This window comes from Corvus kubaryi, unplaced genomic scaffold (assembly GCF_017639235.1).
Source record: "Corvus kubaryi isolate FWS band 111438036 unplaced genomic scaffold, C.kubaryi_AGA036_p1.0 64844, whole genome shotgun sequence".
In the NCBI taxonomy this organism is placed as follows: domain Eukaryota; kingdom Metazoa; phylum Chordata; class Aves; order Passeriformes; family Corvidae; genus Corvus; species Corvus kubaryi.
In genome coordinates this window covers 1-68,114 of record NW_024581552.1, presented here as the reverse complement: position 1 = coordinate 68,114, position 68,114 = coordinate 1, and the positions used below count along the sequence as shown (strand labels likewise).

Here is a 68,114-nt window from a genome sequence, read left to right as displayed (position 1 = left end):
ATCAAATGGAGATGGAGGATGACAAGAAAAGAGCCCCACATTGCAATGTAGGTACAATCATCATTTGGAATTCGAGCAGGCAAAATGGAAGGAGGCATTGCAGGAAATGTCTTTGTGTTAATCACTGATAAAGTGAGATAACATTTGGGTATACCTTCTTTGATTTATTGGGAAATTAATTTACCTGCAGGAATTTATCCCTAAAATGCTTAGTTTTATTATCTAGCTGGGACAATGTTGTGTAAGCTTGCAGAAACAGAGACAGAGGCTGGCTCAGAGATTGTCTATGCCTTGTAAAGAAATTAAATGCTTGTTACTGTTTATTGCTTTTGACTAATATAGGGAAAATTATCCTCTGAGCAGACTTGGCTTCTTAATGTTGTGATTAAATAGAGGTGAAGATACACTCTGTTATTGCCTTACTGCTGTAACTAGCTACGTGCCATGAGTGTCTCCGTCACAGCTACACATAAGATAGAAACTTCTCTTGGCACAATATTTCAGTTGGTGATAAGAATCTTGGAATTTTTTTTAGACACAAGAGGCTGCATATGCCAAACCCACATAATAATGCTGATTCTGATGAACCCTATAAAAAAATCCTGATTTGAGACCTCTTGCCTTCATACTTTCTTTTGCCTTGGGATTTGTACAATTTGAAAAGATGTAAAACCTACTCTAGGCATTATAAGCTACACGTATACTTGGATATTTGGTGCTACAGGTAACATAGATTGGCATTACTGATTTTATAATTTAGCATTATTATTTTATTTTCTATGACAGGTGTTATCCAAACACATTGCATTGCCCTCAAATTTAGTGCCTTTCTCCTCTGCAAGGAGGAAAATCTAACACTGACATTTGCAAAAGGATGCTAAGGCCTCAGAAGCATGACTTGGAAATTAGATGAGAACATCAGGAGCTGGGGGGAGAACTGTAGACACTTGAAAAAAAAAGCTGCTAGCAGTATATTAATGTCCTTCCTCCAGGTATGCTATTGTTTTATCAAGCGCACCTATTAGCTATTTACAGCCTCTTGTTGTCACCTGTGGCAGCTTTAACCTTATTCTATAAAATGATACTGTGCTAAAATCAAACTGCCTGCTAATATGGCTAAAAGCCTACACTGCATGGTTTCTAGCCCATTTTCTTCTATTTAAATATGTGTCTCTTAAAACAACATCTCAAAATGATAGCATTTTGTTCATGAAATTTAATATTGTAAGCGTGTGGAGAGACATTATTGTCTGACTTGTGGCACCCTTCATCTCTTATTCCCCTCTTTCTCTCAGTGTCTGCCTGGGAATGTTACTATTACTAGAGCAGCAGATTGCAGTTGCTGTTTCCCCCCAGTCGAGAGCAACTTCCAGACTGCTCTAACCAGACAATAATGAAGAATAAATGTCTAATGCCCCAGTCTGGTAAATCAGATTAAACAATTGAGCATATCCAAAGAAATTAAATGTAGCCCAATAATTCTTAAAGGCTTGGAAAATTGTAGATGGGGGAAAACTTTGGATCCTAGAGTAAACTATTGACATACTCATTCAGAAAGGAGTACTACATTAACCTACTGACCTTAAGGGAAAAATTTGAGAAATAAGAATGTCAGAATCAGGCTAACAGAGTATCACCTACCCCTCTGTTTTAGTGTGTTTCTGTGTTGGCATTGGTCACTTACAACTGTTCATCCCAACTCCATACTGTTACTCAAAACAATTCAGAAGAAAAAAAGGAAACCTGGGTAAAGGACACCAACAGTACCACCAATTTTTGGCTCAGCTTTGTACTCAAGCTTCATAAATCAAGTATGAATCCCAAAACACTGCTCAGGGCTCAGGTCACCCCTTGGGATCCTATGGCTTTGGTGGAAAAGAGAAGGGGTGGCCTCTGGCTGAGTGTTCATGCGTGAGTGTTAGGTGGAGGGTGACTATGCTCTATTTTAAGATCATTAAACATCTCTGTGCCTGGGCCTAGAAGATTTTTGGAGCTGAAAAGTGCTCTTCTTATCTTCCTTCTTTCCATGCTTACTGGAGGCTTTTGGATGGCACATGCATATCTATCATCCCCATAGCTCCTAAGGGGTTATTTAGTCCTAACTGCATGACATTTATTCGGCTTTAGATCTTTGAATGAGCATGAAGCCCATGCAGGGAAAAATCTTCTGGCCTTATTTTATTCTAGACATGATAACGTTATGAATTACCGTATTTATTTTCTTTTTTGTGAGTAACAAAGCAGCAAGAGTTTAGAAAAACAGTCCTGGTGAGAAAATTCTCTTTATATTAATTTTTCTAAAATTAAAACAGAACAAAACAGAAACCAAGTAAAAAACAAAAACAAAAACAAAAACAAAAACAAAAAAAACCCAAAAAAAAACCCAAAAAAACAAAAAAAAAACCCCCAAAACACAAAAAACACCATCAGAGAACCCCAACTTTTGAAGCAGAGTTAAATATGTTTTTCCTTTACCATTTTTCATGTTTCTTAGGTTAGCTGTTAAACAATTAGGTAGGAAATAGAAATAATCCCCCATTAGAAATGGAAGCAGATAGAAAAACCATGGGGTTCTCCAACTGTTTTGAGAATTTAAAAAAATATTTTAAACTCTGTAACATTATATTTTTTTTCTTTTACTTCCTCTCAGATGGCTGGGTGCATCATATTTTTCCATTTGCAGCTCATCCATAAGATTTATAAGAATTCACTACATTGATGCAATAAAGCCGTTCCTTGACCTGCTGTGTTAGAGGATGCCTGTAGTGAAGACAGTGGGGTTTGAGCTGTGTCAGTGGCAAGTTTCTGCGGACGCAACTGGATGTGCACATTACAAATATTTGAAATACTTGAGTCTGAGCTCTCCTGGGAAACATCTATTTGGCCCAACGTGCCTTAAAGTAGAAGTTCTTCAAATTAGCTCTAAGTGCATATAAAGTCTCATTCATATCCTGGACACAAAGTGCACAGGGTACTAAATATTATGTTCAGAGCAGTTCTCATTCCAGTCATAGTTTATGGATCTGTATTTTGATTTCCAACAGCTGACGCAGACACATAGTCAATTTCTGCTCAGAAATATAAAGTACTGGAAATTTCAGAACAGTCTTGTTTTCTTCAGGAAAAAAAGAAAATTTAGCCTACATTTGTGGGTATAAATATTTTCATTTACTTTTATAGTTGATGGTAATGTTCTTGATGATTTGAATGTTAAATCCTATTAGCCCAATCTCTTTTTTTTGTCCATTTGACTGTGATGGGAACAGATAGGAGATGTGAAAAGAACTTTAATAAATGCATTTTAGTGCTAAAAATGTTGCATTAGCAATTTTACCTGCAACCAGATATCCTAGACCTCTCTCATCAGTACATCTGGCTCTGTTTCTTTTATCCAAATCTAATAGCTACCACTAATGAAATGAAGAACATGGTGATTGTAATTACATTTTTGGAAACAAATAAATCAGAAATACTGATGGACTTAAGTTTGATTTACTACATATTCCTCCTTTTTAAAAAATTTTCTTGATCTCTTGGTTGATGTAACAAGGTAGAAAACTCTAGAGCCACTGTACTATGTTACCTAACACAGATATCCCCTGGTAAGATATACCAACTGCTGATATGATCAGTATTTCAAACTTCATAACAGGCTACCATGACTTTATTTTACTTCCATGAATTATTTTACACATGAAATTTTAAAATTCTATACGTTTTCCTTCTTCAGAAACATTAGTAATCTATTTCTTTGAGAATTCAGCTGGTCTTCTGAGTATCCTCTATTGGAGTAATTCTTTTCGGTTAACATCTCACAGTTTACAAGATTTGTTCACCTCTGGAAGTATGAAAGGGTGTTGTTCGGGATCACATGGCAGAAGAATAGTGTTCTCAGAATCCAGAGTGAGCTAAACCCTCCAAAAGTTCAGAGGAATTTATGGCTTATTAGATAAACAGTGACAAGGATCAAATAATTTGCACTGTGGGCTTTCACACACTCTAAGGAAATTGCTGAGATTATTTAAAAATATGGAAAATCCGAGCAAGTCATGTGTCACCTTCACAAATATTTTTCTCTTTGCATCTAATTCCATGCAGATGTGGGATAGATGTAGAAAATGTGCTTACATTTGAATCTCTGCTTAAAGGTGAGTTCAATTTTTTTTATTTTTTAATATTCTGCCACCTATTGGTAACTGTAGATGCTTGAGCTAATGCACATGGCACAGTGATATATACACAACAGTCAACATAATCCATGTCCCCATCCCTCTTAATTAATACTATCATTTACTCTTCTTCCCATGCAATTTACTCTGCAAAACTTCCTATGGATCAAATTCTGTCAGGAGAAATTACTAAAGCATTCAAACAATTCCATTGGTTTCTGGTTGGCCTGAAGACAAATAAAATTTTCATATTCTGTACTGTCTTCCAATCTAGAAATATATCTTAAATACCAGGGCCTCTCTAACCCAGTCTAATAGGAACACGTCCTATAAATCTTATGTGGTAAAAACATCTAGGACATCAACAGCACTTCTGTCTATATGTAACTAGAGACATTAATTTATTTTGTTCATGATGTACATTGAATAGAATTGGATATCCATTATGTCTGTAATATACTTTGAGAACTCCCTAATTCTTTGGAAATCATATAGATTCATATCAGTCTTGATTAGCTCTTTATTTTCAGAAGCAGAGAAATTTTTATTTCACCTTGAACGAATCCTGGATGAGCTTAGTATTTGCTTCTGGGTTTTGAAGATAAACGAGAAAACTTCAGTGATTTTGATCTTTGTGTAATATATCCCATAACTTTATTGTTTATTCAGAAATCCATTTGATCAAGCTGTGCACAAAGTTATCTTTGTCTTGTTTGTAACTCCAAATGTGATTTGTAAGGTTAGCATCATTTTAAAGATTTCATTGCTATGGAGGGGGAAGACATCAAAGGTCTGGGACTTGGTCCATTCCTCAGAGTTTGTTATTAGGTGTTAATCTGCCTTTAAAGATTTTTATCTGTGGATGTGAAACTTGACTATGTAAGACAGCAGGTGTGGAAGTGTTTGAACTCTACAGTATAGGTAGATGTCAGGTATCTTCAGAAAACAGGAGGGGAGTGATCCATGAGAGAAGAAAGAGAGTATTGGGGCAGGCAAAAATAGGTCAATATTTTTATTTTTGGGTGTGAACCAGGAATTCCAGTCTACAAATAAGCTGCAAACATCAGAAAGAAAGCCACAAAGAATGGGAAAGATGAAAAACAATCAGAGAAGATGGGAGAGTGAAGCAGAGTTATCAACACAAATGTTTAGCCACTAACTGGCCCGCAAATGTATTTGGGCACATAAAACAAAAATAAGCAAACAAAACAAAAACTTTCTCATGGTTAAATCACAAAGGTACTTTGGGCAGACTGTGGAGCCAATAAAGCGTTCAAATTCTGACTGATAAGGGCAGATGTGGAAAATAGGTGGTCAAACTGTGAAAACAAACAAGGAACTCTTTGGAGGAGAAAAATAAAGATCATATCATGACAAGTAGGTTGAAAATAAAGAAAATAAAAAACAGAAAATGAAGGTGAGAGGTAATTAAACCATATTGCTAAAGACCTCACAAATGTACTTCTGTCAATCTTCTCAGGGGAGGCTCCGGAGAGGCACCAATTTTCCTCAGGCAACAAAGATGACACATTCTGGGACTGAGGTGCTGCTTTATACATTTTGAAAAAAAGTAGATCAGCTGTGGGATAACAAAATGCCACAGCTAGTCAGTGAAATACCTGAGGACTTGGACTTTGACTCCAGAGAAGCCTAGGTTTAAAGCCTTAAAACATTACCATGTAAGGGTATCAATATGTATTGGATGCATATTGTACCTATATGGTACTACATGTATCTGCATGTAGTAGATGCATTTATAATGGAAATTAAAGTTGTGTTTTTCAATGTCCTGTAAAAGGAATGATCACCCCAATGAAGTACAAGTTGCTCTTTGTTACTTCTAGGAAAACCTGTAAAATTAATCATGTGGATGTTCAAAACACTTAGCAGGGAATATGAACCGAAAGGAAAACCAGCCTCTTTTTTGCCTGGAGGAAAGATGTGCCTCTTTAATATCTTGTTTTTTTATATTCACAAATGACTGTTAAGGAAGTAGAGAAAGCATGAAATGAGAGGTAAAGTGCTGTTTAGTTGAAAGAGGTTAGTGGCCAAAAATTAGAAGCTGCTCTAAATCTAAACCTGGCAAGCTGTGCCCAAAAGGGATGAGAAAAACAGGCAATATAAATCATGTGAGGGAAAAGTATAAATATATGATTCTATTTTAGAAATCAGTCAGTTCCTTTTTTTTTTTTTCGAAAGTGCCATTTTTATTTCTTGTCACTACACCAAACACGAAAAAAGAGACATCTGAAGTAGAAGTGATTTAGATATGAAAGAGGAAAATGATGGACTTTCAGACAAAACCAAATTAATTTAGAACTGACATAGCAACATCTTTCAGTACTTTACAGTGCATTTAGAATGGCAACTGGGCTGTCTTGGTGGTATGCAATTCTGAGGTTGGAAGAGACAGCTAACAAAAAAAAAAGGTGTAACAAAATTCTTACCAATTTTTCATTAATTAGAATCTGAAAATCTAGAGAAAAAAATGAAAGGAAATGTGACCTTCTAGAATATAGCCATTGACAGATAAATAGAGCACAGACAAATAGAACAGACTCCATCTGTACTATCTTTGAAAAAACAGTGTATGGGTTTTAAGATATTAATCCCAGTGAGCCCATACGGGTTTATATATTTATAATAAAGTGGAGAATGATGTTATCAGCTGTCACTTTTTTGATCAGCTGCCATTGTGCTCTTCAGTCATTTTTTTACATCCCTTAAGCAGCTACTAGACAAATTCCAGTTAAACATGCTATCCTGTGAGCAAGCTATGCGCGATAGAAAATCACTGAAGACCTGCCATTGGTTTGGTACATGCATGACAATTTCAGGATCTATAAAACTCTCAATCTGCTGGGTTTTGGCAACTGAAAATACAACCACAATTACGATTCCGACACTGGTATTCACACTGTTGGGACAGAAGTTTACTTAATGTGGTTGGTTTTGGTACTGTAACTGCACTAGTTTGTGAATTCACTTCAAAATGTAGATTCACATGCAGTAAATGTAAACTCATACCCTGTTTCATGCAGAACGTCCAGGGCAGAGAGTGCGTCTGCTGACCTACCTGCTGAACAGACGACGCATTTTTTGCATTTATTTTGCAAGGGAGGAAGAGAGAGATCATGAAAACTAAAGACTACAGCACATGTTTTCCTTCTTTCTGCTTTGCTTTTATCCATTTTCTCCTGTAGTCCAAAAGAGTTTGTTGTGGGAGTAAGGGACAGAGCCTCTGACACAGGTTAACCAGGTCAGTACAACTTTCTTCAGTGGTGGTGGAAGAGCTGATACTAAGCTCATATGTTACGGCTTTGGTGGAGAGACTGCAAGTAACACCATGAAAAACCTATTTTCCCTCTAGAAGTTTCATGGAAATGACTGCATTTAGTGAGGAGGGAGCAGACCTTTGGTGAGCAAGTGCAGTTGGGCCAGTCTGAGTATGTAACTCAGCAGCCAAGAGCTATGAAAAAACCCAGGTTGGCTGCTGTGCCAGTCACTATTACTCCTAGAAGGGTAGAGGTAGAGAGCTGGGAGAATAAAAGCATGTGTGGGAGCAAACATTCTGGAGGATGGCGCTCAGGAGATAGAAAACAGGTTCCAAACACCTCTGATTGCAGGAGGGGCCAAGAAAGCTGAGGAAAAGGACTCAGGATATCTTTCCCCAGACCCTTTCTAATGCTCCCACGAAAGGAAGCCCAAAGAAAGAAGAAAATACCATAGTCTCTCTATGGAATTTCAAAGCCAGCCTGTGCAGTTGCAGTGCACAGAGAGTGCCCCTGAGCAAATTGCTCCTGAGCAAAGTGGATGCACTTGTGAAAGCCTGCGACCAAGTCCCTCCCTGCACCAGTTAGCTCACCTACAATTTGTGCCACACATAGCCTTCTGCAGGCCATCATGGGCTGTGGGCCTCCACTATGCCAGCAAACCAGATGGAATAAGGCACAGCAATAAACCCTGGCACTCATAAATACACCTTCCAGCAGCCCTTATTGTACCCTCCCCAGATGTGCCAGGACATGGCTGGAGGGACAGCAAGAGTTAGACTTCTCACTGGCTTTGTACAAATTAACTGAAATTATGTTTGGCACTTCGACCTGTTTTGGTGAGCCATACAAATAGTCAGCCTACAAAGCAGTCGCCTCTTTTCAGTCAGACAGCATGGACATGGTAGCCACTTAAAAATACCTGTATCACTAAAAACTGTAAGAATTATATTTTCAACTATGCTCATTCCAGAGAAGTTAGCTCATAAGAAGCAGCATGTGTGGATTAAAAAAAAAAAAAAAGTAAAGAAAGGTATGATTATCATACATCATTCAGCCCACACATTACCTTTAGAGCCAAAGCTCTTTGCAATTTTGTCTTGTTCAAATCTCACCTCCAGACATGTCTCAGATATATTTCTCCTGCTAGTTTTCTCTCTTACACTGTTTAAACATACAAATTTTTTTGGCTCAGCTTGGAGCACCATGATGAAAGTTGCCTGACATGGCCCGATAAGGACCATCTTTATCTGTTTTTTAACTTTGGTAGAGTTTTGTTACTGGGAATAGTATTTTCTCTGCTGAAGATCATGTAAAGATGACTTGTATATTTGTGAGAAAGAAATCAGAATAACCTGTGGAGTTAAGATAGTGAGAAATATTTTGGTTTAGGACTTTATTTTTGTTCTAGGAAAACTTGTTTCATTTATTGTGTCTTCCTGCTTGAGAACAGGAATTCAAAAATTGGCTAAGTGTTATTTGGTAAGTAAGCAGGTCTGTCAGCCTCATGTTGATGATGCTCTTTTAGCCAGCCTTATGAAAATCTGCTGAAACTTGGCCAACTTGTAAATCCCAGGGAAAAAATTCTGTTTGTTTGTGCTCAGCAGCATGTGTGAGCAGTGGTGAAATTCTCCACAGCACCTCTAACTCTGGGCAGACAGGGTTGTGGTGGGCTGTCCTCCAGTTTTCCCCCATCAAGTTCTCCTATTGAATATTCAGAAGTAGTAGTAGTAGTAGTAGTAGCAGTAGTAGTAGTAGTAGTAGTAGTAGTTAGGCTTTGACAGTATGGCAGTAAAGTTATGGTCAGGAGACCATAATGCTAGCATAACCCAGGCGTGAATGTGTGGCACAAGTCCTTTTCTGAATCAGTTTGTCTTGCTAGCCAACAAGATGAATTTTGGATTTTAAGCTCTCATCCTTTAATTGTCCACAAGAAAATGTCTTAAGATTTTGTTGCTTTCTGGCTGCTTGCTATGCAGGTGATTTTTGTAAGGTAGCTGAATATGCCAATGGGTGTTTTTCACAAAGAAAAGCAGTTTAAGATTTATTGACTTGACCATAAGTTTTGAGAGGTATTAAATTTTTTAATAAACCTGAGGATTTAAAGTCAAGTCATCACCAATAAAAAAATATTGCACTGATATCTTATTAATATTAACTGGCAATGTGAAAGGACAACACTGTGGTCAGCTCAAATGCATAAGATGTCATGCATAAGAGTCACTATAAAAAAAAGGCCTGAAACCCACTGAACAGAAGATATCTCATTCTTTCGTTTTCCGTCACAAACAGCCAGTGCGATTTGCAGGAGCTTGTGGTTACAGGAACTGGCAGGTGTGTGCAGTTCGCAAGACAGCCGAATATTACAGGGCTTTAATTGATTTGAAAAGTGTCACCACAAATGTTCTCTCCTCTATATTTTAAGTATGAACAGTGTAGATCAACTCAACACTTCAGGAGAGGAAAATTTGAGAGTGAGGAGCAGAAACAGCATAATAGCAGGAATAATAACACTCGTCCAGTAATACAATGCAATAATCCAGATAGTGTTTGATACAAATATAACCATATATAAAATATAAATAAACTCTGACTAGATTTTTCACCTGCATAGTAAGAGATGGAGAGCCAAGACCAAACCCTGGATCTTAAATCCAGCCTCCCAAGTAAGCTTGAGCTCCCAGCATTTACATCAGAGTTACCAGTTCTTTTGTGAAGAAAATGAAGTGCGTTGAGGAGGCTCAGGGAGTATAATCATGAATTAAACGAGGCAGGTTGTTTTTTAAGGGGGACCTACTGATTTTTACAGTTATAGCTATGACACTGTTTAGACACAGAGGTAACAGTTTCAGCTTTCTGCCATGCCCTTGAACTACCTTTGGTAGCAACTGCTTCTGGCGCTCAGTTGGGTGTAATCTCCCCACGCCGCAATTATTGTCAGTACAATAGGGATGAGAACAATCCTTGCCTGCTGTCACCTTCATGTCCCAGTCTGTACTGGCCCTCACTGTAGGATTCCAAGCCTGGCTGAGCCTCTAAGCAATTTGGTAACAAATAAAGATAGATTCAGCCATTATGTACTGAAGATAACAGGGGCACAGCCACCTCACAGACATTTTAAATCCTCTTAATATTTGCATTTATTTGTTTTTAATCCTCAGTGCCATAGAATTCATGTAACGGATGTGGGACATAAAAGATGGGAAGTTTTGGCCTTTTCATCTGAATGGGAGCAATCCAGAAAACCAAGATTTATGCTCAGATTCCTAGCACTTCCCTATGGCTATACAATTTCAAAGAACATACATTCTCCCTTAAAGTAAGGCTATAGTTTGTTTGCTGAGAAGTGTTCAATAACATGCCAATATGGAGAAACCTAGGAGGGGGCTTTCTGCAGCTCATATGTCTTCTTTCCATCTTTTGAACTTGAGAAATTGAAATAAGGGAACTCATGGTTGAATCACAGGGATAAAATGGAATCTTGCAGTCTGGTCCTTTCCTTATTGAATGGCCATTGCTGTCATCATTGGGAGTTTTCTGCTTGTTTCAGCTGATCCTGGAAGCTTTGAGGTCCTTTCTGAGTGATTTACTTTCAGGCATCTCTGCTGAAAAGCAACAGTTTCTTATTGTCAGCTTCTCAATTCTTTACATGGAGCCTTTGTTGAAAGGAGGGCTTATCTTTTTTCTTTTTTTTTTTCTTTTCTTTTTTTTTTTTTTTAGTTAAAATAAGACTATGAAACAAAACTGATCTGGTATCTTGAATGAATGGATAACTGTGCAGTATCTGAAAGTGTGAAGATTCTCAAGCCCCAAGGAATTATTTCTGTTGTGCTATTTCTTATATAGGACTACATCCTGCCTTCCTCATTAATTGGACACAACTGCTAAAACATCCTTTACAATAGGCACTTCTTCATACCAGACATATTTCCTGGATCTATAAAACAGCTTTTAGAAAGGGAGAACTGTATTTAAGACATTAATATAGTTCCACAAAATGATGCTTGTTGACATATGGAGCACTTTTTGAATAATTCACTTTGAAATTAACACTAGAATACCATTTACCTTCAAAGTCCTATTTACTGGAGCTGGAAAGAATTGTTCTCTGGAGATGAGGATATCGGCAAGCACCAGACTTTCAGAGCTTCTTTGGTTTAATAAAAATGGTCAGATGATCTCATGCAAAAGAAAATCAGTAAGCAGTGAGAGAGGTAAAAATTAGAGCAGATGAATGCACAGCCTCTCCTCCATCATCAGGCTGTGCATGTCCAGGTTTTTGGGTTTGGCAGCAGAGACTTGCAGAGATCCTGCCCTCAGATGTATGCTCCTGTGCAAGAGATTGCTCCCCCCTTGGCTGCGACAAAAAGACTTGGCAGGGGACAGAGCTGTAAACCGCTCACTGGAGTGATCTGGGTTAAGTTTAATCCTCAGAAAAACAGGGATTATTTCAAGTGTGGATCAGTTTTGCACTGTGATTTGCAGGGCCACCCCGCAGACAGGCAGCCAAGCCCTGTTGCAGCTTGGAGATAGCCATCAGGCTCCCTGGACCTGGCATGGCTCAGCTGGCATCCATCATGCCTTCCACCAAAACTGCAGTGAGGAGACTCCCAAACTCCTCCACAAGGTCCAAGCAAACATATTTGATTAAAAGCTTGTGTTTACCTTTCTTTTTCCTCTTTCCCTTTCACCTTTCTGCCAAGCCTGGAGTTGATGATATAATTTAGGCAGAAGGAACAAAGAGACTAATGGAACTTCTGCCCTTTAAAAAGAGTTGCAAATTTTGCAGTCAAATATTCACAACAATGTGTGATCATAACATCATAGCTGAAACCTGATTTTTATGCAATTCATTAATACTTGCTCTTTAGCCAATTTTAGGTATAAATAATGAAGGAAAAAATGGGATCTGGGTGGAGTCCTTTTCCAGTGATTTCAAAATTACCTTTAATATGAGTTTCTTTGATTGACAACAAGTCCTATGAATGTTGACTTTTGAGGTAGAGTGCTAAATGTTTTATTTATTGAACACCTGTTTAGCACTACTGACAAAAATGTTTTTGGTAAAGTCATATGATCTTATTTGACTGAGCTGACTGTCAATGAGGATAGCCCAAGTTGCAGCTGACAGTTTTTTTCTGGGATAAGAGTACAGAGCACAAATGTATACACATTTCCCATTACAGTTCATGTGGACATTGTTTTTATTTCCCATTTTGATTCACTATTGCCAACCCCAAATATTCAAAAAATTATGAGTCAGTTTATAAGAATAGTGGGATTAATTTAATTTTGTATACCTGTGGATTTCGTTTTTTAGTAAGCTCTAAGATACAAAAGTATTAGGTGTAAAAGTAATTTAGAAGCATGTAGGCTGAGCTATTTGCTCAGTCAGAATATTGCAGGAACTGGGAAAGCTACCACTGCCTGCCACTGTCAGCCGAGGCTGCTGATAATCTGGGAAAACTGGCACTACTGTCACACTCAGCCTGGAATAACCTATACAGAGTGTCTTATAATTTCATTTAGCTGAAATGCAAACCCATTTATCTGTGCACCCTTTCAGGTATACCAGTCACAGCGTACCTTGGCCAGAGTAAGAAATTGTCTGTTTCAGACCATTAATGGGCTTTTCAAGAAAAAACCCGTCTGTCTTCAGTGGGAATCACAATTTCCGCATCCCAGTATGAATGGAGAAATGAATAATAACATCTAGATTTGTCTGAATTCCATATATTCCAGAGGGATCAAGTTTGATTCCCTCTCTTATTTACAATGATACAAGGAAAGCATTTCAATTCTCTGAATGCTCCCTCATGTGGCTTCTTAGTACTAACACTGAAACATTTATGTGTTCTCGGAGATTACAACTCTATGCCAGGAAATAGGCTGAGACAACATAAGAGATATTTCATGTGAACTTTGACATTAGAAAATTATGGTTCCAGATCCTACATGTAAAATGTTAGGCTTTTTTGTTGTTAAATGAGATGGAAGCAGTTATATTTGCTTCTTCCCCTGTGTTGGGGGAAGGGAAAAACCTGAGCTTTGATCAAGTTTGCCCACTGGATTATCTCATCAGATGTCATGGCAATAGGTAAGGGATACAAATCTGAAAATCACAGAATCATCTAGGTTGGAAAAGACCCTTAAGATCATCAAGTCCACCCTATGACCAAACACCACCTTGTCAACTAGATCATGGCACTAAGTGCCACATCCAGCCTTTTCTTAAACACCTCCAGGCACAGTGATTCCATCAATTCCCTGGACAGCCCATTCCAGGGCCCAATCACTCTTTCTGTGAAGAACTTCTTCCTAATGTCCAACCTAAACCTGCCCTGGTGCAGCTTAACACTGTGTCCTCTCACCCTGTTGCTAGTTGCATGGGAGAAGAGACTGACCCTGACCTTTCAGGGAGTTGCAGAGAGTGATAAAGTCTCCCCTGAGCCTCCTTTTCTCCAGGTTAAACAACCCCAGCTCCCTCAGTGGTTTTTCACAGGGCTTGTGTTCCAGACCCTTCACCAGCCTTGTTGCCCTTCTCTGGACATGCTCCAGCATCTCAACATCCTTCCTAAATTGGGGGGCTCAGAACTAGACACAGCACTCAAGGTGTGACCTAACCAGTGCCAAGTACAGGGGAAAAATCACTTCCCTAGTCCTGCTGGCCAATAATAAGGGACTACTTTGGTGTAATATCTGAAAAAGTGGAAGTCTGCATAGAACAACATCCAAGGGAAGTGAATTTGCTTAATGCACAACCTTGCTTCCAATTTGTGAGGAAATACAGAAGTTGAATAGAGTAAAGGAGATGGAGGAAGGTAAATGTGCTGTTGCTTTGAAATTGCAGCACCGTCTTTCTCCTTTACCACAATTTGGGAGATGTCTCTTTTAGCTCTGGCACTTCCAGTTTGGTTACAGCATGGGAAGCCAGTGCTGAACCTTGGTGAGCAGGTAGTGTAAGCAATACACTTATTTCCATTCATCTTAAATGGCCTAGTCATCTAATGACTTGGGTCAGCATGTTTCTTTTTTCTTCTTTAATGATAGCTCTGTGTCAGCACTTTTCCTGATTCTGCTTTTTCCTGTGCTTCTACTGGTGCTGTGTGATGAGCAGGCACACCACCTGTGGGCAGCTTAGTCTTGTGAGGTAGGAACAGATGCCACATGTGCTGAGGAAGTCTCATTTCCATGGTGAACTGTCATGCTAAAGAGCAAGGAGTGACTAAAGCCAGACAGTCTTCTATTATATAAAAATCTCTGTAATAAGAAGCTCATTTCTCCCCTTATTCTTGAATATTCAAGGAGCATGGCAATGTATCTCTTAAATTTAATCAGAACATAGACTGCTCAAGAGGACTACAGCAGCAGCTCTCCCTGTCATTTATGCTGAGGGGACCAGAGAGGTATGGGTGAGGCAGGAAGACAAATTGCATCAAAGAGAAGGACTTAAGGAAAATACTTTGTTGTCTCTCTGGAGAGACCTCACCTGACCCTAAACCATTTGCATGGTATGCAAAGGCATATATGCAGGTGTTTTGGTTTGTACTTTTGCCTGAGGTAAAGAAAAATAATGTTGCTAAGTCACTTCAACAATCTGGGAGCACTTGATTTGCTTCTCTGCCTCTCAAGTGCTTTTGGAAAGGAAAAGTTTTACCTTAAGGAGGTTGATTCTAGAGTTGCTGGCTCACTCACAAAAAAAAAAAAAAAAAAAAGAAGGGCAACAAAGTTAATAATTAATATGTTTCATACTGGACAAAATATTTCTCTCAACAAGAAAATTTTCATTTTTATTTTGAGCTTTCTAAAGCCTGTACAAATAAAATTCTCTGCCCCTGGAATAGTTTCTTTTGAACTTGGATGACAAATCTGACAGAAGTGAGAGTCATCTGCAAGCCTTGTGGGAACACAGCCCTGCAGTTTTCACCAATAGAAGTTCTAACCAGGAATGTCACCCAGCCTTTATCAGGAGGTTGAAGAAGCTGGCCATATGATCCATAGCCAGATGCTTGAAATTGTTGCAGAAACATGCAGTGTTGAACCTCCCCAGAAAAACACTTTGCAAGATGATGCTGTTTCTGTAGACACCCGGAAAAAATATGATCAAGATGCACTCACATTGTTTGGTATTGCTTCTAACTCTTCGGGAAAGTAAGCCAATGCCAAAAGGAATGCAACTGTTTGGGGGCAGAAAAAAGTTTTGCATATTGGAGATTTTAGTAATATATTTTTTCCCCCACATTATTTAAAATAGTGTTCCTCAAAATACTTTTGCTTTGATCGAAACAAGAAAACATCACAGGATTTTTTCTTTGGGAAATCTAAATGTCTTTGCTTTCATCCAGTATTCTGAATTGTTTTGTCCGTAACTGAAATTTTGTACTCATTGTTGAGGCATATATACAGCATATTTGGGGGAATCTATAAACCAGGGAAGACAATTTCTTTTCACAGGAATATGTCAGATTCCAGGAGTTATTGTTGAACATGGCGAATGGAGCTTTTCTGAAAGAAAGATATATGATGTCACATCTTTGTTGGCAGGTATGTCCTGGTCACTGTGACAAAACATTTGTAATGTCTTGAAGCCAAGAAGAAGCATTGAGCCTGCCCCATCTTATTGGGAATTGCAGGCAAAGACTTAGAAGAGCACCTGCTCCTAAAACTACAAGGCAAAGCATTTCAGTACTCACCTCACCTCTCATGACACATCTCAGTTTTGCAGGGTAAAATATAAACATGTCAATGCTTAATAACTAGGACGGATGTTTTCCAGAGATAGTAGAAGGTTTATTTACTATGGCAACTACTGGCTTTTGTTGGTGAAAACACAATAATGAGTGGTCCAGTGCAAAAGACAAGTTAGTCTGATAGACATTTCAGATATCTGCCAAGCAAAATGTGAGAGGAATGGAACTAAAATACAAAATATCAGTAAAACACTTCATTTGTGTTAGTTAACAGTGATATTTAATTTGAACTTAGTATCACGTACAGCTGGATATGCAACTGCAGTATATACAAAGTTCTTGCTCCTCCTCCTTTCTTGCCTATCCAAAATCCTACTTTTGGTAATATCATGAGATTTTAGATTTATGTCAGTTTGATATATAGAAATCATATTAAAAATGGCATCCAGCATAGTTACCACCAAGCCAGGAACATCAAGGCTCTTGCTTGGGGCATTGTTCAATCACAGGAAAAGTAGGAGCCAAGCCACAGTGCAGTCTTCCTCTTGGATTGCATGGACAGATTGGTGCATAGACAGTTTAGCAAGGTAAGATGGTGTTAGAACCATGGTGCATTATTCACCTAGTCAGTTAGTCATTTGCTAATGACCTCACCCAGCCCTCAGAGGTTGCAGGTACCACTTTGCAGTGGAGCAGATGACAGCATCAGCCCACTGCCATCTCTGCAAAAGATTGTATTTTGCCTTTTTTACATGAACGGTCTCTTCCTCCTGCTTGTCCCAGCCACAGCAACATGGAAGTGCCAAAATGCAAACGAGACAGCCTAGCTCATGAGGACACGTCTGCCTGAAACTCACTTGGAATTCCTGGTAAACAAAATGCAAATGAAATATTCAAAATTTTCTTTGCAAACCAGCTAAAGCAATCTACTCTGCCCTTTTGTTTAATTGGTCTTACAAGCCAGTGTGCATCCCCATAAATTCACTGTGCTCCATGACCTGAATTCATACTACTTGCATGTAGAATATCCAGAAATTATATGATTAACTATTTTCTGTTTATTTGGGTATTATTCACATAAGGTCCTTAAAGCAAAGTGAAAATGTAATTACATTGCAAGAATATTAAAAATAGGCAACAGGGACTCTAACAATGGGAATTAAAAGGGATCAGGGACTCCTAATAAGGATACCTAATACAATAGAAATTTTAATTACTAAAAGGCAGCTCTAAGTCGCCATTTCTGTCATCTCACATCCAGTGATGCCAGTATGCGTATACATCATTTAGACTACTTGGGCACCCATCCAAAAAAAGCAAATTCCACCAAATCTACCATTATTCAGTGACTTACTCATGTTTTGCATGCCCCTTACACAGAGAACAAAATACTGTGATTAGAAAATACCCACTTTATTTAAATTATATCTCTTGTCAAAAATCCCAAAGACTGTGGCTTTTGAAAAGCTTTCACCTGAATGTTTATTTACAATAAACCTCATTTCACCTCTTTAGCAAAGAAAAGGGGCTTTACCATAGCTACAAATCCTATTTATAGTTACCCAAAGACCTCTGGACCTGTGTAAAAGTATGTTAAATGACAACTTAGACCCAAAGGGCTGTGGCTGATAAACACAGATGACTCAATCTATGATGAATAGTGATTTCTCAGGCAGAGGTCCATGCTGCCCTTCTTCCCACACTTGCTATGGTGTTGTCTCATCTCTCCATGTGGCAGCTGCTCACAGTCTGGAGTTTGCGTTGAGGTAAAGTTGTACCAAGTCTAGATTTCTTTCACTGCAAATTGGTGACTATCTGAGGCATCTCTGCAGAGATGTTCAAAGGACAACTGGAGACAGCAGCCACAAAAAAGGATCATAAAATAAATAATTTCCTTTTGTCATTCAGACCCCTAAGCATATTTTAGGAAATATTTGTTGTGTGGACAAACAGTCCCACAAATACATTACAGTGCTATAAGTACTAGCCCAAACATGTGAAAAGGGCTTTAGTTACGTAAGGCCATTGAAATGGGTAGAAGTTATGCGGCTGACATCCTGTGCAGAGAAAAACTTTAAAAAGCAGCAACCACAGTCTGTTACCTTCTGCTTTTTCTTTTTTTGTTGTTGTTTTACTTGCTGGATGGTCATCACCAAAAAGCCAGTGTAATGTTGCAAGATTTACTCTAATATTATCAGAACACAGCAAACACATCTATGAAAAAAGCCAGATTAATGAAATTAGAGTATTCAAATATTGTAAAGGCTGTTGGGATCGATCTGTAGCCATCATGAGTCAGATAAAGAGGATTTATATAAACTCTAGCTTTTAGAAGGTGCTGGGAGTGTGAAACTAGCAGCAGTAGACTGTTGCGATGACCCAGCCCACTGCGGGGCTGGGGCAGCGTGATGCCAATCAATCCCAGCCCATCCCCTGGATTGAGTTCCCTGAAGAGGCAGACTCAGAGGGTGGGTCGAGGGGCGGCTCAGAAGCCTAAGCTGCACCCCCTGGGCTGTGCCCGGGTACAAGCCGCCTCCCCCGGTTCGGGAAAATTCTTGGTTACTCAGCTGTTCACTGGTTCTTCCTTATAACTCCCACCTCTCAGTTTCCCCCAGTGGTTCTTGTTAAATTGCATCCTCCCCCTGGCTTGTAACTCACTGGTTGTTTCCCCCTTTCCCCATGGTTTTCAAACTCCCTATAAAACTGAGGACAAGCCTCCGGGGAGGATCCCATCATATCCCATCGCATTTCATCCCTTCCGAGCTCGTTCGGGTTGTGAAACTTCTAACAATAAACCTGTTAGAAGTCAGACCTGAACAGCCTCTCTCTTCCTTTGTCTCCGAGCTAACGTGAGCCAATATCATCGGCTCCTGCCTGTTCCCTCTGTGTTATAAACATATATTATAATATTGGCTTCTCGCAAAGTATAAAGTAGATAGATATTATATAGTAGAATAGATATTATATAATGTTAGAAATGCTTTTTTGCTGTGTGGATGTAGTTTTCTCTCTTTTTAGCAAGAATGTTAGCAAGTGTGAGCAAGTAAGATAACCTCCAAGCGAACAGAGAATGAGGCCCGAGAAGCTGCTAATCAACACTTTGTCCAGAGAACAAAAGGGCCTAAAGGCTACTCCGCCCGGAGAACAGGAGGCCAGGAGAGTCCGAGAGCCCTTATCACCGCTCTGCCCGGGGGGCAAAGAGGCCAAAGCTGCAATCAGCCCTGACTGTCTGGAGAATTAAGAGATCCACCCTACCATCGACTCTTACCTAGCAGGCCCAACCCCAAGAATCAAAAGAAATAAAACCACAAGGCAGAAGACTACGCATGCTCTAAAAAGGCGGACCCAAGGAGTGGCCATGCAGAACAGCTCCAGGAAAAGTTTTAATATGAACAGAGAACAGACAGTAAAAATGGTATAAAAAGGACTCGCCTCGAGCATCAGGTGTGCTCTTGGCAGAGCGCCAAGGCACCCGGCTGTTATCCCTTTGCTTTATTTTATGTGTCTCTTATTGTCTTTATATTAAACTCTTTAAATTCTCACAGGAGAGTGAACCTCGTTTTTCACACTCTGCAAAGAAGCCAGCTAGCTAGCCCAGCAAGCAGCTCTTTTCCTGATCCCGAAGTCGCTTCTGCGACGCACAGAAGAACACAGTTGGACTCTTTCTGACCTGGGGCACGCCAGAGCTCGTGCTTCGAGCACAAGAACTGCGTTAGGTTGGCGCACCATGCGTGGGACTCACGCAAGTGGATCCCTGCGACATCGTGGCTGTCAGTGGACAGTGATAAGAAGCGACTTTGGACTGCCGACGTCTCTCGGAGCAGTTTGCTCTGTTTTAGGAGCAGTGTCCTGAGAGAAGGCTGCTAACTCCCACTGATTCTGCGCTAAACTGACTTTGGAGAAAAGCCGTGCGGAGGAGAACCCCACCTGTGCCTTTTACTTTGTGACCGGATGACTGCGTGCTGATTTGAAACTTGTGTGAGTATCCCTGGTCCCTGATACATTGTTTCTTTTTTTGTTTCGTGGGTGGCGGGTGGAAGAAGTGCTGAGAGAGAGATGGGATCAAAACTCTCTCAGCCCCAAAGAGAGGTTTTTCTCCAAGTTGTGAAATCTCTTCAAGTTAGTGGTTTTAAATTTTCAAAGGGTCTGTTAAAAGAGTTTAGTCGCTGGCTTTTCTTTTACCTTCCTCAAGTGTCTCCTGCAAATTTAAAATCTCCTGCCTTCTGGCAGGCTGTAGGGGATAAGATTACTGATTTAAAGCGAAAAGGGGACTCCTCTGGAGAAAAATTCTTTCCTCTAGTTCTAGTTCTTTGGGACTTGCATAAAATGGATCAGAAAGTAAAAGAAAAGCACAAATCCCCTCGCAGTTCTTCCCATATCACTCCTTCCTTCCCTCCTGCTCCTCATCCCACTTCCCCTTCGTGGGAAAAACCAAATGGGGTGATACACCCACAGGCGCAGAGTTGCTACCTTCTCGCTGACCCCTCTTGGTCTCTTCAGCCACCCTGTCGGGGTAGGCCTGGCCAGGCTGCCTCGACCCTTCCCCACTTGTAAGCCCAGAAAACTGTTCTAAATGCTGTTTGCCATTGTTCCCCCCCACTCCACGTGTCTGAACAATGGCGCTGACCGCATGGCACAGTTCACCCCTCCCCGCTCTTCTTCCCACAATCCCTTTTGCCCTCCTACCCCCAACCCTTTCCTCTCCCCGCCCCTGGGTGTGATGTCATCGGGTTCCTCCCATGCAATGGGTACCGCCCCCTGCATCAGGAATCCCCGCCCATCCTGTGACCACACCTCCTGGTCCTCCAACCCCACCCCCTGTGGAGGACTTCCTGGTTCCCATGCCTCCTATGCTGGTTGCCATGGGGCAGAAACCGGAAGCAACGCCATCTTGAAATCGAGTCCGGGAGTCCCCTCAGCCCCTTCTTATCCCTTTGCTGCTCCTGTAACATATGATCGAACTGGCAATAATCCCACATGGAAACCTTTTGATTCTGCAGGGCTGAAAGAGCTTTTCAAAGCCCAGAAAGAATTTGGGAGGGACAGTCAGTATTTTAAGAACCTTCTTAAGATAACTCTCTCCAGTACAGTTCTTGTGCCACATGACCTCAAAAGCATTTTCTTCTGCTTGCTTTCCCCATCCGAGTTTCAAATGTGGGAAGAAGGTTGGAGAAAGCAACTGGGAGAGGTCCTCCCGATTTTACTGCCGGATCCAAACAACATGGGGGTTTCTATGGATCACCTTACCGGTGAGGGGTTATTAGCCAAGCCCCAGAACCAGGCTCAAAATACACCAGAGCCAGTCCTGAATGCTGTAAAGCAAGCAGCTGAGCAAGCATTCTTAATGATGCCTCCTAAATTAGCACCTCAGTTGAGTTATACCGAGATTCAGCAATTACAAAATGAGCCATTTATTGATTTTGTGGATAAACTGAGGCTCGTAGTGGAAAGACAAGTGGAAGATCCGAAAACAAGAGAGCATATTATAACGCAAATTGCAAAAACTAATGCCAGTGATGCTTGTAAAAGAGTAATTTTGGGTCTTCCATTCGAACCTCCACCGACCCTAAGTCAAATGATTTCATGCTTGCACGACATTGGTGCCAATTAACCAGCCAAATTTAAAAACAGGGAAAAATTTAATAGAAGCTGCAGCCGCTGCTGATGCAACAGCATCTCAGGGCAATAGAAATGCTAATTGGGTCTGTCACAGGTGTGGCAAACCAGGGCATTTGGCCCGAAACTGCAGAGCTCTGGCCCCAATTAATCAGGGTTCCCAAGGTGTCTCCCCAGGGCAAATGTCATTGCCTACCGCCGATGGGATGCAGCCAAAAAACTGACAGGACCACGTGGAGTGGCAGGGCCACGCGGGAGAATGAATCAAGAAACTGCCACCAGGAAAATGGTCACCACGACCTCTGCAACTCAAATGGACTCGGTGACGCCCCAGAGAATCATTGTGAGTTGTGAGAATCTGAGAGACTGTATATTGCTTGTGTTAAAAGATGTTGTACATTCACCAGCTGACATTTGTGTTACACCAGAAATTGTTCAAGTGGGTCCACAAGGGTTCTTTACTGTCAATATCCAGTGTGTTAACCCTCCCTATTTGCTTGCTGATAACCAGGTTGCGGCCCAAGCTATTCTCACGCCCAGTAGTCCACCACAGGACTACAACCCCTCTGTCTTCTGGGCTGAGGTAGTTGGGAACGACAAACCAATGCTTAATTGCAAACTGTCTTGCCAAGGCTCAGACATCAGCCTGGCAGGAATGATGGACACAGGAGCAGACGTGACAGTCATTTCTTCCCACAATTGGCCATCACACTGGGAGCTGCAGCTGGCAGAACGTATCGTGACAGGTGTGGTGGGATCTATATCTGCCCAGAGAAGCAAGGCAGTTGTCCAAATTGAGGGTCCAGATAGCATCTGGAGGGGGATGGGACAGATAGCATCAGTCCGTCCTTTTGTAATTGACTCTGGATTTACATCGTGGGGCAGGGATCTCATGTCCCAGTGGGGGGCTGGAGTCGAAATTCCATCTCAACCCCAAAATTTTTAGTAAAGGCCACTGCGGAGCACCCCTTCCAGAAATTAAATTGGATCTCTGACAAGCACATCTGGACGGATCAGTGGCCTTTGAAAAATGACAAATTAAAGGCTCTCACCGCACTCGTGGAGGAGCAATTGAGAAAGGGTAACACTGAGCCCTCCAATAGCGCTTGGAATTCCCCGGTATTTGTAATCAAAAAGCCGGGGAAAGACCAGTGATGCCTCCTACAGGACTTGCGGAAAATAAACACAGTCATTGAGGACATGGGACCCCTGCAGCCCGGAATGCCTTCACCCTCCATGCTCCCCAGGCAGTGGAAGGTACCAGTCATTGATATTAAAGACTGTTTCTTCCAGATCCCTCTCCACCCAGACGATGCTCCCAGGTTTGCCTTCTCGGTCCCTTCCATCAACTGAAAGGCTCCCATGCAGCGCTACCAGTGACAAGTTCTGCCGCAAGGCATGGAGAACTCACCCACCATCTGCCAGTGGTATGTTGCTCGCATTCTGTCCCCTATCAGAAAGTTAGCAGCAAAGGCAATGGTACTCCACTATATGGACGATGTTTTGGTGTGTGCTCCTAACCAGCAGTATTTAGACTGGACATTGGGGAAGGTAATCAAGGCCTTAGAGGCAAATGGATTTGAGATCCAGGCTGAAAAGGTCCAGAAACCCCCTCCATTTAAATACCTTGGACTGAAAATCCATGAACAGACTGTGGTTTCCCAACAAGTGAAAATTAATGATAACTCTAAGACCTTGCAAGAACTCCATCAGCTCTGCGGGTCCATAAATTGGGTGAGGCCGCTCCTAGAGCTGACGTCAGAAGATCTCACTCCTCTGTTCAACCTCCTGCGAGGGAAAGATGACCTCACATGACCCAGGCATCTAACAGAGGAGGCGAGACAGTCCATCTGTAAGGTACAGGAAGCGCTGTCATCCTGGCAAGGCACACCGCTGCACCCCAGGTCTACCTTTTCAATTTATTGTATTAGGGGAAATGCCATACCTTCACGGGCTGATATTTCAATGGGACGAGGTGCAGAGTGATCCCCTCTTAATCATCGAGTGGGTTTTCCTCTTGCACCAGCTGTCCAAAAGTATCACAGTGCCACAGGAGCTCATGGCTCAGTTGGTGATGAAAGCTAGATCCTGCCTCCGTACCCTTGCAGGGTATGACTTTACATGCATCTACCTACCACTGGCAACCGATTCACTTGATAACCTCCTTCAAAACAATGAGCACCTCCAATACTCCCTAGACAGCTACACAGGCCAAATTTCTATACACCATCCACAACACAAACTGTTTATTCCGGTCTTCAAACTGATTCCAAAACAAATTCAAAGCAGAAAACCATTAAATGCCTTGACTATCTTTTCAGATGCCTCCGGTTGTTCTCGCGAGTCTGTCATCACATGGAAGGATTCTCGCACTCAGAAGTGGGAGTCTGATGTGCAGGTAGTTGAAGGATCCCCACAGGTAACAGAACTTGCAGCCGTGGTCAGAGCATTTGAGCGGTTCAGTGAACCATTTAATTTGATAACTGATTCGGCCTATGTAGCAGGTGTAGTTTCCAGTGCAGAGAGAGCCTTACTAAAGGAGGTTGCAAACCCAAAAATTTGTAACTTGCTTTCAAAATTGATTCAACTGATCTCCCACTGAAAGCAACCATTCTATGTCATGCATGTGAGATCACACACTGACCTGCCAGGATTTATTGCCAAAGGGAACAGGAGAGCAGATGCCCTAGCTATGCCCATCGAGTTAGCAAATCTGCCTAACAGATTCCAGCAAGCCCAGCTGAGCCATGCAATGTTCCATCAAAATGCTCCAGATCTCGTTCGAATGTTCCACCTCACTAGAGACCAGGCGAAAGCCATTGTGGCAACGTGCCCCAACACATCAGCTTCCATCATTAGGTCAAGGGGTTAACCCCCGAGGCCTAGGCAGTTGTGAGGTATGGCAAACAGATGTCACCCACTTCCCCCAATTTGGCAGCCAGAAATATATTCATGTTTCTGTGGATACTTTTTCTGGTGCAACGTTTGCCTCAGCTCACCGTGGGGAGAGGGCCAAAGATGTCATCAACCACCTGGTACAGGCCTTCGCTGTGTTGGGGACACCAAATAAAATAAAAACTGACAATGGCCCAGCATACACCTCTGCAGAGTTAAACAGATTCATGAGAGTGGGGTGTGGATCACATCACTGGCATCCCTCACTCGCCCACAGGCCAAGCCATTGTGGAGAGGAAACATCAGACACTAAAAAGACTGCTAGAACAACAAAAAGGCAGCAATAAGATCGCTGCCCCCATCATAAGACTGTCCAAAGCATTCACTTTGAACCTTTTAAACTGTTCCTGTGAGGAACCTGATCCTCCCATAATGAGGCACTTCACAAACTCTGCCAAACATAAACTGACTGAGAGACCTGAGGTCCTAATAAAAGACCCTGACACTTTACAGATACGTGGCCCGTAGTACCCCCTAGTCACCCGGGGTAGAGCTACAGGTGTGATTCCACCCCAGAGGGTCCAAGATGGATCCCTGGGAAGTGGATCAAACCCTTTTTGAGACCACCTGCGGATACCAAGCAAAGGAAAAAAGCTGCCACAGCCTGGAAAAGAAGAAAAACCAAGCCACCTGGAAAAAAGACTCCTCCTCCAGGCCTGAAAAACAAACCTTCCACCTCCCAGTCTCCTTAAAATGTGTCTCCCTTCCCAAAATGACCCCTCAGTTTTGTTTTGAAAGAGGGGGAGTCCAAGGGAGCCATTGTTATTTAAGTTAATTGTATTTGTATTAGTTTTATTTGTGTTACACTATTCCTAAAGTTACCACCCATGACAACGTGATGACATCCTACATGCTGCTGTCCCACCTGCTGCTGAAGATCCTCCTGTGCACCAGGAGCTCCAGCAGCTGGATTCCTTTCATTATCAAGGACATTGTATGGGGTTTCTTTATGGAGTTGGGAATTTTATTAGCCCTTCCCATTTTTAAGTGTTTGGTTTTGAAATCCCTTAAGCCTTCCCCCTCATTTCAAGGTAACAAAGAAGGGGAAGATGTTGCGGTGACCCAGCCCACTGCGGGGCTGGGGCAGCGTGATGCCAATCAATCCCAGCCCATCCCCTGGATTGAGTTCCCTGAAGAGGCAGACTCAGAGGGTGGGTCGAGGGGCGGCTCAGAAGCCTAAGCTGCACCCCCTGGGCGGTGCCCGGGTCCAAGCCGCCTCCCCCGGTTCGGGAAAATTCTTGGTTACTCAGCTGTTCACTGGTTCTTCGTTATAACTCCCACCTCTCGGTTTCCCCCCTCAGTGGTTCTTGTTAAATTGTATCCTCCCCTTGGCTTGTAACTCACTGGTTGTTTTCCCCTTTCCCCATGGTTTTCAAACTCCCTATAAAACTGAGGACAAGCCTCCGGGGAGGATCCCATCATATCCCATCGCATTCCATCCCTTTCGAGCTCGTTCGGGTTGTGAAACTTCTAACAATAAACCTGTTAGAAGTCAGACCTGAACAGCCTCTCTCCTCCTTTGTCTCCGAGCTAACGTGAGCCAATATCATCGGCTCCTGCCTGTTCCCTCTGCAAAGAAGCCAGCTAGCTAGCTCAGCCAGCAGCCCTTTTCCTGATCCCGAAGTCGCTTCTGCGACGCACAGAAGAACGCAGTTGGACTCTCTCTGACCTGGGGCATGCCAGAGCTCGTGCTTCGAGCACAAGAACTGTGATAGTACACCAGTCAATGTTCAATTCAATTTAGTCCATTATTAATGGTTAGTTTTGAGTACCTGTGTAAAGGTCTCGCTCAAAAGAATTCTGTCACCATGCTCAAGTTCCATGACTAAAAGGAAGCTCCCTGCAGGATGTTTCATCCTGTTCTTCATCCTGACAAATACTGCAGGCATGAGCTAGAAGCACAGACTGACCCCTCTATCTCACAGGAGTTTGTGGTCTCATTCCTCCAGGAGAGTGGCCAGCTTGTACTTTTTCTCAAACTAGCAAGTTTAAGCAAAGAAGCACAGAGATTCTTCTTACTAGGAAAGTAAATAAAACAGGGCTTGTGAAGCAGGAGAAGTGGAGCCTTGGTCACAACACTAGCTAGTGTAAATCACAGCCTGCTCCAGGAGTCAGTGGAGTACCCTGCCAGCAAACTCTCCAAACCCTTTCTTTTTTTCTTTTTTGTGGAGGAATTTCAAACAGAGCTAAGACCATAACCTAAGGCTCTCAGGTCTTCATTCCTTGCTGTAATCATTACACAAGTTGCTCTTCTAAAGGTGAAGTGCTGTGGTGGGATCCGTCCTGTACATGATACATATGGAGAACAATGAAGTATTTGATCTGAGGTGTATCAAGCTGAGCATTTATTGCTCTGTTGGGTTTAATTTCAAAACAAACAAGCAAAAATCTGCATGACAGTCTGGCACTCCTGAGCTCCTGGCTGGGCTGCGGTGCAGTTGGTGTGTTCTGTCTTTCACTTGGCCACTGATCTCCTACAAAAGTGGAACAAACAGAAACTGCTGAGCCTAAAGCTGCTGCCATTCTGCCTGCCTTTATGTTAGCCTTGCCCTTATTTTCTCCTTATGTGCATTTTATGTGTCTGGGGAAGAAAAAGCTAACTCTGAAGTTACTGCGTAAATCAGAGACGTGTGTTTTTTATCAGGGACACATACAAATAACAATGACAGCTGTGGCATAGACATCTCTCTGGGGCTTTAAGTTCAGATTTTTCTCTGTTACTGTGATGTAAATCTGGGATAACTGGGAGCTACATGGTACCTTTGAGTATTTGATCTTATACTGAACTTTAGGACAGAAAGTAATTAAACATAAGAGAAATTGTAAATAGTAGTTTAAAGGAAAAACTTAAAAATGGGAACAGAAAACCTATATTGTTTAACTAACTTGGGCAGAAATGCTGAGTGGGTTTGAGAAAAACAGGTTGCTTTTAATACTGGAGTTAGTCTCCTGATTGGGTGGAAGGGAGGAAGGGGTGGAGAATGGATAAGGAAAGGAGGCGGTTTTTTAAGGTGAAGCATTACTGCAGACCAAGTTGGGGTCTTCAAAGGAGCATGCTATGGGAGACAAAAAGTGCTGTTACATGAGTGATGCAGAGAGAAAAGATGCTGGAATCCCACCACTGACTATGAAACCAGAGGGTGGTTGACTCTGCTCTGTTTTAGAGAGGATTTAAAAACAGAAAAAAGTTAATATACTCTTAAGGAAAAAAACAAAACACCAGCAGAAACAAATAAGTGATGGAAGAATGGGAAAAAGTGGCATGCTTGTAAGAACATCTTCTTTTAATAAAGGTGAACTTATGTTGCAAAACATCCTGGATCCTCAAGGACTCTCTGACTCACTGACTGAAGTCTACCAACTACTTCTGATCTGACTGGAGCTGCAGCTGAAAAGGTAGCACAGAGATGAAAGACTGTGTATTTTATGGCCAGTTTTCTGAATTGCCTGCAATATGCATTTGCTGGATTTAATCAAAAAATAGCCAATCTGGAAGAGATTTTTTCTTTCAGACTCCTCTGAAATTCATTTCTGAAATCCATTCATCTCCAAGACAGAAAGAAAGCAGGAGCGAGAGAGTGGCTAAGACAAGTCTGAGGAAGGAGAAATCATGACTAAGAAGAAAAAAAGGAGGATAATATTTTCAAGATGGAAAAGTTAACAGCTTTCAGTAAGACTTATTTTTTTTTCCTTTTAAAATACCCTTTTTTTAATTTCCAATTACCAGTAAAGAATCCTAACAAAGTCAGTATAAGTGGGTGTGTGTAGTGATGATAACAACATGCTCTTAAAAATTCTGGATTATTTGGGGTTTCCACTTGCTCCAGTCATGGATCTGGATCCTTCAAGGTCCTGGCCCCCATCTTTAATCAGGGACCCACTTTCCAAATAGAAGATAGATACGTATAACTTCACAAGGTTTATAGTTATATGCATTTCTTATTACTTAATAGAGAGGCATGTTTTGCTTGGCTTTGCCTTGTAAGTGCCATATCTAACAGAGCTTTTAGGCATATCAGCAACCAGCTTTCACCCAGCTCAGCTGTCAGTTGTTTCCAATATCAGGTACAGAGATAAAATAATTTTTCATTTTCCTTCTCTTATAAAGTAATTTATAATGCATGTTCTCATATCCAAGAGTATTTTGGAAAGCGCCTTTCTAAGGCTTTCTGCTGTGTGAGTTAAGCATGCTCCAGTTTACACAACACTTCATATATCTGCATTGATTGGGTCTTGAATGTGTCTGTCAGTCTCTTTTGTCTGGAAATATTTGGTTTTAAACGGGATAAATAGAAACATATTAAAATTTGAACATGACTCTGTACATGAATGTCTGCATGGTTCATTGGGGAACTTTACCTAGAAGAATTCCCAGTGAGAAAATTGCTGGTTTTTCTCATAGAACATAATTTTCAAAAAGGGCATATACATACATGAGTAAATAAACATATATCTAAATAAATCTGTCCCATTATGCAAAACACAAGCCACACAAGATAGCTAAGAAAGATGTATTATCAAAATATAAGAACGGGTTTTTTCTGTCTTTTAATACATTGTAGCTACGTACTTCTTTTATTCCATAATTAAACAAGGTTAGAGAGACAAACAGGCCAGTAACCCAAACAAAAACCCAAATATGTGATTACTGCATCTGGGAGAATATGTGGGGGTTTTGTTGTTTGAGGGTTTTTTAAATCTGTGGTTTTATTTATTAGCTTCCCTAGACCAAAAATAGACAGTTCACTATGTTTTGTAACAGAGAAAGTTTAATGGGGCCAAATTATGAAATGTACACAGGTGATTTAAGGTACCATAGACTCTGTTACACTCTCAGTTAAGATCACCAAAAGTCTGGAGTAATTCACCAGTATTGGGATTTGAGTTCAAATCCTTCCATGTACAGAGGGAACATCCACTTTTTAAGTTATGCTTAAAATTCTGTTAGATTTTATCCTTCTAAAATATGATAATTATTTCAATATGAAAAGCTTACTTATTTTGCTGAATGAGTTAGAAATTATGGTTGCTTAGTATCTTGGCTCATATGACAGCATCCAGATTCACTAGTACATATATTGCAGAATTCAAGTCCAGATGTATGAAAAATACAGTATCGTCTCCTTTTTCTGTTCTAGAAACATAAATTAAAAAGTAACTTGATTAGTGGCTTTTATTTCAAAGAACTATTTTATTTTGTTCATACCATGTTGTATGAGTATCACTTGATATGCATGTTTTCATCTCTTACTCAGAGTTTTATCAAGTTTTCCCTTTAAAATTCAAAATTTTTAGTTGTTCTTTCCATTAAAGTTAGTACAGTATACCTTTGCTGTGTATTTTACTATCAGCATATAAAAATCATTACACTCTACCTTCAAAGAAGCAAGTCTTCTAATCAGGATTAGGATTTTTATGATTTTTTAGTATATTTCATGATATTTCATTTCTCCAGCAGCAAGCCATCTGAAGATTTGTTCCCTTTCCTATACTTACCAAAACCACAAGGTAGAGGAATATGTTGCTCTCCAAACTGTTGCAGAGATCTCAGAAAACCATCAAGCCAAAGATCTGCCCCTTTTTTTTTCATATAAAATCAGACCAGGATCTTAAGGGCTGATGAGACTGGGAATGTTGCTTGACTACAAGTGCTAGATCAAGACATGAAAGTATTACTGAGCAAAAGCTTTTAAATAAAAGCAAATTACATCTATTTCACCTCTGGTAAGACTTGTGTGTGTTAGTAGAAACCATAACATGACTGCTATCACCCCTCATCACCATGTTTAATCAGAAAATCCTTGGAAAAAACATCATACAAAGAGCAAAAATACTGTACCAAGAATGTTTCCCTAGCAGAGAAATGTGCTGCAGAACACCACAGTCTGTTTCAGTTTTGACAGAAAGATGTTTCTTGAGAGTTTGCATCTGTAGAACAAAAAAAAAAAAAAAAGAAATGGTTTACGGCTATTTTTATAACAGCCTTTTTTATGCATTTCCGTTGCAGTTTAATAATACATTTGTGGGTCTCCATGTATTCCAACTGCTCTTCAAAGATTTCCATTGATATGCCGGGTGGGGGTTTATGGGAGGGGGAAATTCCTGGTTGGATTTTTGGTTTCTCTTGGCTATTAAAAGAGAAGGGAGGCCTGAAAACTTTTCAGAAAGGATATTTTTAAAGGTGTATTCAACATTTGGCACTCAGGTTGTCTAGCCTTTTTTTTTTTTTTTTCCTGGAAGACTCTATGGATCACTGAAGAGCTATTAAGCTTATGACATCAAAGGTGCCATGGAAACAAAACCTGATTAAAAGTGATTTTGGTTAGTCTGTTTTAAGCTTTTTTAAATGTTAGCTGAAATGTTTGAATGAACATCTGGAAGGAAAAAAACTTACAAGTGTTTCCTGCTCCTGTTGTAGATTCTGTTCTGTTTGTCTTCCTTGTCAAAGGCTGCAAGCTCCATCCTTCTACACCTGTAAAGGAATGCATCCAAAAACCAAAGAACATTGTTTCCCCACTACTTCTCAAACCAAGGAGAACAAGCACACAAAATAGAACCATCCCTATGGCCCAAAACCGGTATTTTTTTCCAATTCAACTGTAAAAAAAACCAGTTTTGCTCTCTTTGACTCCCTAGAAGGGATGAGGTGAAGTGGCTCTAGGAACAGATCACCCATTCATTACTCCCTAACATGAAAACCACATCCTCCTGTTCCCGTGGACCCTCAGGCTAAAACAAATAGCCTGAATGCCTGCTCCACTGGAACCACTGGTGCTATACAACTACCTTCAGAGAAACATAGATTTAATTTGTAATGAAGTCTTCTTTTGCCTTCATATAAATTTTTGTTGCCTAAACATTTTTCTAATATTTTTATGCTTTGTGCATACGCAGTTGGAAGATTCATTGTTTTTATTTTTGGTCTGAATACCAGCATCATCCTGAAGTGACATCTAATTGTGACTGTATCTTCCTTCCTCATACCTTAGTTTCAGTCATTCCCTGGCTTTGCCCAAACCCTTCTGTCCTGGGTCTGGCCAGGACATGGTTAATTCTTCTGCCAGCCAGGAGGGTCAGGGTCAGAGGCTGTAGGATACCACCTCCCACTGCACCAGGGGGGTTGGAGCGGGATCAGGGTTCTTTCTGGTTTTGCAGGGTGAGGGGTCAGTGGTGCTGGGTTCTGTGAGGTGAGCACTGTGTGCATATCCTTCACCTCTCTTGTACACTCTGCTATTACTACTGCTGTTGTCACTGATCATTTTCCTCTTTTGTTGCTGTTTCTGGTAAGTTGTCCTTATCTCAAATTGTGGTCTTTTCCTTTCTGTGCCTCCAGTTCCCCCTTCTACCCCAGTACAAGGGGAGGAGCACGGGAAGGGGGCGTGGCCTGGGGTGTTACAGTGGGAAACATTAAATTGGGAAATACCTTTCCTAAACCATGACATCTTCTTACGGAGTCATTGCAACAGCATTTATTTTCAAGCCAGACACTAAGTAATACCCACGTATCTGCAACTGATTTTCCTCTGAGCTTCAGGGGGGTTCATAACTCCTTCTTTCCATTGTGAATACCCTTGCATATTTTATCGTCTTTCCTTTGTAATTTTCTGTATCACCCTGATGCCAGCTTCAGCTATCCCTAAGATACTTCCTTTTGAATAAAATGCGTGACTTGTCTGAATTCCAGTTTGTTATTCAATATTTACTTTAAGCTTACAGTCACGAAATTCACTGCCCTCATCTTTATGCTCCTCCCTTACCCTATACCTCCTCAGGAATGGTCCTCCAGTTTGTTTAAATGGTGGTTGGGTATTTGCACTTTTGCATGCATTTCTGAATTGCATGGCACGAGACACAGGTGTCGAAAGGACTCTCTTCCTGTTCTCTTGGAAGGAGGCAATGCTGTTCAGAGCCTTGTGCAAAGCACTGACCACATCCCGTAACCAGTAACGAAGGTCCAGCCCCAGTTCACTAGGGTATAAGTCAGACGTGGCCATGCTAAGGTAAGAAGAGTTCTGCCCCTAAAAATTCTTTATTTGCCATTATTTCACTGTTTCCCTTGTGTCTGTCGCAGGAAGATTGGAAAGATCAAGAACAACTGTGGAAACATGCCGTCCAAGAAAGAGCCACCAAAAATCTGGTCTGAGAAACGGGAAATACGAAGACTGAAAATTTGTAAAAATTTGTTCTCCCGTGAAAATACCTTAAAGTATAGTCCCATCCTGTTACAGCAGCTACATTTTAGTCACTTTGCTTTCAAATGTGTGAGAACAGTTTGCTTCATCAGTTTTGCTGACTTACTCATGTTTACCCTTGTGGTTTGCACTCACTTAATAAAGTCTCTGGAGAGATCTTGTCCTGTCTTTTCAGTACTTAGAGGGGGCCTAAAAGAAAGATGAGGACAAACTTTTTAGCAGGGCCTGTTATGATAGGACAAGGGATAATGGTTTTAAACTAAAAGAGTTGAACTAGATTAGATATGAGGAAGAAGTTTTTTACAGTGTGGGTGGTGAAAAACTGGCACAGGTTGCCCAGAGTAGGGGGTAGATGCCCCCCCATCCCTAGAAACATTCAAGTCCAGGTTGGGTGGGGCTTTGGGCAACGTGGTGTAGTTGAAGATGTCCCTTTGTCAGTACCAAACTTTCTTAAGTTTAAGCAATGAGCCAAAACTTCAGCCTTTCTTTCACTGTTGGAAGCCTTTTGCTTGACTCTATTTCCTCCACTCTATTTTATATCCCTGGGTTTAATTTTTCTTTCCTTTTAAAAACTCTGCATTTTTGTGTTCACCTGTTGCATACATGTGTTTCCATCAGTTTAGTATTGAAAAGCAGCCCTGGCTCTTCCCAAAGCTATCACTTCTGAAATGGCTGCAGCAGTGTGAACTGAGTGGTTGTGCTACTCTGTATGGAGGAAGGATGAGAGGATATTTTTCTCTCTAAATTTCATTCAAGCTAATCTTTAGTCTGTCCATACTGATTATTCTAACAAAGTCTGTCTTATCACTTTCACTGCTTTGATTTTTTGAGGTTCTCTCTTTTAAGTAGTGCTTTGACTAGCAGGGAACAAATAATTCCATCTTTTTTCTCTGTGTAGTGCCTTTTCACTAAACATGATGAGAAATTACCTGTCTTCTGCACTTTTGACCATTTGCAGGTTTAATGTACATGTTGGTTATAATTCTGGTATTCAGTACATAATTGCAAAAGAAAGGAGGAAGAAAAAGGAAGTCTCTGACAGCTATTACTTAGCTCTTATTGCTCAGGTCCTTCAAGAAAAGTTATGTAGAGGAAGGTGCTAAGAGACTGAGGCAGTACATGCTAAATCAGTGGCTCGAATCAAAAGTTTAGAGTCATGACACCAATGACAACTTCTGCTTGTGTGATTGTTTTTCTGAAACCTCTTAACTTTTTGCCTATGCACTTTTGTGATGGTCTTTACAATTCATGAGAAACAATGGAGCCATGCTGTTACATGTTCCTAAAAATTGTCTCCCTGTGACTGGGCTATCAAGAATGGGAGTGGAGAAAAAGAAGGAGAAGCAGCAGTTTCAGAATTAAGTTCAGCTCCCAACCACAGGTAGCTTAAGTCAGTAGCACTGCTTGAAGTTCAAGGATATAGGGGCTGGTTTTGACTCCTCTGGTTCAGCTTTGCTTAAGAAGGCTTTCTGTGATGTTGGAGATGTGTTGCCAGACTCTCTCTTGTATAAACTGCTTGTGTAATCCACATTCAGAGTTTGTGAGGCTTTCTTGGGTAAAGCAGGAGTTGCTTTAAATGGCACTTAAACCCATCTGTTTCACTAGAAAGGCCTTTCTTTTGTAGGGTACAAGATACATAAGTTTATCTGTTCCTATTACCTTCAGTTAACTTGTTGCCCTCCCTTCTCTAAGAAGCAGACAAGATATCCACTCTGCTGCCCTGCCTGCTCCCTGAATCCAGGTGCCAACATCCCTGCAGGATTTGGCTGATTGCATGTAGTTTGATATTTGGTGTGCTCTGGGTGTCCTTGTGAAGCCAGGCAGGCTATAAGTGGCAGAAGGGCTCTGCCCACATGTTCATCTTGAACACATGGTCACCTTAAGTTTGACCACACATAGGCAAGTGATTGGGCAAGCTGTGTGCCAACAGAGACCTTCCCACACTAGCCAGCACTGGAGAAGGAACTGCTGCAGACATGCAGTGCAACTGAGATATTTGGCTTCGTGATTTGTGGTGGGAGAAAGAGCCTCAGCACAGTCGCCTACTCTTTTGGAGGCTCTAAAAACTGCCAGTTCTTATGCCCAAAAAGCGTCTGCCCCCACACCCTCTGCTGCTGGTGTGACTCTATTTTCTGCTGGGGGGACAAACAGCCCACTTGGGGAGTCACATCTTGGGAATTGAGGGGGGAGAAAGTCACCTTGGTGATTGTAAAATGCAACAGTAACAGTAAAAAGTAGGGACTGGGTGATAGTTCAATCCAGACCTTGGTCTGAGTTTTCAAGGATATGGGCACAACTCCTCTTCTAGATGCCAGCTTTCAGCTTGAACCCAAGCCTGGATGCAGCCCTGAGCTGTTAGTCAAGCCTGAATCAACCCTACTTCTCTAACACATCTAAACCAGGAGGGTCATTGCTATAATGTGTTATATAGACTCACCTCCAGGGGGTTTAGTCCGTCTTGGTTTGGGCCACCCCTGGAGTTGTCTTTCCCTCTTGACAAAAGGAGCTGGAGGCATTTAAATAAACTTAACCAAGATCTTAACCTCCCTACAAAGAGGGCTGCTCCTCTCACTGCTATGGCAGCGTATCTATAGCCACCTACCTTGCGCCTCCAGGGAAACTCCTCTGGGATCAAAGTTAATAAATATAGAAGTGCTTTCTGGCTTATGGAAATGTAAAGCAAACAACTAGGAAATAGGAATGAGAAAAATAGATTAGCTTTTCTAAACATGGGAAAGGGAGTGCCCATTGGGTTTCCCAAACCTAAGGAAGGTGAGGAAAAGCATTCCAGTCCCAGCCTGAAGTCAGTGTTACAGGAGCCAAGAGGTGCTGCTGACCACAGGGCTCAGGGTTTGCTGCCATCCATGCACTCCTACTCCTTGGGGTTTGTCTGACCACAGTCTTGTAAGATGCCCCTGGCTCCATCTGCTCTTTGTTGTGTGTATGCCCCAAACAGGATAGGAAAAAATACCTTTGTGTTTGTTTGGTTTTTTATTAAAGTACAATAATCTTGCCAGAAGTAAGCAACTCTTCTGCCTGCACTGAGGACTTTCCTTCCCTATCAGGCTTCTGCTTTGAAATCCTTCCTAGCAAAAAAACTCTCATACATCCCTGGGACACACCAGCTCCTCATTCCCAAGGGCAGGCTGTGCTGGCAGCTCTGTGGTGTTCAGTGGGCCAGGGCACCAGGCTCTGAAGGCACCAGGCCTATGCTGGAGCTATATGCTAGCTCTGCACCCCTTTCTTGGTGCTCAAAAAAGATGTGGAAAGTTTTTAGCTGTTTTCCACCCTTTGAAATCTGGAGACAATTGATTTTGCATGACTGCTCAAAGCTTCTCCTGAAGCCTGTTTCCCAAATCTCTGGAGAAAAATGCAGAGGTAAGAGGAATTAAAAAGGAGATATATTTCTTTGGATTTTCTTGACATCAATCATATTTTCTGAAAGAAAACTGCTGTATGGTGACACTTATGGCATTGGCATTATGTGTCTGACATCCTACAGGGTAGCAGTTCCCTTAGAAAAGGCTTGTGTGTCTGGAAAGCATTTCCTGTCCTTAAAGCCTTTAATAGGCAGCAATTGCTTGACACTTGGACGCACACATTGAATCCCTTACGTTGTCATTCACCAGGGAGCTCTCAGAGGCACCAAATAGCTTTAAGTGGTGCTTCCTAAGCTCCTGGCACGCCAGATCTTGTGTGCTTTCGCACTAAATGGGGAGATTAGCAAAGACCAAGCAGGGCTGTCTTTTTCCCCAAAAGAAGGGTGTTTTTTACTAGAGAAACCAAATCTTTCTGAATCCATGAATTTTGGAGTCTTAAAGAGGAAGTTGTGACTCCGAGCTGTCTTTCTTTCCAGCAGAAACTCCTCCTTGCACAGTACGCCTCCTTTCATTGCATAATGATGGTAGACTAGTCTAGATGTGACTCCTTTCTGGCGAGCTTTGTCTTCACTGCTGGTATATGGGGTGAAGGGAGATCTGGAGATTCAGCTCTAATTAGAAAAGCCTTAACTTCACTCCTAAATAGACTTCAGGAGGAACCTGGCAATTTCAGGTCAGGCAGAAAGAAATCTGAATTTCTAGAGGGTTGTCAAGCATAATTAGAACTTGGCATGTATTTTCAGGTGTCAAAGGGATGCGGTGATGATTTGTGAGCAGTGTCCTGAGCCTGACTACTGGGAGGGCCAGTGGTGGGAGGAGCAGAGCAGCAGGAAGCTGCTCAAAGGAGTAGGGGTTTGCCAGGTCTTTGAAGTCCTGTTTGTGTTTAAATGTGATATACAAACAGTGAAAATGTTAATGGTAGAAGTTTCTTCATGAAAATAGCCAGTCTAGAAAAAAATCCAAATACCTGATAAATTCACAGGAATTTGCTGCCTGGGTCAGTTTATGGGGTAGCAAACTACAGAAAGAGAAAAAGTTCTAAATGTTTCATTCTGACAAATCAAATAAATGTGTCAGGTTTATTTCAAAATAATTGTATCATTATTCTTGAATACTTTTTTATTACACTCACATCTTAGCCAGCTGGAGTTTTTATTGAGTAGAAATATGTACTATAGGTCCATTTGAAACTGTAGGGCTAACCTGATCTGCAACCCATATTTTGGGCTACTCCTTGATAAAAAAAAAAATCATTTGTCATGTGCACCACTTCAATTGGTTGTGTATTTCTATTGGTTTCTTATAAGCAAATGTGTGAAATTCGAAACGGGAGTGTTGACAGCTATTGTACCAATCGAGGAATAGTGAAATACACAGGCTCTGAAAATAACAATATAACATCTTTCTGCACTTGTTTATGTGGAGGCTGCCAATGGACAGCCTGTGGCCCAGATGCAGCCTAAACACTTTTCTGCTGTTATATTGCTGTGTAAGATTATTTTTGTCCGTTAAAATAGTGGGACATCCTGGCTTGCTTGGTTAGAAGTAAATCCAAACTACTGTACACTGTTTGGTATGTGAAGTGGCTTCTGTAAGTATTCTGAAAGTCAACACCTTCTGGCAAATGATGTATTCAAATGGAAGCTATTTTTGCAGTTGTGATAAAAAAAAAACCCTCTTAATGCAGATGAAAAATATAAAACAATAAAATATTACTACTTTTTTTAAAAAGAATAAAACCCAAGAAAGCTGGGAAAAAACAGAATGGATTTAAAGGAGAATGAAGAGGTCCACAACACTTTTGGTGGTGAGACCTTGTTTCAGCTCGGTCACCTGTATCTCCAGGTGCAGGGGGTCCCGGTCATGGGCAGTCTGCTTCTTTGTGCCCATAAACATGGCATCAGTCGGTTTCATGCTACTGCCCACCTGCTAGCACTTCAGATCCTTTCTTTACTCTTTTTAAGAAAGATACAAAAGGTCTAAGGGGCCAAAATGTAAAATCTGCCACTGTGTCGCCACGTCTCCTGTATTTCTCCCTGGCATTGCCCTGACATTGCTGTGGGGCAGGAAGAGTGCTAGTGGCTGACTTTTTGTTGGCTGATGTCTTTCCTGGATAGCTCCCAGATATTCCAGAACAGATATTGCCCAGTGTTTTGCAAAGGGTAAAGGACCAAAAAGGCCTTTACTGTATTTACTGGCAGGTTATGTATATACTGACAGGATATACCTGATATGAGATATTTGGAGCAGTAAAGTGATTTCTTGAACCTGGCCACTCCAAATGCTGTTTTGGAAAAGATCCTTAAATTTTAGAGGTGCCCCAACCTAAGTGCTCTGCTGGTTGGCTCCCTAGCCCTTTGTGGATGGCTGTACACATCACAGAGCATGCTGCTAACCACAGGCACACCAGTAAGTGTCAATAAGCCAAATAAATCCATATTGGGATGAGTTTGCAGTGCCACAGGTCTCAGGACACATCCTGGACTGTTGGGATCTGGATCCTGAGCAGGCTGTGACAGGACCCCAGATCATGTTCATAGTACCCGTTCCCTGCAAGGCAAAGAGGGTGGCATGGCCAGGCAGGCAGCATCTTCTCTCCTTGGAGTGGTGTGACCTGCTTCCTGGGCTAGGAACACCTCTCCTGATGTTCCCAATAAGCCTGGGAAGAAATGCTGGCCCACTGTACTGGGGTGAGGAGGGCTGGCCCAGAGAGAGGAGTAAAAACATGAATACAGGGCTTTCTAACTTTCACTCTGCCTTAAGTAAAGGAAAGATGATCAAACAAGGATGTAATTTTTTTTCCCCTAGTTTAAAATATCTCTATGTCTAGAATATCGTGCCCATTTATTTTCTGGTATGCTGCTTCCCTTCCCTGCCAACCAGCTCCTACCTTTGCCCTTGCCTGTGTCCCAGCTGTGGTGGGTGCCCATGTGCAGGGTACCCCGGCTCAGCCCCTGCTGTGCCACTCTTCTGTCCTGCTCCAGGAGGTCATGGCTTCAAGATCCCACTGTAGCCCAGAGCGGGGAACTTCTGGGAAATCTGGTTTCACTGAATTAAAACAATGCATAAGCATTAACAAGGAGGACACTCTGAAAATCCCAGATTTCCTGAGAAATAAAAGTTCTTTTAAGGTGTTTTGTGCATTAAAACTTGTATGGAACTTGAAGGAATTAAGTATATCAGCTTCTTGGCTGAAACTGAACTGACAAAGCTGAAGATAAACTAATTTCCTCCAGCTGAAGGGCTGGGAAATTCTGTACAGAAGCATAGTCGCCTTACCAAAGCCCTCTGCCCAAAGGCAGCCCCCTCCAGCAGGGGTGGGAAGAGAACCCAGCCAGAGAAGCAAGCAGCTCTTCCCTCCCAAAAGGCTTCCTCGTACCCTTAATTACAAGCAATTGGATGTCATACTACCAAGTTGTTAGAAGCAAACTTTGTAAATGTGCATTGTCATGGAGACAGTATGATCAGCTGAAGGACCATATGGTTCTTTACTCCTTCGAGCTATCACTGGAAGGAGTAGACTGAGGAATATATTTAGTGTTTTCTTTTCAACAGATGACTAAAGATAAGGAAATAAAATTAGTTGGAGAAAACCCTCCTCCTTTCCTATGGGAAGTTGGCTGCTCTTTACTCTGCATTAGAAAAAATATTATAGAGATCTCTTGTTTTACAGCTGATCATTGACAGGTGTTTTGGAAAGGTCATATCTGAGAGCCTCTCCTGACAAGTATACAAGAACCACATGATTACCTTTCTTTCTTTAAAACTGTATGAACTTGGTCCTTTTAAAAGCAGAGTCTGTGTGTGATTTTTCACAGAGAGATAATTCTTCCTTAGAAGAAGACTCCTTTGATCATAACTATATGCTCACATCCACTTCAAGACCACTTCACCATCTCAGGGTGAGTGACAGCCTCACTCCAAAGTCCTTCAGCAACCACAAATGATCTAACACTGGCATTGGTGGAATGAGTAGTTCCCTGCAGCCCTGTTAGATGTGCCTCTCCCCTGGCCTGAAAGAGCCCTTGGCTGCCCTTCCGCTCTTCTATCAAGAATGCCAATTGCTTTAATAGTTGGATTTAATAGAGCTGTGGTGGAAATAAGGAGGCCCTTTGTCCCACAGGGTTGGAGAGAGGTACACTGGGCTAAAAAAAGACAGTGAAATTGTTGATGATATCACCATTTTGCAAGAAAAATTTTGTTTTAGGAGGCAAAAAAATACACTTTTGTCCAAGAAGGAAACAAAAGTATTATGCAAAAATATTTGACCAGTTTTATGAACCCTATTCACTAGCAAGTGGACCACTGTAACTCATTTGAGCTGGGCAACAGATGTTACACTTCAACAGCCAATCTTTAGCATAGAAGAGCATTAGTATAATTCACTTGCCAATTAACAGTTTAAGCAAGCAGTAGATTGTTCTATGCCTTTATGATACGTGTGCTCAGAAAGGGCAGCCTGACTGCAGTGTCTGAGCTGGAATTACTTCAGGGAAAATGTTCCCCTTGCCAGACTGAGCTTCATGTCTCCTCCTGGAGTGCAGGTGGAAGCAGAAGATTCTTTCCATCTGGTTGTGGTCTGCTTGGGAATAGTTATAATAATCCCCATAATGTAATGGTTAGCATGGTATCTTAGGAATTTCAGGGTTGATGCTATGGGGTCTCTCTGAAAGCAAGAGCACAGGCAAATAAGAAGGGAACATCAGCTGGATGAGCAGCCTGATGGAAACACAGAAGGGATCATGTTGTTCTGGTCCCTTGATCCCCTGCTGCTAAGGATGGGCTGGCTAAAAAGGATCTGATGCTTGGTTCTGGGGTGACAGCTTTGCCTTTTAACTTTTTTTCCATATTTTTTACATTCATCAAGACAGCAAGTTGTCTCCTATAGGGAGCAGCCTCAGCCAAGTGAGGGTAGGAGATTGCGTGAATATTTGAGAATAATTGGCAGCTGTGCCAGGCAGCATAAACAGAAAGGTGTGTGAATAGGAAGGGGGTTTGGTTGCAGCTTTTCAGATATTGAGAGGCTTTGTTTCCTGATGTTTCTGCTGTTTCACTGGCAGGTACACAACTAGGGGTCCAGGGGAAAGGGACCAGAGCAAAGCTGCCCAGACCTCCTTTCTTTTTCCCTCCTCTAGGATCCATGGTCCTGAGTGAGCTCCTTCTCTGGGCAAGATCCTGATTCCCTGACAGCAGGTAGGTCTGTCAGACTGGAGGGAGGAGAAAAGAAGACATGATAATTTGGTCCTGATTAAACAAATACAAATTTGACTTTACTGGTAACAAAAGAATTGTGACATTCTTCTACCTTCTGCTTCAAATCCTTACCCACTTTGCACTTAGAAGGTTTGGGTTTTTTTTTTAACACTATACTATCTATTTTGGTTTAAATTGTGCCATGCAGTGCTAAACCAGAACACTAAATAGGACATCCATAAGCCTGCCAAGCTGAACCGAAAGAGAGGCGATTCTTGAATTAACACAGCCAAAGAGTTGAAGTTTAGCAAAATTTCCAGCTCCTAGAACTCACTGTTTTTAATGAGACATTGAAGTGCTTTATAACAGGGTGATGCTGTACTCACAAAAAAAAAAAAAAAATGCACATCTTATGTGACATATAACACAACTTGACAGTTTTAACCATGTGTATAATTAGTGATATTGTCTCAGTAACAGTGAGAATGACTTTTTGTTGGCACTTCATCCCATTAAATTGAATCTTTCCCAAGGAGGAAAATCTAGGAGGCACTAGTCAGTCACTGACTCACTATCAGCTGCCTCCTTGCTAAAGCCTGAATGCATTCCATAGTAAGTTATTTGTCACAGTGACTCAGCATTGTAGGCTCCTTTTTAATTTCTCTCTCACCACAGAGCCAAGAAAATCTCCCACCTCCCCATGCCGTATGCTACTGAGATAGCAGTTTGTATCATCGGCCAAAGGATAACATATTTAAATGTATGCAAGGAGCCTTATAAGGGCATTAACACTTGCCTCCAGGTTGGACGTCATGATGGCGAGCCAAGGAAGAGGCACCAATAATAGATTCCTTGTGTTTGTACATGCCGCGGTGACTATTTGTGCCATTCGTGGGAAACTGAGTGATATGCCAGACGGCAAAGTGTTTCATTTATCCAGAGTCACGGGGGTTGATCTGAGTGAGTCTTCACTCAGACATGCAGCTCATTCCTGGAAAGGTCAGCGAGCGGATCCTGCCAGCCTGGGGGCTGGCTGTGGGAGGGGGACTGGTAACCAACCCCAGTCCTCTCCCTTCATCAGGTGGCTCCCCTTCCACACAGAAAAGTCAATATTAAATGATAGGGACTCTGAGCTGAGGCACTGTATCTGCCTCATTTTGAACATCTCTACCTTGGTTACTCCTGTGTAAAATGAGGATGATGAGATGTACCATCCTCTGTCAACTGCCCTGTGTTCTCTGTATTGAAATGCTCGTCCTATTAATCACAGGTGTTCTCCAGCTGGTGCCTCAAACTAATGAGAGAAAAAGCTTTCGAGATCAGATTCCTGCTTGGATTATAACACTCCTGAAACCACAACTTCAGTCATAGGGGATGAGGGAAGACAGCTGTGTGATATGAAAAATGGCCAGTGGTGCCCAGTTTGATGAAGAAGTGCAGAGCAGCAGACTAATGCTGTTGTTTCTCTCTGCCACCTGGAGAGCCAAATACTTCTTCATGGCATCATCTCATGTTTACCCAAGTAATGATCAGCTTTCATATTGCTTTATCCCTCAGGCCATATTGGCCACAGGTGTAACCTGTGGAGAATTTAGAATTCAGGCAAGGAAGTTACATGCTTTTGTACCGACTGAGAAATGCTATTTATTCTGATAGAAATTAGTCTGCATTAAGCCAGAATGAGCAGTATGGGAACCAGACCAAGTAACCAAGAGCTGCAGGGGGAAAAGCTGGGAAAATCTGCAAAACCCCCCAAGCATTCTGAAGAGGGAGTGCATTGCATAGACCCCTTTTTTTTACTTCAGTCTAAACTAATATAAGGTACTCAAAGCTCAGTCAAAGGACTGAAGTTCAAATCCATTTCATCTGGTTTTTTTGGTGTAGGAGCATGGCTTTCAATTAAAAATTAACAACCACTCTGCACACTATGTGACGGCTGACAATCAAAAGGGAAAAAAGATTAATTGGGTTACAATAGTATTTTTATGCCTACAAATGGAAACTTGAACAACAGTGATCTCATTTCCAAGATGTTTTATGAAATCAATCATTCTCACATGTAAGAATGTACTGTATTCCCATGACTGAGTGATCCCACCATAAGCAGCAGAATCTTCCCTCTGACCAGTATGCTGCCAGGTGGGAGAAGTACTGGACACGGGGTGTTTCGGAGCCCCTGTGTACAGATGTACTTGTCAGTACAAATAGGAGTGTGCACACAGTAACCCAGGCATTGGTTGTGAATTCATGGGCAGGGAGTTTTGCACAAACAAAATGACTGTGACTTACGCTTGCCATTTAAGCTCCTGTGCTGGCCAAGGGGGAGGGTGGATGTCTGTGTTCTCTCCTGATGGATTTCGGGGCTATAGCTGCTGGAATTTTAAGGATCTCCTTCTGTGCTGACAGCTACAGACAGAGCTCTTGTGAATGACATGCCATCCATCACAAAACCTCCCCAATCACCTTTGTGTAAGGATGTAGTGACCAAACATCTCAATTGAGTTTTGCATATGCTGTTTTTCTCCTGAATCCTTCCTCATTTGCTCCTCCCTTGTCATTCAAGCATTTATTTAGGAAGGTATTTGCAGTGGTTACAAAGTTCAATTCTCTAGGGGTTAAAACCCAATGTTTACTTAATATCACCTGGGATGGGAGGTGAGCTGGGGGCCTCTTGGAAGAAACTCATGGAAGGTCTATTCTCCAGACCCAGGCTTAGTAGAAAGGAGCAGGTCATGAGTTCTGGGAAAAAACTTTCCACAGTTGAGAGAAGAGTAAATAACATGTCAGCCTGGATAATTCAGGATGCCTGAGCTCACCTGAATGGTAACAAGTGTGTGTATATAGCTATAGACGTGTATGTGTCTCTGCTGCGTTTTTTCCATTGTATATGCAGCACTCTTCATGCCTGTCTGTGACAATATGTGTTGCAAGTATCTGGCTATGCTGTACCATGTTGGAGCTTAAGGAGTGAAGCAAAACAGATGAGGCATGTTACTGAAATACTAACCAACCTCTCCCGCCAAAAAAAAGAAGGAAAAAAAAAAAAATTGTTGCCTCCCGGGTCTTCAAAACATTAGAAATACTCTAATGGCAGATCTTGGAATCTGTTGTTTTCCAAGCTTGCTTATTCATCCCCTTTTGGAGAGCAGGAAAACAGTCATAATTCAAATTTTCTCCAGACCAGAAGTGCTAAGCAGATAGATGGTTTGGAGCATCACAGCTCACAACAATATCAGCTTTGTTGTATCTTTGCAAAACTCTCCTCAAGTCAACAGGAATACCTTGACAATATCACCTTTTCCTCTCTTTCAAGCACTCCATCATCTTATCCAATGAACCATCGTTGTTACTAAGAACCTCCTGTGATCAAAAATCCCACCTGAGGTGCGTTCTCAAACTTGTCCATTTTTTTCTGATCTTTTAGCTGGAAACATAGAGTTTAGGAACTAGTCATGTAAACAGTTGCCTTGCACATACAGAGGCAACATCACAGAAAATCCTTTTCCAAAGAAATGGTAGAATAGTATTTCACATTATTGTAGGAATTTCAAATGTGCTGCTGACTTGTTATTTTTACTTTCTCTTCATTTCAAATAAGTTGTTTGATACTGTTCTATTCTATATGTGTCAGAATATTTTTAATTTTTTTCCTTGATAACTGAGTATAGACACAGTAATGACTTGGAATATAGTTCTCATCTCTCCCATCAATGATGGAAAAAATCACATCCTCAGAAATAACACTTGATCTTGCATGTGTGGTGCATAGAGTGACCTATTGCAGAAGAGAAAGTAGAAGTAGGAAAATGTTATGCCAACATTTTGGTATAACATTTTGAAAGTTTCAGGTGAGGAGACTTCCATACAGAAACATGAGTAGTGATTCTGTGATACTGATGTTACCTCTCTAATGGATCAGAGTTCAAGAAAAAAATAGCAGTATTTCCTAATAAAATGGTAAACATATACCATGAGGATGATATACAAACAAAATCTCAAGTGCTTAATGAGTTTCTCAAAAGTCTCTCTTCTCCCAGTGCTACATTTATCACTCTTGAAAGCAAATGGAGTCTAGTAGGAGAGTGTTATTACAAACAGCCCTAAGGCTTTGAGTAGGTTGTCTTTCTCAGAAGGAGGTGAGTGTGTTGTTTGGTCTCCCACCAGGTAATGATAGCTATTGCAGAGTGAGAAGTGACAGCCTCCAGAAGTTCTGGGAGTGGTGACCCTCCTCTTTCTAAGCATTCTTCAGAGATGGCTAGGCAGACACCACAGTGTCATAATGGGCTTCACGTAAGATTTCATGTTCTCTCTGAAGAAAAGCATTGCCTTTGCAGTACTAGGTGACCATTATCCTGTTATCAGCTCTCAGCTCCACAGATTCATGATGGCAAAATGGTTATTGGCTTGTGAACACAATTGCTCTTGACTTTGCTTTCTACAAATAACTCTGCAGGAAAACAAGTACAGTTGGAAAGCACGTATTTTAGGTCTTTTCTCTGCCCCCTCCCCCCCCCCCTTTTGATTGTTTGTGCTGTTTTTCACAGCTACTGAAAACTGAAATCAAACAGACCAACCAGCCCCAAACTACCCTGATGGACCTCTGATGGCCACCTCAGCAACTGCGTGGCTCAGTCCTCACAGCAGGTATGGGCTTGATCTTTAAGTGTTTGCAAGCAGGAAAGTCTCCCAGTTTTAAGTGATTAAAATAGGACTGGAAAGGGGACATGATTCCTGTGGAAATTTCTTTGAGGCTAGAAATCAGGTATCACCTTTACTGGAGTGGGTCAGTCCAGGAGAAGGCTCTGCATAAGGTTCCCCTGTACCTCCCTGCTCTATCCAGGGCAGGTCCCTCTGCTAAAATAAAATGCATTTCTTGGTTTAGGTAGAAGGCTGTGCAGTAGGAGGCATATGAAGGAATTTGCTATGTACGTCCTTTAGTTCATTCTCTTTATTTCTGGGTGTAATCAGGCTATGACTGCTACCCATACTTGTACTTTTATGTCTCCTGCTGACTGAAAGACTCAAATCCATTTTTGGGAAAAATCCCTCCAGAAAGGCAGATTTTCCATTTCAGAGATGGAGAAACCAAGTCACATAGATAACAAAATTATTCACCTGCACATGTGAGTGTTGTAAGGGATGATAGAGCCCAGCTCTCCTAATTTCTAGCTATACAATCCAGCCACAAGTTTTAAGGGGAGCTTTCATTTTTCCATGACCTGTAGTGATTGCTGCTTGCAGACAGGACATATCTCGTTGTGGTAGAGAAGTGCAGCTGTGAAGGGAGCATCAGTCTTACGTAAAACATGATATAGACATCATCTAAAACAGCAGAGTGGGATAAAAAGGTCCCTGTGAACGTGGAGCAGTTAAGTGCAGTGGCCATGGAGGGATGCTGGCAGGGCTGAGCGATGCTCCATGGTTAACTGCTGCTTACAAGGTCCTAGCACTACACTTTATGCTTCTTTGTGTCTCTAACAAAACAGGCAGACCAACAGTAAGAAAGGCAAGATTACCTTAGCTAGAGAGAATACTACAGGTGGATCCTTCAGCCATTGAAAAGCTTTAATTTCAGATTGATTTTTTCCATGGGTCAAACAGTGTTGCTCTTTCACATGGAAGTTTTGTCCTGGAGAATGTTTGGTTGCTGCTCAATCCTTCAGCATTAATGCCATCACTTTCTAATAAAAGCATTGATTTGTAGTTTTGGGTTGAAATGCCTAGGACAGCTGTCATTCTGCCCCAAAGTCATAAATCCTCATGGTTTACCTCATCTGGTAGCCCTCTGTGATTAAAGCAAGAGCTCCTTGGAGCGATGAATCACCAAGGCTCATAGGTATTCACTCATCATCTTACTGCTTCAGCCCACTCTGTGTTGTCCAGTCTCTGTTTGCCTGACATAAACAACAGATAAGATGTCAAACATGTAGAATTGCTCTGAAAGGAAACAGCAATGATTTCTAGAGCTCCAGATTTCTAATTTCCTTTTAAGCTTGAAAATTAAATATGGGGGTTCTCTGCAACTAACAGAAACACTGGAGTGGATGGCAGTTTCCTTTATTTGTGCACATAAAGCATGTTTCGGTGCAGCAGGGAGAGAGATGCCATTGATACCTAATAACAAGCACACAAATTACTAGTGTCTTCTGTGTAAGTAATTTAGATACTCTTGGGGTTTTTTCCACAGCATTCTCTTCCCTATATGCAGTTTGCCTGCATCTTCATTCATCTTTCATTTACAAAGCTGTTCCAAGCATCAGAAACCAATTTACTCCCTGACCCCAGTCCTGTAACAAAACAAGACTACCCTGCATGCAAGGAATGTTATGAAGATGTGGGGTGTTTTGAACAGAGGAGTGTGTAACAGGAGGTGGATTAAGACTAAAAAGCCAAACTGTGTTTCATGAACTAAGTCTCATCTTCAGCTCAGCATCCCTCAACAACATAAAAATAGATGCTTTCCACTTTGTTCTCATGCACAGGTCTGTAAACTGCCATAAAATTACACATCAAGTTAATGGATACTGAATTTTACTTGCATTTTTGTTCTCTTCTCACTCTTGAGTCTTTGATTCCTTTCTCCAATCAGCTTAATTTGCCCAAGCCCACCCAACAAGTACCTGTCTAGCAACTACTCATCCCACATGTGCTGCTCTGCCTCTGAATCACTCCCTTGACTGAGCTCCAAGGGCTCCACTTTACTCTCCCTCTGGGTGTACATGTATGAGCGTGCAAACATACTGCAGGCAACACGTCTCAGCCCTATCTGCAGATAGAAAATGTAAATCACCTGGGCTGTTACACAACCAGCACCTTACATCTGTACAAATTTGTTGCTCCGTTCACTGGTGTGTCTGACCAGTGAATCTCCATGGTGGCAGGACCTGTGTGCCCTGCTGACAGAAGATTACATCCTCCCAATATCTCCAGGAGGTAAGGAGTTCACATGGCTCTCGGTGCCTTCTCAGAGGAGGGATCAGGTTGCTTGTCCAGGAGGGTACGAGGAACTGTGAAGTAGGTTGGGGTTAGAGTTTTCTTGGGGTATCCAGCCTCACATTGCATGCTCCTGCCAGTCTCACCAATACCTGTATCCTCTATAGACCATGGATGTCTAGGAGGGGAAGGTAATGGAGTCTGAGATTGCATAGCTACAACGGTTTTTACACCCTGAACTGCTCTAAATTTATTTGGAGAAGTACTGGCACTTCTTAGCAGTTGGCCCTTGAACTATGCATTATATGGGAGAGTGGATAAGTAAGAATGTTTTTACCAATGTAGCCATAATTTATGTGTAGGAAATAATGATAATGGATTAAAATTATTTTTCCAACTTTGGTTTTTGAAGTTGCTTTGCTTTTGATAATACTGAGGAAAAATACTGAGCATTTCAGATCTTGCTCTCATAATCTCACTTATGCCTGTAAACCAAGAGCTTTGCATGTGAAAAGGTCACATCTGTAGGAGAGAATGGCTGAGACATGGAGTCCTCCTGACTGTTTTTCACCCTATCTCATACAAATAACATGGTTTCACTGCAGCACCCATGCTGGCAGTGGTCCTTTAGTGTACCTCCAGGGAAAAGTCTTCAGATAGCTCTTTTCAACCTACAGGGCATCAGGAGCTGAGGAGGACCATTTCTTGTGCCATTGCTGTCAGTCATTCTCCAAAGTCTAATTTTTATTCTCTAACTTGCCATATTTCTATTCTGGTTTCTAGTCAGTCTTGGTCTGCATGTAAAAAACATAGAAGTGCATGTAAATTTTACATTACTCATCTATGCATATGCGTACAAAAAAGATTGGGAAGCAGTATGGTCGATATGATGCCCAACCTTTCACTCTGGGATATGACACTCCTTTACACAGCCACAGTCCTCAGCCTTTTCATTTGTCAGAGCCCTTCTGCCACTTCTGCAGATGTTAGCCCATCCACTCCTCTGCCTGGCATCCTGGGCACTGATAGGCATGTGCAGTGGTGAAGGGGGATCATGCCCTGCCTGCTGACCCCCAACAAACACACGTCCTTGCCTATCTGCATTTCCTGCCTTCCAGACACAAACTTGCAGGGAGGGTGTCACCTGTACCTAATCCCTTCTGGCTCCATGTGCTCCAATCCTACCCTATTTCCTCCAGAGAATCTGCTAGAGAGAGCCTGCAGTCTGTCAACAGTATCTCTGGCTGGTCCAGGAAGAGCCAATTTCCTACCACCCTCCGTAAAACACAGGACAACCTCCCAGGGCTTAGTGTGTGCTCTGACATCAGGAACAGTTATTTCAGGTGGTGCCAATGTAGCTGCAATGGAAAGAATAACTAAAGACATCAAATTTATAAGATGGCACCTGTAAGAATGGGCAATGTTGACAGCAGAGCACACTGTACTTATTTACTTCACACAACTGTGAACACTGGCCTCACCATACTGATGAATTTCAGAGCCTGTGAGTTACTTATCAGCACTTTTTGCCTATTTATATTAGTAAATATAAATGACAGAGAATAAGCTCTACTAATCAGTTTTCAAAATAAAAAGTCTTTATCATAATAAAGAATTAGGTGGGAAAGTTTTTAATTAGCTTCATTTAGTAACCAATATAGTCAAACCATCATTGGAGTGATTTGAACAGTTTTTGTTTGGTTTTCTTCTTGACTTGTTTCTTTAAGAGGCCCAAGGTACATCAGACAGATCCAAGGTTGCAAGATGCTTTGTGCAAGGTGGATGAGCTCCACAAAGCCATGGTGCTATTTCAATTTAAGCAACTAAGAATCTGAGCTGCACTTTTCAAATTACATTCAAAGCTTTTTATGTTGTTAATTAACTATATAATTTTTGTTGAAATCATTTCATTTTGCTATTGTTCTGGCTTATGTTGCTCTACTCTCTAAGAATGCTCTTTAGACTAATAACCAAAATATATTTTTTTAGAGAGACTTGGTAGTACAGGAAAGTGTCATGTTTAGATGCAGTGATTTATATGCTCCTGAATAAGTAATTGAGAGGTACTAGTATTCCATTACATTCTTCTTACCTACTTACTTGAAATTAATAATTTCTTTTTCACCTTATGGTTTATCTCCTAGATTTTAGTCACTTTTTTTTTTCCTTCGAAGTATTGCCACATAATTCAGGTTTAGTGGGGATTACTCCTGAGCAAGGAATGTCAAAAGACTTGTGAGAAATACAAGAAAAAAGATAAATATGAGATTATCAGAGACAGCAATTTCACAGGAACTGCATATTTAAGCCAAAAATCAAACCCACTGAAAGCCAGAGGAACCTTAGGCCAAGTTTCATTTTTTTCTCACGTAACTGCACAGACCTCCAATTATTAATAACGATAGACATCTTGAGTTACCCCAACAAATAATCTGGAATTATATTTATTTTAGTTATCTGAATCTGCCCACCTTCCTTCCCTGGTAGTATCTGGGTTGCCTTCTCCTCCTCATGGAAGGCAGGCTGCCCAGAAAATGATTCACCCATAAAAGATCAGAAAACATTAGCATGCATTATCTGCTCTTCAGACCTGTGCTTTGACCCAAGTGCTGATTGATAAAAAGCCTGATTAAAGAGAGCAGGCTGGTGGCACAGCATGGGATGGCTGCTGTGGCATGGAAGGCCCCCAGCATTGCAGGGCTTCACAGTTGAGGCTTGCTGCCAGCACCTGCCCAGGCATGTATGCTTCCAGCCACCCAGCACAGCAGCACCCAGCTCCATAGGCACTTGGGGGATGAGCCCTGTGCTCATCTTGCTACTAGGCTCCTGTAGCTCTGAGGCAAGGTAGGGCTCAGAAGGATACCCAGCCACGAATGGAAAGAAGGCACCAGGTGAGGAGCACAACTGCTGTTGGCTCACAAGCAACAACATCCTGTCTCCATGACCATGTGCTCCCAGACCATCTGCCTAACGTGGTCTACAGGTCTAACCTATGACAAGGTGATGCATTTAGTGGATTAGGGGAAAGCTGTGGATATTGTTTGCCTGGACCTTAGTAAAGCCTTTGACACCTGGAGGAGCTGCCTGCTCATGGTCTGGATGAATACACTCTCTGCTTGGTAAAAACTGACTGGACAGCTGAGGCCAAAGAATGATGGTGAATGAAGTTACATCCAGCTGGCAGCTGGTAACGAGTCATGTTCTCCAGGGCCAGTTCTGTTTAATGTCTTTATTGATGATCTGGACAAGAGGATCAAGGGTACCCTCACTGAATTTGCAGACAACACCAAGTTGGGTGGGAGTGTTGATCTGCTGGAGGGTAGGAAGATTCTGCAGAGGGATATGGACAGGCTGGATCGATGGGCTGAGCCCAGCTGTATGAGGGTCAACAAGGTGTAAGTGCTGGATCCTGCACTTGGGTCATGACAATCCCACGCAGTGCTGCAGGCTGGAGTCAGACTGTCTGGAAAGCTGCCCAGTGGAAAAGGACCCGGGGTTCCTGGTCAACAGCAGCTGAACGTGAGCCAGCTGTGCCCAGGTGGGCAAAAAGGCCAATGGCATCCTGGCCTGTACCAGAAATAGTGTGGCCAGGAGGATCAGGGCAGTGATTGTCCCCCTGTACTTGGCACTGGTGAGGTCACACATCAAATTATGTGTTGACTTCTGGGCCCATCACAAGACACTGAGGTGCTGAAGCACATTCAGAGAAGGTCAACAGAGCTGAGGAAGGGTCTAGAGCACAAGTCCTAGGAGGAGTGACTGAAAGAGATTTGGGGAGCTCAGCCTGGAGGAGAGGAGTCTCAGGGGAAACTTTAAGGCTCTCTACAACTACCTGAAAGGAGGTTGTGGCAAGGTGGAGATGGGTCTCTTCTCCTAGGTAACAAGCAATAGGACAAGAGGAAATGGCCCTGGGTTGTACCAGAGGAGGTTTAGATGGGATTTTAGGAAAAACTTTTTCATGGAAAGGGTTGTCACGGCTTGGAACAGGCTGCCCAGGGAGGTGGTTGAGTTAGCAACCTTGGAGGTGTTTAAAAGACATGTAGATGTGGCACTTGGAGACATGGTTTAGTGGTGGGCTTGGCAGTGCTGGGTTAACAGTTGGACTCAATGACCCTAAAGGTCTTTCCCAACCCAAACAATTCTAGGATTCTGTTCTACGATTTCACAGCTCCTCCATAAAACTTCCAAATTCACTACCCCAGGGTGCAGGCCATGTAGTAAATGCACAAGAAACATGTTGTGACACACAGGTGATCCTTAACATTTAGGATAGACAGTGTGAGTCTGAGAAGGCATAAGAGATGGAAAATCTGATTGCTGTTCCCTCACTGTTCTCTCAAGTTCTCTGCCTTTTCTTCTAATTTATGTGCACTTCAAAAAACCGAAGTAATTTTACCACAAATTAATAATTACTCCTCGCCAGTGTTTTGCTGTTAGGCCATATGAATGATATGGCATATCCTTGATATTATGATACAAATATTTTTACATGGATCTTTTCCCAGTGTCAAAGTAATATACTCAGCAGGCACAGGAGAAGAGTCATTATATATTTCTTAGAAAAAAGTGTTGGGACTGCCAAATCTTGACCGGCATTATTATTGTGAGTAAACTGCTTAGGGACCAAGCTGCACTATCAGAGTCATTTACTGGCAGTTTAAATGGTCTCTGCCTCAGTTTGTCTTTTTGTAAAATGGACACAAAAATGTCCCTCAAAGTTTCTCAGAGATTTGAGATCTGTGCCTGAAACAAAATAATCAAATGTGGTGCTGCTACTGATAAGGGATATATGCTGTACAGATTCAGGAATAAGTTATATGCATAGTTTTGGAGAATTATGTTTAGCGGTGTTATTACCCACCATTTATCAGACTGGTAAACTAAAATAGGACATCATCTAATTCATACCAAGAGAGACAGGCTCATAAAATCAAGCAGACTTGGTTTGTGTTTCCCCCATAACTCTGTAGTTATACCACTTTCACTGAAAAAAAATCTTGATTTGTAGTTATGCCTCAAAGTATTTATCCTTAACTATAGAACCTCTACTCTTCTGTGTTTTATCTTTGTTTCTTTAAGAAAGCTAGTATATGGTAGTTTGTGACATTTTCATTGTGAAAGATGCTTAACATTAACCAGTTATTTAGAACCAAAAGCCTTTGCCCTAAGATACATATGGTTCCACTTAAGCTGAAATCACCACTTTATGTTAGAAAATATTGGTTTCATCATAAAAGGTAAGTGTTCCCAGAAGTGTATTAAAATGCACAGAGATACAAAAGAGAAATATTGGAATTCAATCTTGGGTACCAATGTAGAAATATTTAAATATGCTATAAATTGCACAGATCCAGCATGGTTCACTGAAGAATCTTTCAGGTTATTAAAATATTTTCAGTTCAATAAGAGACACTAAAAGTAATCATGCAATTTGTGTGCTGTTCAGCGTTAGGAACACTTCTAGATATATTTATTCAAAGTTCCCCAAGTCAAAAACAAAAGTTACTTTGGCTCCTATGAGAAGTAGTTAGAACAGGAGAGCACATCAGAAATGAAAGTGGAAGAGAAAATGTATAGATTATATCTAGTTCAATTCCAGTGGAGGTGGGAAAGGTAGAAAGGCCTTTGTTGGCTGAAGTGGATTAATTCATAATGACATCTGTGCATCCAAAGTCTCCATATATGCGTTGCAGTTAAGAAAGGTACTGACTCATAGAGCACATGCAGAACTTCTTTAAGGCAGATGGGCAGCATTACAAGGGGGACTGAATGAAAATAATGGCCCCTTTTTGCCATTCTAACTTCAGGTCTTGGGGAAAAAAAAGTCAGTTTTTTCATCTCTGCTGGAACAGAAGACCTGCTAATTGCTATGTAGTGGAGGTTTTTCTAATGGCCCACCTTTTTGACAGGTTATCAGGTAGAGCAAAGGAAAGGATGCTGCAGCGGTATGTGGGCTGCAAATGGAAAAGACGTCTTCAAACCTGTGATGCAAATACGAAGCAGGAGTAGCAATAATATTTTTACCAACAACCTCTAACACTGCTGCATTTGATGAGTTTTCCACAAAATCCTAAGCAAACCTCCACAAAATTTTCACCTACACTTGCCCCTATCTTTGCGAAGCTTGGTTTTGGAAATGGATCTTAGCTCTACAGCTGCAGATTGAATAAGGACAATAGATCTAATTCATCTCAATAAACAGTGCATCTAAAGAGATCTGTTTGCTTAAGTGTGTAATTGCTCTCTTTAACAGCAATAAATAACCCTATCAAAAAGTTAAGATGGAGTAATAGCACCACCTGAGACAGAAAGCATCATGCAAATTGTCATAAGACATAGTTGAAACTTCATGTGCAGCTTAGCTCAAAAACACGTGTACAGCTCCACAAAATAATACCTTTTTCTATGAAGATTTATTTGTGCCCTAACTGAAAGGTGTACCAGCACCTTGTGTTTCGGCATCCGAAGTCTTACCCTAAGTACCCTTGTTTTCTTCAGCAGTGTGTTTATAAAGCTCTCAACCTTGTTTGCCAAACTGGGATGGTGAGACCATAGTGTCTAGCAGGCCGTTTGTCCCCCAGGATTTCATATGCATTTTGCAGCAAATGTTTTTAAAGTATCTTGTTTTAAAGGATCCTTGCAGGAATTCTTACATAGGAGCAGCTTTATTTATTTAGGTCAACATTAGCACTATTTCCTGGTTGTTGTGAATACTGTCTCAGGGGAGAATTTGTCATTTTAGTCGGAAAATGACAGGATAAAAATAGACAGGATAATTTCATACATAACTGGTACGGAGGTGTTTTTAGCTAACTTGTTGCAAGAGCCTGGATGGAGGTTATTATTTTACTAAATGCCTTCAGTTCAGTGGTAGCCTTATAAGAGTTTCTCTGTATTTCTACTCTCCTTCAGCATTTTTACCCTATATCACTATTTCCCTGTTCCTCTCTTCTTCTGTTGTCATCTCACCTTCTTCCTCTTTTACACAGGCGCCTTGCAGAAAACGCAGTTATATTTGAAAGAGTTCATCATATGAATGCAGAGACAAAGTCAAGGGTCACTCTTACTCAGAGCTTGCCAGCATCTCTTAATAATCCTTATATGATATGCCTCCAGTTCCTCTTGCTCTCTGCTAAGTCAGTGTATAATTTCTCCAACAGATATTTTGTTCTTAACAATAACATGTTTCTATCATGCTCCACAAGGTTCAAACATCAAGCTGTTACTGCAAGCTTCCATGGAAGCTGATAGGGTATTTGACTGTTGAGAAGTAGATTAATATAGTTTGGAAGGCAGTTTTCTTGTAAACATTAACTTTAGAAAGGAATTAAAATATGTGTTTACTTTTCACTTGTAATACAATTAAGGCTAATCCCCTATAGTTTTATAAGGGTATTTCTGTACTGGAAGTGCTGGTTTTCTTTACTAACTCAGGACTGCACATAACAGCATTTAAAAATATGATGAGGCAGGGCTGTTGCTTATTTTGTTCATGGTCACATTGTATGTTTTCTCTTTTTAAAGAAGATTGAAGAAATAATCTCTTTTAAAGGCTGACATGCCTGGAGATATTTTCTTGTGGTTACATGAAGCAAGGTGTAGACTTCAATGCCAAAAGAAAGGGTCCCCCACCTTGTCAACGAATCCTATAATCAGGTTGCAATAGTAACAGATTACAGCTGTCATGTTTCTTTTTCTCCAGGTTCTGATTTCTCTCCCTATCTCTGGTTTTCTGCTAGTAAGAGATACCCGGTGTCTCATTTTGCTCAGGTCAGGCAGGAGAACTTACATGGGCCAATAGTTTCCATTACATTTATCTAATCTCCTGTCTTTTCCAGCTAACCTAAATGAGTGCCATGCAAGCACTGAACTACATTTGCATGTGTGGTAGTTTGAGAAAAACAAAACCTTAATTCTAGAAGTTTTCCTGAAATACACCTTTTCCATAAATGACAGAAAACAGTTTAAGCAAAACTTTTTTACAATAGTGCTTTTTTACCATAGCTGACAGCAAATAAATAATTAATGCAAAACTCTCAGACCTGTTCTTGAAGCCCTGCTACAGTCCCACTCCACTGTGAGAGGGATGTGGAGGTACCTATAGACAGCTGAAAGTGCAGAGTAGAGGATTTCCCCAGGATCAGCAAATTGGTGGGTGACCCAATGCTGACAGACCCCCTATTAGCCCTGACGCATGTCCTCCCACTGTAACCTGTGCTATTACCTCTACAGATTAGGAATGCTGGCCAAGGCATCTGTCTCAAGGTATTTACTTCAGACAAATCTGGATGATGGAAGCCCTGATTTATCCTGACTTGTAGCAGGGCTGGGTTTCCTTAAGCATACCGAGCTTGAGATGCCCTTGGGTCTCTCTCCTGGTTTTACCAAATGTGAATATGAGCTTGGCACAATTTGTGATCTTAAAAGAAGTCAATGTGCAAAATACCTCCTGTTGATGCTGCCACTGAAGCCCTTCTCTTGTGGGCTGAGGTGGGTTGGAGCCTAAGCTCTATGCTGGCTATGGGACCACCACTCTCCTGTGGGAGTCTCACCTTCTTTTCCCTGCAAACATGTGCTTGGAGATGAGCCCGTGACAAGCTGTTCTCTGAGGTACAACCACAACAAGCACATGTGCTGCTGCTTGTCTACTCCAGAGGATTTCCTGGTACTTTCAGGAGATTGAAACCAAGCTGAAATGTTCCAGCACTTTAAAGGAGGACAAGGCATTGGTGGGAGGCTTGTTTAGTATCTGAGTGGGATCATGACTACGATGTTCATCTGCATGTTACCAGCATGGAATATACGCAGTTTGAAGACAAGTAGGCTCAGAAAGAAAGGAAAACTTTCAGGGAGGGAGGAGGCAGAGTGAAAGACTGCTAACACTTGCAGCGCGAAGATCAGAGGAAAGATGGAAATATCAGAGCAAGCTAATCTGCAGGAGGAGGAAATCAGGCACAGAAAATCAACACTTGATGGGAGGCTACCCTAAATACGTACTGGGAGGCTGGTATTTACCCTCCAGGCAGTAGCAGGGCAGGTGCCAAATCCGCCTGTTGAAGAAGCAGGAGGTTACCAGCAAAACTAGCACACCATAACCCTGGGGGACCTTTCTTTCAAACACACCATTAGATTGCTGGCATGGAGAGAAGTTGGCAACCCCATTTCACACTAGCAATGATGTCACATAGCTCTTATTTCAGAAGCATCTCTATAAAGTTGACAGCTACTGCTATCATCTGATTCTGCTCAGATTGCTAATGTTGGTGTCTGAGGCGGGTTTTCAGTGGTCTCTGAAGGAGCAGCTGTACGTAATGAATGGAAGATGCCTTTTGCACATGTTTAGTAGCTATCCATGCATTTTGGTAGTCTTTCAACTATGAGAAAAAGCCAACCAGTAACAGCTCATCATTTTCTAAGGTATTTTAAGGCAGGGAAAGAACACTTGCAGCTTGCATAGGATTTCTGGGTGTTTCACAGGTTGGTTTAAGGCACTGTGACTTTCTAGCAATGCTCCTGCAGTATTCTTCACATTGTTTTGTCTAAGGGAGGGAAAATGTATGGCTGATTCCCACTTAATTAGGCCTCCTCTGCTAAACAGTTATGTCACTATTTACATATGAGTAGTCCCCACTGAAGTCAAGTCCTGCAGCTGTATACTTCATCTGGTAACAATGTATACAGACTTGGAACAAGAGATGTACATTGCCTTATATGTATGAACTACCTGCAAACAGCAAATGCTGTGCCATGTCATTCTGGCAAATGCTAACAGCTATCCTATTTCAACACCCTGTAAAAGGACCACCTGATTATTAGTTTTAAATAATAGGCTAAACTCTACTCACTAGTCCCAGCTTTTACTGAAGTGTATGACTTGTCAAGTGAGTAACTTTGAGTCACTTGTGCCCCTCTATGGTAGTAAGAAAAAATAACCCTCCACACCGACTCACATCAAGTGATTTTTCATGGCTGGGTCTCCCATGGCCTGGGGATAAGCTCTTCTAGAGATAAAAAACATAGCTACATAGCTGGAAACAAGATGCAGGGAAAGAAAATGTCTAGAAACTCAACAGACATTTAGGTTTAATTCAAGTCCATCCCCTTTCTAATGCCTTTCTTTCAGGAATCCCTGACAAAGGAGTGAATCTCCTCTACCATTTTTGTGCATTGACTCTTGTCTCAACTTCACCTCAGGTCCATCAGAATGACTTGGGCTGTTCTCTCACCTGTGAATGTCTCTACAGGGAAAGAACTGTGATCGTTTTATACTACCTCCTCCTACTCGTCTTCTGCCAGATAATTCCCATTCTCCATAGCATCCCCTATTACCCTACCAATGACCTTTTTTTTTTCATACACTTTTGTATCATTTCCTTGATTACTGTGCCTGTTTATTCCATTAATTACATTAAAGTAATCTAAAGCAAACTATCCCTTCAGCAACCATGTGTTTAATTTGGTCTGTTGAGAATGAGGTGGGTTATCAATTGTCACCTATCCCCAGTGAGGTGGGTGGAGTCCAGTTCTTAAGCAGAAATACTGACCAGGAGCTCTTCTAGTTAGCACTCTAAAGAAGTATCTTTGCTTGTGGTTCTGTCAGCATGACCCTGCCTCATTACTGCTGGCAAACCCCATCAGTTTCCTCTAGAAAATGCATCTGGACAGGGCTGAAATTACACCATGCCGCTTCCAGCTGTGGATCTCCTGGGAAGCTTTTGTGGAAGGATTTTTTGTTGTAAATTTAACATTATAACATCAATATAATACTATGACCCACCAAAGGTTTCTCCTGGGCATCTCTAACAATTGAAACCTTCATCAGAAAATGAAGATATCTAGAAGTTAATGAAATGAGAAGTAGGGGAGGAACAGTGCTGCAACACAGTACTTTCTTACAAGTGCTACAGAGGGAATTATTTTCTCAGTGAAAGACTATGTTTCTTGAGCTATAAAATAAGTATGTAGAAATATGTTTTAAATTATATTGCATCTTTGTAAAGTTCTCTCTATTAAAAAAAAACCCCAAATCTGAGGACTCCACAGGGTCAGAAACCTTTAAGATTTAGATATGTGTTTATGTAGTCAAAACATGAATTGTGCAACTTACTACCCAAAGTAGGTATTACCAAATTATTTTATTCCCCTGAGGAAGAGGCAGGAGCAAATTGCTTAGAAGAATGGGAGAAAGCAGAACTCACTGCAAGTCCACTTGTTGAAACACTTAGGCTTTTTTTTTTTTAAACCTTAATGCCACTTAAAACTGGTATTCCTGACCAGTGTTAACACTAACTATGAATATTTCCAAATGTTGGAAGAAAACTTCAGTTTCCTAACTGAAGATCAGTACTTAAGGATGTATCTTGGGTGACACCCTATCAGTGATAGGGTGATCTGTCGGGTGCAGTGTTACATCAGCAACAGGCTTTCTGACAAGCTCTGCCTGTACATAGCATACAGGTAGTATGTGATGCAGGTGAAGGGATTCAGTGGTTGTCCTCAGGGCAGCTTTGCTGGATACCACTTGACTTTTCTTCTAACACCTTGTCCCCAGGACAGCCAAGACAGGAAAGTACCAGCTGTACCAGTCTTAGGGCAGCATCTGCTGGTTATTGCATGGATCAACATAGATGGTTGTCATGGAAGAGGCTGCTTGCTTTGGCTCCCAGGCAGAGGTACCTGGGACTCGGAGGGCGGGAGAAACGGGCACTCTGGAGAGAAATGACCCGTAAATGCAATTCCAACAGTCAATCAGGAGAGAACGGGCGTGGACAAGGAGCTTCTCAGTCTTGGTCTCTTTTTCTTATGAGAGGCAGCACTCACAAATTTTGGCAAGTCCAGGTTCACTTGACTGCAATTCGCCTTCAAAGGCGAAGAAACCCGTCCCACCATCTCCCACATCCCTTCTTGCACCCCTTCCCCGCGGGGTTCTCTGAGCCGGGGAGGCGGGGCAGTCCCTGAGAATAAACCCGAGATACGAAGAAAAAATGGGGACGAGGACTTTGTGAGACTTGGCAGTAGTAATACTGGGGCTCGGCCACCTATCTCGGGGAAAGAGACTGCAGCTGCGCCCAGGTGTGCGGGTGTTCTCACAACGCAAGGAGACCGGAATTAACGATAGAAATCACGGGCGGAGTCAAGGAGCTGCTGGGGCCCCGAGGGGAGGGAGGAGGGGAGGAGGGGAGAAGGGAGAAGGGGAGAAGGGGAAGGCAAAGGCAAATTCCGGGGATGCGCTCCACTCCCCTCTGCCTTGTCGGCAGTAGGGGCTCAGTGCGGGGCCGGCGGAGCAGCCCTCCCCCGGGATGCGCCTCCCGGTGAGGGTGGTGGGTGGGGGTGGGGGAAAGTGTGCCGGGAAGTTGCGGCTCCGGAAAGGCAGGGGTTTTGGATTAGCAACTGTGCCATGCTCCTCTTGTGGCAGGACCTAGTATGCAACAAGTCCCTGCAGCACTTCCCGTGAGAGCGCAGTGAACGTGACATTAAAAACAAACAAACAAGCAAACAAAAACAAATGCTTACTTACCTGTCCCGAACGTAAATCTCCAGAGCCGGCTCGTCTTGCACGGCCCCAGGTGCGAGCCGGGAGGTGGAAGGAGGGCGGTGGGAATCAGGGCTCACTGCACAGTGCGCCCGTCCGGCCAGGACTTTCCTCGGGAACTTACTGTCCCGCTCCGGTTTCCTGGGAGGAGGCTGCGATCACGTTTTATACTGAGTTGGTTGGTAACCCCTCTCATTCATTAAGATCACGTAAGAACTCAGAGGGAAACGTGACTCTGAGCTAAGGCGTTTGCGTAAATCTATAGGTTTTTAAAACTCCCTGCCAGTTGCTTTCTGTCTTCTGTAGGCACCAAGGTGGTGGAGAGTTTAAGCTTGCGGATATTGCAAAGGGTTATTAGATTCATAAGTCACACCAAGTGGTGGGCGATCCACTGAGCAAAGCAGAAGTTCTCACATGATGACTTCAAACAAGACACATTACCTTCCAGCATCTGTTGGAGAGACTGGATTTTAAACCACTTCTGTCTCCAGGACAGCAAAGAAACAATGGTAAGTACCTATAAAAAAAGCTTGTTTTTAATACCTGGAGAGAAGAACAAAACAACTACAACAAAAAGCTTGAGATGTTGCTTAACGACAGTATGTAATATCACGGGCTCGGCTTTCTAGTACTTAATACGCCAAAGAGCGTAACCCGCGGAGGCCGGGAGAATTGTGTTTTAGACAGTGTAACTTTAATTGCGACGCTCTTTGATTTAGGGCTGCGATGGAAACAGCGCGTCTGAGAGAGAAACTTGGAGCTGTCGCGGCCGGGCTGCCGCCGGGCGCTCGCCTCTCCTCCCCGGCTCGCTCCTGCCCTCTCCCTCGGCGGGCACAGGAGGCGCCTGCCGCCTACCGTCGGGGGGGCTGGAAGCGGGGGGGCGCCTCCGCGCCCCGCTGCGGAGCGAGGGTCGGGGCTGCCCCGGAGGAGGGGGAGACGCGGAGCTGCGCGGCCGCGGCACGTGACAGCGCGGGGGGCCGGGGCGAGGAGCGGCCCGGGCGCGCAGCGGGCGCGGCGGCGGAGCGAAGCGAAGCGGGGAGGCGGTGGCAGCACCCTGGACAGCGGCGCCGGGGGGCCGGCGGAGGCGGCTCTGCACCGCTCCGCATCGCTCCGCGACCCAGCGGGCTCGGGGAGCCGTTGGCACTGGGTACCGGCTTCCCTCCCCCGCCAGCCCCCGGTCCTTCCCCTCCCCTCCCCGCCCGCCGCCCTCTCGCCCCGCTGGAGCTGGGCTAAGTTGAATTCCTAGCGGTGCGGACTGGAATAGGAACAAGAGAGGAGGGATAAAAAAAAAGAGTCTTGCAAGCTCCGGGGGTTGGTTTGACGGTGTCAACTTTGGGAAATGCCAGTATTTATCTCTGCGATCTAGCCACTGCTCGTGGTGTTAGCTGTAACCAAGGTAAGCGGAGGGGGGACCCCCCCTGCGGCCCCTTTGGCTCCTGCCTCTCCCTCTCTGTGGTGCGGGGATGGGTGCCTGGTCTTTGCCTAGTTTTGTTACCTTGTTGGCTGCTTGGTGTATACGAGGGCTAGAGAAGGAAGGAAAAGCTAGATGAGATTTAACTACGAGTTAAGTTGTGCCTGATTTAACCTGGGAATCTCGTCTATGTGTGTGTGCATGCTTTGGGCAGAGATGCAACTGATCTTTACCTAGAGAAGCAGATGCGACGGATTTTTTTCCTGGCTAACGATGCAAGTTGATTTTGCATAGCTAAAGAAATGCAGCTGAGCTCTAGCTGGCACTGTGCACGACTGATCTTTCATAGATAAAGGGACGCAGCTGATCTTTACCTACACGGAGATTAACTGACCCCTCTGTGTACGCAACCTACGGCTCAAAGGGAGAGCCGTGCATGTATTGCTGATGATCCAATATCCGCATCTACTTTGCTATAATTAATGGTGTGTGTGCGTGTGCGTGCGTGCGTGCGTGTGTGTGTGTGTTTGGCAAGCCTGAAACCCAAACGCAGCCCCCCCCAACTGGAGATCATTCGGATAAGCTTTCTGCTCATCTCCCTCCCTATCTCTAGTGCCTCCCCCCACCCCTCCCCGCGCTTCCGATTCTTCCTACGTAGAAATGTAGCTAATAATATTTAGTCTCCGGGCTAAAAATAAGCTCTGGAAAGTCAGCAGTTTGGCGGAGCAGCGGCGGTAGCAGCAGTGCTCGCAGGTAGAGAGGCTCTGGGGGTCTCCTCCTCTGCACGGAGGCTGTGCATCACCCCCCTCCCCCGCTCCCCGCGCTGCTGGGGGGGAGTGAGTTCCTGCGAAGGAGAGTCCACACGGAGCTGCGCTGTCTCCGCCGCCCCGTTCCAAACAGACTGCGCTCCTCCACGCGGGGAATCCCGGCCACGGGGAGACACCCCTCCTCCCCGTCCCGGCGGATCCGAGGGGAGGCCGGCCGAGCCCCCCACCACAGCCACGGCGCGGGGGCGACAGGCCCTCCCTGCGGCAGAGCCGGCGGCGCCCCGCGGCCGGCCCCGCTGCGGTGCCGGGGCCCCGCCGGGAGGGAGGGCGGATCCCGGGGCCCCACCGCCCCCGCCTCCCGCCGGGCTCCCGCTTCGGCTCGCACGTAGCGCCGCCGAATAGGGAACCCCCGGCAGGCGGGAGGCTGGCCCCGCCGCGGGGGACGGGGCGGCGTCCCCACCGCGCAGCAGGGCGGAGACGCCGCGCAGAGCACCGCGCGCCCCGCCGGGCCGGGCCGGGCCGGGCCGGCCTCCCCCCGCCGGCGTCCCCCTGTGTTCCCGCCCCCCCCTCCCCCCCGGGGTTGCTAGGGCGACCGCCTCCCCCAGGAGGCACCGTCCTGCGGAAATGGGGGCGCGGTGCCTCGGGGATGGGGGCGCCGGGGATGCCGCCCCTCTCCCGCCCCCTCCGCTCCTCGTCAGCAGCCCCCGGACGGCATCGCTTGCAGCACCGGAGCCGGACCGGACACCGGCGCCGCGCGCACAGCCAAAATGGAGGTGGTGCAGGACGGCACCGGAGGGGCGCCGGCGCGGGGCTCGCACGAAAGTCGGTCACCTGTCGCCTCTGCTGCGGTCGTATCTGTTTGGGGTGGCTAGATTTGGGGTTTTTATCGTTAAAGGAAAGCAGCCGCTCTCCTCTCCAGGAGATGCGCTACAGGCGGCCTTGACTTAGCGCCGCCCTCCTTTACCCCCCCAGCCCCCAGGCCGGCCGGGGAAGGGAGCGGGCAGGATCCCTTCGTGGATTTTTCATTTCCACTTGGAGAACTTGCGTTTGCTGGGGATACCTGTCAGGGTGCCATATGAGGCAGTTCTTAGCAGCTGTAAGGCGAGGAGAGAGGAGCCCGGGAAGAGCCAGGTCTCAGCAGCATCCGTCGTCAGCGGGCTGGGTGAAACTCAAACACTCGTGATTTGCAGTATTGGTTTCATTAAATTCATAATGAAACGTCCTCTGACCTTTTTTCACTTAGGAAAAATTTATGCAGTAAAGCTAATGTTTCAGTACATCCACTGTGAACTAGAGGTTGATGAGCCCTACTAAAAATCTATCCACTTCCCAAAATAAGTTTTTCTGTTATCTAGGAGGTTGTCAAGGAGTTTCTAGTTATATGAATTTTCCACTTCATGCGTAATTTTGTATATATTCTGTATTTTGAGTTTGCACCCATTACTTTCTTACCAAGTCTTAAAAAACTCCCAACATTTCCCTTTCTGCCTCTGTTGCCATGTTTCCGTTGAATTCTAATCATTCTCTGCAGAGACACATGGGATGGACGGCTGCTAACAAATGACATGGGCCATATTTGGTCGCATTATGGTGACTCATACCTTAATCTGCAAGTAGTTTTATTGATTTTAGTATCTACTGTTTCTCCACGAGCTGTCACTGCTTTGGTGGCGGTTCATCGCCACCTTTCATCTCGTACAGTTATGATACTGTAAAATGTCTGATCTTCTTTGAATATCTCTTCATCCTCCAAAGTTTTGACATGGCAGCCTTTCTTTCCTTTTTTTTTTTTTAAGTTTTATTTTACCTGGTACCATGAGTGTTGTCTTCAGTGGTTTGGTGTCTGTCAGGTGTTTGTGTCCAGCAGATGGTTTTTATAATATGGTATTTGACACAGGCATTATCTCTATGCAACTTTGCCATTCTCAGCAGCTCACCATTTGGATAACCTTTTGATTTTCAGGATTGATCAAAAATTTCCTATTTCAAATGGTCTGATATTTCTCACTATTTATTTTTAGTGGCCAGCATTCACAGGCATGTATGCTGGTGGATTAATGTCTAGCATTTCATTAATCCAAGGTGGCTGGATGCATACATTTGGCAAGTCCTTTTCTTTTTCCTTTATCACATTAATGCTGTTGAGCTTTTAGAAATGCACTAAGAAAATGCAGACTGGCTGCCCTTCAGTAACCATAAGTTGCTTCCTAAATACAGTGGCATATGGTTGCCCTGCCATGAGAAATTCTGTAAAGGTGGATAAATCCCAAGGGACAGATTTTCCTCGGAGCTGTAAGTCTTACCATGAATCATTGTAGTAAATCACCACTAAGCACTTGAAGATGTAGCTGCTAGAATTTTTTTAATCAGATATGCAAACAAAGAGAGCATCCATAAGATTTTGGGAGAACTCTGGCAAAAAATAGTAACATCAAGCGCAGTAAACAGCATCTGCAAGAAACAGTACCTATGAAAGTTGTTGAAAATCAGTAGATTCCCTAGACCTTGGGAATGAGACAGGTAGTGCAAGGTAAAATACATATGAATAGACACTTTCACGGCTCCCTCCCCTTTGAGCTAACATTAGATTGGGGCTAAGAAACTGGGGCTAGCAAAAACAGGCTTGTGAAAGTGGTTCTTAAAATGGATTTGATGGCTTTTGGGGCATGAAGAACTAGAAAGAAAGAATGGAGAAATGCAGGAGTGGTTTTGTAATGCTCATTTTCATTTGTGGTCAGCAAGTCCAGCTAATAATAAGGACTACAGAATATGGGCAGATGAAATGTAAAAGAAAAGGTAGTGCTTGTATGCCTGGAAGTAAGATTTTGAAACGCATGTGAGTATTCCATGTTTCTCTCATGTTTGGGTTTCCAAATATTTTTACGCTTCCTTTCTGCATCTCTCCCACCACATTGTTAGGAATAGTAAAGTGCCCTGGCAGGGAAATGTCAGGGGACATCCTGCAGCCCCCAAGGCACGTAATGAGCAGGTTCACTTGCAAGCTGCTCATCACCTTTGGTGAATTCCTACACCCACGTGTGAGCAAGGTGTAGGGTAGGGCACTGACTTCTCCCATGAACTGAAAATATCTCTGAGACATGCTTTTGCAAAATTATAGCCAGGAAAACATACCAACTGACATGGAGTTCATATAACAACTGCCCACCCATTTCATTATTTCACAAATGTGTGATTCTTGCTTGTGAGCTGTCACCATTAACATTTCCATCTGTCTCAATATTGCTTCTATTCTTAGTTGCTTTGTGATATATGTAGGTGTATGAAAAGGATTTTTCCCTCCTCCTTGTGTCGTGAAACAAAATAAATGAAAGCCACATATATGTATCCACACATTTCATGCAAGCAGCAAGAAATACAGTCACTTTCATGGCACTCCCATTACTAGATGTAGAGGTGAATAAGAAGCACATGCCTGTGGCCTCTTGGTGCTGCTGGAACATGTACGTAATGGGGAAAACCATAAATAAGTCAAACTCTAACTGCAAAAGAACAATATTGCTTTGATCTCCTTTTGAATATGCAATTGGAGAGACCTATTTTCCTAACCGTGTAAGTATGGGAATAATTTTACTTACCATGTAATCCTAATTGGTCTTTTCCTGAGGCAGTCTCAAGGGAAAAATAGCTGTGACACGCTTTAGTGTTCAAAGGATCAGGTCCTCAGCTGTGTAGATATTCTAAACTTAGACCTTTCAAGCTACTCATCACTTGGACAAACAGAAAACTCTCTGCAATATAGGCAAAACCTGCTTTTCTCAGTACCTCTATGCCAAAAGTGGAATCAATGGGATACCTGTGGAAATGAATAGACATTTCACAGGAGTGTCCAGAAAAAGTGCATCTGGTTCCAGTCGTGTTATTCCTGTTGTCGTTTGAACTTCATGGCAGAGTGCAAATTCATAGTCCCCTGAAGGAAAAAGTCTTTTGAAATTGCTAATGGATGTGACGCATTTTCACCCCGGCACAGATTGGTGCTTCCCAGAGAGGCAGGGATTAGCCATGTCTGGTCTGTGAAATAACTGGGCTGTGGGGGCTTGGCCCTTTCCCCTCCTTATCTAGTGGAGAACCTTGGGGCCAGTACCTTGCCACAGAGCCAATTCTGCTGTCAGTAAGTGGTTTCTCCACAGTCACAGGCTGTTGTATTGTCTCTTGCGGGGAGCACTAGTGGTGGGACTGTAATGGACCAAGGTCTTGCCATAAGTGCCCAAGTGTATATTTTCTCTTCCCCCCGCCTTTTAATGGTTTGGTCTGTCTTTTTTTTTTTTTTCCCCATCCCAAAATAGCACACAAACCCCCAATTTAACAAGCATAAACCATACACTGTGGCCTCCAATTTATTTTGACATTTGGCAAGAATGATTATGCAATATGTTCATTAAGTCATAACATTTTCGCTACTTTCCCATTCCACATCCTTATTAACTATAGCACATGTGAAAATAATGAATTTAGTTATTCTCCAAATGGACAGTGGACCCCAAAGCTCCCAAGAAATTGCATTGTTTATGGATGCAGTGTATGCAGAGACTTTTAAGGCCCTAGGTCTTACCTGACTGTAAAAAAATGGTTCATTTCTGAAAGGGGTGAGGAGGAGTTTATCATCTGCTAGAATGTTTATAGAGTTGTTCAGTTAAAGAGGTCTCATCAGACCAGTTGTTTCTTTTTTCTTAAACAGAGCCTTTGTGGGATTTGGGAATAATGCAGTAAAAAGTTATGGTAGTAGATAATTAGATGGACCAGCTAAAAGCAATATGAAAGGGGGCTGGTAGCACAAGGATTACAGAAGGTGTGTGGGCATTTTGACATCCAGAAAACATTATAGATCTGGTCTCAGCTACCTCAGTCTCATGATGATAATTAAGAAATGTGGGTGTCTCTGTCAATTGTGTTTTGAACTGCAGCAATAATCCAACTAAACCATGCGAAGAGCTTTTCTACACCCACATTGGACATGATTGCCCTTTGATGAGGCAGATACTGACT

General features: G+C 42.7%; 2 long non-coding RNA genes across 2 annotated transcripts; both read right to left on the bottom strand.

The window, feature by feature from the left end:
- Positions 1-29,651: 29,651 nt before the first annotated feature.
- LOC121672684 lies at positions 29,652-30,578 on the bottom strand. Its single transcript, XR_006018944.1, has 2 exons — positions 30,199-30,578; positions 29,652-29,836 (listed from the first exon to the last, which is right to left on the bottom strand). It is a non-coding gene; the product is annotated as an uncharacterized LOC121672684 (long non-coding RNA).
- A 9-nt stretch (positions 30,579-30,587) lies between these two features.
- On the bottom strand, positions 30,588-61,731 carry LOC121672683. Its single transcript, XR_006018943.1, has 3 exons — positions 60,918-61,731; positions 31,097-31,174; positions 30,588-30,630 (listed from the first exon to the last, which is right to left on the bottom strand). It is a non-coding gene; the product is annotated as an uncharacterized LOC121672683 (long non-coding RNA).
- Between the last annotated feature and the right edge of the window lie 6,383 nt (positions 61,732-68,114).